A 60,948-nucleotide genomic window follows, 5' to 3' on the forward strand; every position below is an offset into this window, starting at 1 on the left:
AAGGGTCTAAATACACCACAAACAACATTTTCCAAAAGACCAAAATGCAAAAGGTATATTAAAACAAAACGCCTTTGACTAACAGATCGAACAACTAATGTTAATTAATAATAATATATCTATATAAAGAAACTAAAATCAACGATCCAATTCCGGCGTCACAACGTGACATTCCTGTAACAAGGGTCCTTTTCTTTTCAAAATACATCGCAACCACAACAATCGAGTTCAAATAAGGCATCAAAATACCAAGACCGTCTATAAAACCATATGTTACTGCCATAGCCTCTACGGAATGGACAAATGTACTTGATATGAAGGCTATGGCAGTAATCAGTCCATCAATTATAGTCGCTTTCCTAAAACCAATTTGGTTTGTGACAACGCTTGCAATTGGTTCACATATCAATGGCAAGCAAAAAATATCGATCCGATCCATGCAGTTGTACTACTCAATTCTTCAAAATAATACAAAAGAGTTAAATACAATACCCCATACGAAGAAGAGCAACCGTCAGTAATCACGTTGGTAATAAAAGCAGAAAATACAACCACCCAACCCGAACTGCCGTCCGGTGATTGGACCTTACCATGTCGCATTGAATTTGTTACCAGGCCCGGTTGATCGCTGCATTCTTCTGTCATTTCAAACCTATAAACAGAAAATCATAGGTTTATGAATGAAACATATTTCGGGTATGAAATGGATGTATTGGTTTATGTTGTCTTCTTTTCTTGTTATCTATACTTAGTACAATATATGCTTTCAAATTGCAGTTATGTTTAAGAGCGGGACCGGTGGCTAGCCACAACACTAGGTTCAATCCATCATTTTTCTTACAAGGTCCTGTACTCAGTCAGGAAAATTGCCATTGTTATTTTATAGTTCGTTTCTGTGTGTGTTTCATTTAAGTGTTTCTGTTGTGTTGTTGATTTATTACCCTAATATTTGTTGTGTTTCCCTCAGTTTTAGTTTGTAACCCAGTTATGTTTTTCTCTATAGATTTGTAAAATTTCGAACAGCAGGATACTACTGTTGCCTTAATTTACTTTCATTTGGACCGCTAAGTAAAATTACATAACTCCTTTCGTTACAACCTTCATCCGGTACTGCAGAAAGAGAGGGAATATTTCAATTAATTTTGAAATAATACGAATAAGTAAAATGATTTATATATAAGTTTTGTATGCTGTAGCAAAATGTCATCTTACTCAATCTGTGTAAATGATAAATAAAATTCTGTGTCGACAGTAACAAGCTCACAACAGGCACATACATTACATTATAAAGTGTCTATCGAGCTTTTGTTTTCAATTGCCATTTTGAAATAGAAGTAGGTTGACTTTGGTCTTCTTCCGACCAACAGTAAACCCCTTGCAAGAGTAGGGCGTTCTTTCTGCTGTGCGAAATGTGCAAGTTCGTAGACACGTCTGATCAGAATAGGGACGATAAATCCGATGCCTCATGGAGAAAGAATGCAAAGTTTTTTTCAAAATTTATACCCATTGCAAAACTTCTTTGAGAGGCTTGTTGCAAGTGAAGTTTCTGTTCCTATTCAGTATAACCTTGTTTTCGAGTTGCAGTCAAAAACTTTCATAACATTCACCCCGGGCGAACTCAAGTACCACCCTATTGTATTTATTGTAAATTTGTTATCGTCCTTAACATGCATGAAATATGAGTAGGGCGTCCGTTCTGCAGTGCGGGATGTACAAGTTCGCAGACACGTCTGATCAAAATGGGGACGATAAATCCGGTGTCTCATGGAGAAAGAGTGCAAGTTTTTTGGGAAAATTTATACCCCTTGCAAAACCTCTTCGAGAGGCCTGTTGCGACTGAAGTTTCTGTTCCTATTCAGTATAACCTTGTTTTCGAGTTGCAGTCCAAAATTCCCACAACATTCATCCCGGATGATTGCGAGGACCACCCTATTTTATTTATTGTAAATTTGTACTCGTCCTAAACATGCATCAATGTATTGTCAATGTGTGTTAAGCAACCAGTAATCAATCAATCGGACTTCAATATTTGTTGTTGTTATTTTTGTAAACATAGTGTTTCTGCAATTAAAGGACCCACTTGTGTTTTAATCAAATGAGACAACAGGAAACACTCATCTTAATTTTAATACATGCAATTATTTTAGTATTTCCGACTTATTTAATTTTGGCCTTATAGATGTGGTTAATGAAGACTATATAATAGTTTCTTGTGTCTTTGACCTTGAAAACCATTTATCTGAGATTTTATTATCTATTTTACAAGAGTAATAAGAGAAAAGGAAAAACCTCGTAGCTGAGTTCAAGAAAGTCAGAGAGGAGAAAGAAGAGAAGTTGGCTCACTATAAAAGCAGGAGGATAGCGTTACGAGGACGTATGTATACATGATTGAGGCAGATAGACATCGTAGAGGCTCAAAAACAGTTAATGGATAGACATTTTACAAGTCCCACTCATAATATTGCCTTGGTGGGTCTCCTCGTTTTTAAATTGTCATCTTTGGTCGGGATAAATTGACTTTTATGATGGTTTTGGAATTATTTATTTTAGTCTTTTCTCTGGTTTACAGTAATGGTATGCTTCATCAAAGGGGATAGAAGGTTAAGTAGATAGGTGACTTCTTCAGTCTGTCCAAAACAAATCTTTGGTTGAGGTGTTCTTGGCTTCAATTAAAGAGAATGATTTAATATTTGGTCTGCAGATTGATAGGGTTGAATTGTAAGGAACAAGCAATTCACCTTTTCAGAATCTAAAGGACTAGTAGAGGTAATCTCATTGTTCATACACCAAAATGGAAATAACGTTACGTCAATGGTTGAATTTCTATCGTTTATCACGTTTTAAACCAATCACAATGTTTTGGTGTATGCTTTTGGAAATATTACCAAGAATAACATTATGAAAAGTTAATTGTTACATCTGTCTTGTACCCAGTTTCTATTGCCAACAATAAGATATATAAGCGTTCATTGTGCAAGAATTTTTCTTCACAATTTTTTCTTGGCTTCTATTAAAGCGAGTGATTTTATATTTGGTCTTTTAAAATCAGTTATGCTCAGGTATACATGTTACCTAAATCAATTGGTTATATTAAAATGACATATTTGATTTTATTTATCTAAAAAAGAATAATTGTTGTTTTGTGTTTAGACGTGGATACTGATGTCTTGTATGAAGTGTTATATTTATCTAAAAATAATTTCCATTTTGTTTGTTGTTTTAAGGCGTGGGTAAGCAAACAACAATTAATAAATCGAACTTTTAGTTATATGAAAGTAAACATAGGATTTAAACAATTTGATGGGTATACACAATTTCTAAATTTGAAAAGGTTTGTGCGATTGACCAACAAATTATCAGACAAAAATGTTGAGAAGGTGTGTAAATAATGGCACAATGGTGTATAACACCCCTACTTTTGTTGTCGGAATCATCTGTAGCAATCCTACCCAAGTTTGAAATCGTAATTATTTCGTGTACCGACGCAAAATAGGGTTGCTATATAGGATTTGGTCAACAAAAATAGGGGTGTTATACACCATTGTGAAGATAAAATCAATTCAGATTTAAGACATAACAAGTTTTAAAAAAGTTTTAAGCGCAGAAATCGTAACCGTCTGACATTTTTCAAAAAAGAGAGTTAAGTACCGTGTGTTATATGAAGGTATATACGACAAAAATTCTAAGACAAGTGCCTGTGTTGTATTTGTGCTGTAATCCTGTCATGTTATGTTGTCTTTAATATTGTCATACAAATACGAGGTTTGGCGAGCCATACATCCAGGTCCAACTTACAATTTTTCCTTGAATGTTCTGTAACAAGTCAGGAAAATGGCAAATGTTATCTTATAGTTCGTTTCTGTGTATATTACATTCTCGTTTTTTTATTGCACTTCAGTGTTTCTGTTGTTATTTTTTTTTCTAGTTGATGTTTTCCCCTCGATTTTAGTTTGTTACCCGGATTTGTTTTCTCTCAATCGATTGGTGACTTTCGAAAAGCGGTAAACTACTTTTTCTTTTATTTAGAAATTCACACCATGATATTACTTATCGTCATAAATAATTCATTTGTTTCCCATGTGCTAGGCTTGGCGCATTGTGTAGACTTATTTCCTGATACTTGATAGTTTACAGGGCCACGATTTAATCATTCAATATCATTTGAAACGATTGAACTATAGTAAAAAAATTGTTTCTGTTGAGATTCAATTTATTCGCGTATCTTGGTGCTTTTGTTTTACTGGATTCATTTGTTTTTGTTCTCAAAATCTTTCTGTTCAATTTTCGTGAAACCCCACAACTAAGTTGTTGATGATTGGAAACAGGAGCTTAATATAAAAAAGAAGATGTGAAATGATTGTCAATGAGACAACCCATCACAAAAGACCAAAATTACACAGCAAATAACAATTATAGGTTATCGTATGGCCTTTAACCATGAGCAAAGCATAAACCGCCGCAAAATGACAATGTAAATCAATTAAAACAGGAAAACTAACGGCCTTATTTATTTTAAAAAATTCACGAAAAACAAATATGTAACACATAATAAACGACAACCACTGACTTACGGCTCCTGACTTGGGACAGGCACATACATACATAATGTGGCGAGGTTAACATGTTAGCGAGATTCCAACCCTCCTTTAAACCTGGGACAGTGATATAACAGTACAACATAAGAACAAACTATAAAAATTAGTTGAAAATGCTTAACCCATCAGATGAACAAAAATACAAGTGGAAGTGGCCGTGTACATCCCAACAACAAAACGACTCTGAACAGATCTAATAGTACTCGCAGTTAACTGACAGCTAGTTCAAAGCCACTTACAACTGATACAAAAATTATGCATCTAAGACTATAAAGAAGAATGTATTGGAAAAAATTAAGTCAATTTATCCAAAAAAATATCAAAATTATCGAAAAATAATTTTCAAATGCTATAAACCAGACTGTAATAGCACCGTGAAACTGAATGGATAAAAACTGAGAATCTTGATACATCTACCATTTTTTTTTTTACTGAATTTGCTTAATATTTGTGATATAATTGCAACATAATGTTTAAAACATTAAAAACATAAAAGTTCGATCCTGAATTTGCATAACTTTGTCATGAAATTGCAACATAATGTTTAAAAGATTAAAAATATAATTCATTAAATAACAAGTAGAAATATTAAATACACAATTTAAGCGCTCTCTCTGTCCTTATTATACATTAATACGGATTTGAGCATGAACATAAACTGCGGCTTGATGTATTTACATAGTACAATCGCATTATTTAATTATTTTGGCTCGACTGTTTCCGGTTTTCTGCAATCCTTTTGTTATGGTCTCTCGTGATTTTTTACTCATTTAAACTGATTGCATGCTTATTTTCCGTATTCCGTTTACATATTTTAATAATTTTGGCACGTTTTAGAGATGTCAGGAACACAATGATACCGGATATACAAATACAGAAGCCTGCGGAATAAAATGTCTTGTCATAGCTACCAGTCGTGTCGTATAACCACCCTAAAGAAAATAAATATGATATATAAATGTATATGTGCAAAACACAGCGTGACTTTAAAAAGGACTATTTAAGGAAAAACAGATCAACAAATTTACATTCAAATTATTAGTGAATGCACATGCGGTTATTACAAGTTTTAGAAACTTGTTATGGTTTGGCGTTAAGCAATCATCAATCAATCCATACATCAATCAATCAATCAATCAGTCAGTCAATCAATCAATCAATCAATTCATCCATCAATCAATCAAAACTCGTTATAAATCAGCATCATGTTTTATGGACATCGATTTACGTTGTTTTTGGTATTTGTATTAGTTGGAGAACTTAGATTGGAAAAAACGTTCAAATCGGTAATAAATAAACTCATCATAGATACCAGGACTAAATTTTATAAATACGCCAGACGCGCGTTTCGTCTACAAAAGACTCATCAGCGACGCTCGAATTTAAAAGAGTTATTGAAAGCCAAATAAAATATGAAGTTGAAGAGCATTGACATCCCAAATTCCTAAAATTGTTGCCAAATACAGCAATGAATAGTTGTGTGATTGTTTTAAAAATTGGGCCAGTGGGCAGTGGAGTGAGCTGTCATGAATTCAACAGGATAACAACAGAGTCAAAACAGTTAATTTTTGAATTATAATAAATAAGGAAGCTTCTGTAATATGGAACGGCTTGGACGAATGGCCTTAAATTTAGTTGTGTGATTTTCCTTCACAATGTTTTAATTTTATGTAAGCACCGTAAGACATAACTTTTTTTCAGTCATGTATGTTGTCAGCACTTAAAATCACAATCGAGCTAACTTGACATTTCTCTGTTGATTCGTCTAAAAATTAAACCCGATGGTAATTATGATAAGTGAAGTCCAAACTGTTTACCCTTTTGGTTCATACCAGTGCACCGATCGAATTCATTTATACGTATGTTGGTCAATAGTTCATATTTGATATCTTATCTTGTGTTTTATGAACTACTGTTTGTCTATAAATATGTATTCCGGCCATTTGACTTTGGTCTGGTCTTGTCTTTGACCTGTATCTTTTATTAATTGCCTGTTGTAATCTTCAACACCTTTCTCCATAGATACGGAACTGTACCGGAGAACATTGACAATTTTATTTTAGGTCTCCTGTTTTTTTCAAAATCCGTTAGTATTATGTTTTCTATTAATTTCAATGGCAATTATTTGCACTTTATTCTGTATTTTGTTAGCATAAATAGAAATAACTTATAATTTGTTTTTTACTATACATTCCAAGTTTACATTCGATATATTAATTATCAGTGACCGCTTTAAATTGATAGTAAGTAGCACATACAAGTTATTTTTAGAGTTTAGAATAAAAACTGTAAAATAAGCATAAATAAAGTTACTTTAAACATATTTTGTCCCTATTATTATATGAGCTAAGTTGTAGCTGAGTTGAGAAAAATATTGAAATAGTGTATTTCTTATATATGATACTTGGAGCCTTTTAACTATAAAAAGTACAAAAAATATAAATTAATGAAAAAAAATCCATGTTACACTAATCAGTAGTACAGGCCAAAGAAGAAAAAATCAACACTTTGCATGTGCAACTTTTGGTTCCATATATAGGAGAGAATTAATAAAAGTATCATGACGTCGCAAAAAGCTGAAAACTTCAAAATTTGAACAGAGTCTGGTTTTCTTATATCTGGTTGCTATGTACAAATCTGTAATATTTGCATTAAATATACCAAACTGATGCTTTAAAATTAATGTACACATGCCATACAATATTTTTCAGAATTGTTTTAGTCCATTCACTAACACATTTCTATGTGAAAACCTCACTATATTATATGTTTGTCCCTTTAAGCAAAACCTTGTATGCGATATATAAAAACTTCTCAGCTTTTATGAATCTGTACACAATACCGATTAAAATGATGTCTTACTTTAAGGATTGTGACCCCGAATGGTGAAACTACAGCTAATTTTATATGTTGCATAGTTGTGGTATTTTGGCCAGTGGCAAATAGTTTAACTGGCATATTCCAAACTTTTCCTGTATTCTATTGTCATCAGTTTATTTAAAAAGAAAAAACATAAAATTGGGTTTCTTTTGAATAAATAGAATAAAAACTGTAAAATAAGCATAAATAAAGTTACTTTAAACATATTTTGTCCCTATTATTATATGAGCTAAGTTGTAGCTGAGTTGAGAAAAATATTGAAATAGTGTATTTCTTATATATGATACTTGGAGCCTTTTAACTATAAAAAGTACAAAAAATATAAATTAATGAAAAAAAATCCATGTTACACTAATCAGTAGTACAGGCCAAAGAAGAAAAAATCAACACTTTGCATGTGCAACTTTTGGTTCCATATATAGGAGAGAATTAATAAAAGTATCATGACGTCGCAAAAAGCTGAAAACTTCAAAATTTGAACAGAGTCTGGTTTTCTTATATCTGGTTGCTATGTACAAATCTGTAATATTTGCATTAAATATACCAAACTGATGCTTTAAAATTAATGTACACATGCCATACAATATTTTTCAGAATTGTTTTAGTCCATTCACTAACACATTTCTATGTGAAAACCTCACTATATTATATGTTTGTCCCTTTAAGGGTGCAATCAACAGTTTTTTTCTATGACGTCATATTTTGAGGGACCATCTATAATTGACCCTTATTGGTGTTAATGTTAATGAAGATACTTGTATAAAACTAGATATCATTAGAATCAGAATTTTCTCTAGTTTAGAATGAAATAAAAATAAATTGTACTTTTAATAGTATCAAAAAGTTTTATCCAGAGAAAATGGGGAAAACATTGCCTAATCTATGCATAAAAAACCTGAAATCAGGCCATGTGCACACCCATGCAGACATGATACATGCACATTTTTCATATTCAAAACTGTATGAATTTCATAGGTTTTTACCTGGTCTTTCTAAAAATTTATGCTTCAGGCTACGTTCGCCTGCTCCGAAAAGAGCTACATTGGGTGCAAATAAGTTTTGCACTTTTCACTGCCAAAAAAACAGGATGTTTACAGTTTGTCTCCCCTTAAAACATGTGTATTTAATCTAATTTTTAAAAATTATTTTAATCATTCAACCTGTTTTAATTGAAGCTAATTAACTTATTTTTACAATCAAATATAAAAAACATGATACTTTTTTACCAATTATGTTGATAAAAAGGGACTTCCCTCCAAGTCTATTTTTAGTTGGGGAATAACCCCTAGTTTTTTATACGAAACTGTTTATAGCACCCTTAAGCAAAACCTTGTATGCGATATATAAAAACTTCTCAGCTTTTATGAATCTGTACACAATACCGATTAAAATGATGTCTTACTTTAAGGATTGTGACCCCGAATGGTGAAACTACAGCTAATTTTATATGTTGCATAGTTGTGGTATTTTGGCCAGTGGCAAATAGTTTAACTGGCATATTCCAAACTTTTCCTGTATTCTATTGTCATCAGTTTATTTAAAAAGAAAAAACATAAAATTGGGTTTCTTTTGAATAAATAGAATAAAAACTGTAAAATAAGCATAAATAAAGTTACTTTAAACATATTTTGTCCCTATTATTATATGAGCTAAGTTGTAGCTGAGTTGAGAAAAATATTGAAATAGTGTATTTCTTATATATGATACTTGGAGCCTTTTAACTATAAAAAGTACAAAAAATATAAATTAATGAAAAAAAATCCATGTTACACTAATCAGTAGTACAGGCCAAAGAAGAAAAAAACAACACTTTGCATGTGCAACTTTTGGTTCCATATATAGGAGAGAATTAATAAAAGTATCATGACGTCGCAAAAAGCTGAAAACTTCAAAATTTGAACAGAGTCTGGTTTTCTTATATCTGGTTGCTATGTACAAATCTGTAATATTTGCATTAAATATACCAAACTGATGCTTTAAAATTAATGTACACATGCCATACAATATTTTTCAGAATTGTTTTAGTCCATTCACTAACACATTTCTATGTGAAAACCTCACTATATTATATGTTTGTCCCTTTAAGGGTGCAATCAACAGTTTTTTTCTATGACGTCATATTTTGAGGGACCATCTATAATTGACCCTTATTGGTGTTAATGTTAATGAAGATACTTGTATAAAACTAGATATCATTAGAATCAGAATTTTCTCTAGTTTAGAATGAAATAAAAATAAATTGTACTTTTAATAGTATCAAAAAGTTTTATCCAGAGAAAATGGGGAAAACATTGCCTAATCTATGCATAAAAAACCTGAAATCAGGCCATGTGCACACCCATGCAGACATGATACATTCACATTTTTCATATTCAAAACTGTATGAATTTCATAGGTTTTTACCTGGTCTTTCTAAAAATTTATGCTTCAGGCTACGTTCGCCTGCTCCGAAAAGAGCTACATTGGGTGCAAATAAGTTTTGCACTTTTCACTGCCAAAAAAACAGGATGTTTACAGTTTGTCTCCCCTTAAAACATGTGTATTTAATCTAATTTTTAAAAATTATTTTAATCATTCAACCTGTTTTAATTGAAGCTAATTAACTTATTTTTACAATCAAATATAAAAAACATGATACTTTTTTACCAATTATGTTGATAAAAAGGGACTTCCCTCCAAGTCTATTTTTAGTTGGGGAATAACCCCTAGTTTTTTATACGAAACTGTTTATAGCACCCTTAAGCAAAACCTTGTATGCGATATATAAAAACTTCTCAGCTTTTATGAATCTGTACACAATACCGATTAAAATGATGTCTTACTTTAAGGATTGTGACCCCGAATGGTGAAACTACAGCTAATTTTATATGTTGCATAGTTGTGGTATTTTGGCCAGTGGCAAATAGTTTAACTGGCATATTCCAAACTTTTCCTGTATTCTATTGTCATCAGTTTATTTAAAAAGAAAAAACATAAAATTGGGTTTCTTTTGAATAAATAGAATAAAAACTGTAAAATAAGCATAAATAAAGTTACTTTAAACATATTTTGTCCCTATTATTATATGAGCTAAGTTGTAGCTGAGTTGAGAAAAATATTGAAATAGTGTATTTCTTATATATGATACTTGGAGCCTTTTAACTATAAAAAGTACAAAAAATATAAATTAATGAAAAAAAATCCATGTTACACTAATCAGTAGTACAGGCCAAAGAAGAAAAAATCAACACTTTGCATGTGCAACTTTTGGTTCCATATATAGGAGAGAATTAATAAAAGTATCATGACGTCGCAAAAAGCTGAAAACTTCAAAATTTGAACAGAGTCTGGTTTTCTTATATCTGGTTGCTATGTACAAATCTGTAATATTTGCATTAAATATACCAAACTGATGCTTTAAAATTAATGTACACATGCCATACAATATTTTTCAGAATTGTTTTAGTCCATTCACTAACACATTTCTATGTGAAAACCTCACTATATTATATGTTTGTCCCTTTAAGCAAAACCTTGTATGCGATATATAAAAACTTCTCAGCTTTTATGAATCTGTACACAATACCGATTAAAATGATGTCTTACTTTAAGGATTGTGACCCCGAATGGTGAAACTACAGCTAATTTTATATGTTGCATAGTTGTGGTATTTTGGCCAGTGGCAAATAGTTTAACTGGCATATTCCAAACTTTTCCTGTATTCTATTGTCATCAGTTTATTTAAAAAGAAAAAACATAAAATTGGGTTTCTTTTGAATAAATAGAATAAAAACTGTAAAATAAGCATAAATAAAGTTACTTTAAACATATTTTGTCCCTATTATTATATGAGCTAAGTTGTAGCTGAGTTGAGAAAAATATTGAAATAGTGTATTTCTTATATATGATACTTGGAGCCTTTTAACTATAAAAAGTACAAAAAATATAAATTAATGAAAAAAAATCCATGTTACACTAATCAGTAGTACAGGCCAAAGAAGAAAAAATCAACACTTTGCATGTGCAACTTTTGGTTCCATATATAGGAGAGAATTAATAAAAGTATCATGACGTCGCAAAAAGCTGAAAACTTCAAAATTTGAACAGAGTCTGGTTTTCTTATATCTGGTTGCTATGTACAAATCTGTAATATTTGCATTAAATATACCAAACTGATGCTTTAAAATTAATGTACACATGCCATACAATATTTTTCAGAATTGTTTTAGTCCATTCACTAACACATTTCTATGTGAAAACCTCACTATATTATATGTTTGTCCCTTTAAGGGTGCAATCAACAGTTTTTTTCTATGACGTCATATTTTGAGGGACCATCTATAATTGACCCTTATTGGTGTTAATGTTAATGAAGATACTTGTATAAAACTAGATATCATTAGAATCAGAATTTTCTCTAGTTTAGAATGAAATAAAAATAAATTGTACTTTTAATAGTATCAAAAAGTTTTATCCAGAGAAAATGGGGAAAACATTGCCTAATCTATGCATAAAAAACCTGAAATCAGGCCATGTGCACACCCATGCAGACATGATACATGCACATTTTTCATATTCAAAACTGTATGAATTTCATAGGTTTTTACCTGGTCTTTCTAAAAATTTATGCTTCAGGCTACGTTCGCCTGCTCCGAAAAGAGCTACATTGGGTGCAAATAAGTTTTGCACTTTTCACTGCCAAAAAAACAGGATGTTTACAGTTTGTCTCCCCTTAAAACATGTGTATTTAATCTAATTTTTAAAAATTATTTTAATCATTCAACCTGTTTTAATTGAAGCTAATTAACTTATTTTTACAATCAAATATAAAAAACATGATACTTTTTTACCAATTATGTTGATAAAAAGGGACTTCCCTCCAAGTCTATTTTTAGTTGGGGAATAACCCCTAGTTTTTTATACGAAACTGTTTATAGCACCCTTAAGCAAAACCTTGTATGCGATATATAAAAACTTCTCAGCTTTTATGAATCTGTACACAATACCGATTAAAATGATGTCTTACTTTAAGGATTGTGACCCCGAATGGTGAAACTACAGCTAATTTTATATGTTGCATAGTTGTGGTATTTTGGCCAGTGGCAAATAGTTTAACTGGCATATTCCAAACTTTTCCTGTATTCTATTGTCATCAGTTTATTTAAAAAGAAAAAACATAAAATTGGGTTTCTTTTGAATAAATAGAATAAAAACTGTAAAATAAGCATAAATAAAGTTACTTTAAACATATTTTGTCCCTATTATTATATGAGCTAAGTTGTAGCTGAGTTGAGAAAAATATTGAAATAGTGTATTTCTTATATATGATACTTGGAGCCTTTTAACTATAAAAAGTACAAAAAATATAAATTAATGAAAAAAAATCCATGTTACACTAATCAGTAGTACAGGCCAAAGAAGAAAAAATCAACACTTTGCATGTGCAACTTTTGGTTCCATATATAGGAGAGAATTAATAAAAGTATCATGACGTCGCAAAAAGCTGAAAACTTCAAAATTTGAACAGAGTCTGGTTTTCTTATATCTGGTTGCTATGTACAAATCTGTAATATTTGCATTAAATATACCAAACTGATGCTTTAAAATTAATGTACACATGCCATACAATATTTTTCAGAATTGTTTTAGTCCATTCACTAACACATTTCTATGTGAAAACCTCACTATATTATATGTTTGTCCCTTTAAGCAAAACCTTGTATGCGATATATAAAAACTTCTCAGCTTTTATGAATCTGTACACAATACCGATTAAAATGATGTCTTACTTTAAGGATTGTGACCCCGAATGGTGAAACTACAGCTAATTTTATATGTTGCATAGTTGTGGTATTTTGGCCAGTGGCAAATAGTTTAACTGGCATATTCCAAACTTTTCCTGTATTCTATTGTCATCAGTTTATTTAAAAAGAAAAAACATAAAATTGGGTTTCTTTTGAATAAATAGAATAAAAACTGTAAAATAAGCATAAATAAAGTTACTTTAAACATATTTTGTCCCTATTATTATATGAGCTAAGTTGTAGCTGAGTTGAGAAAAATATTGAAATAGTGTATTTCTTATATATGATACTTGGAGCCTTTTAACTATAAAAAGTACAAAAAATATAAATTAATGAAAAAAAATCCATGTTACACTAATCAGTAGTACAGGCCAAAGAAGAAAAAATCAACACTTTGCATGTGCAACTTTTGGTTCCATATATAGGAGAGAATTAATAAAAGTATCATGACGTCGCAAAAAGCTGAAAACTTCAAAATTTGAACAGAGTCTGGTTTTCTTATATCTGGTTGCTATGTACAAATCTGTAATATTTGCATTAAATATACCAAACTGATGCTTTAAAATTAATGTACACATGCCATACAATATTTTTCAGAATTGTTTTAGTCCATTCACTAACACATTTCTATGTGAAAACCTCACTATATTATATGTTTGTCCCTTTAAGGGTGCAATCAACAGTTTTTTTCTATGACGTCATATTTTGAGGGACCATCTATAATTGACCCTTATTGGTGTTAATGTTAATGAAGATACTTGTATAAAACTAGATATCATTAGAATCAGAATTTTCTCTAGTTTAGAATGAAATAAAAATAAATTGTACTTTTAATAGTATCAAAAAGTTTTATCCAGAGAAAATGGGGAAAACATTGCCTAATCTATGCATAAAAAACCTGAAATCAGGCCATGTGCACACCCATGCAGACATGATACATGCACATTTTTCATATTCAAAACTGTATGAATTTCATAGGTTTTTACCTGGTCTTTCTAAAAATTTATGCTTCAGGCTACGTTCGCCTGCTCCGAAAAGAGCTACATTGGGTGCAAATAAGTTTTGCACTTTTCACTGCCAAAAAAACAGGATGTTTACAGTTTGTCTCCCCTTAAAACATGTGTATTTAATCTAATTTTTAAAAATTATTTTAATCATTCAACCTGTTTTAATTGAAGCTAATTAACTTATTTTTACAATCAAATATAAAAAACATGATACTTTTTTACCAATTATGTTGATAAAAAGGGACTTCCCTCCAAGTCTATTTTTAGTTGGGGAATAACCCCTAGTTTTTTTATACGAAACTGTTTATAGCACCCTTAAGCAAAACCTTGTATGCGATATATAAAAACTTCTCAGCTTTTATGAATCTGTACACAATACCGATTAAAATGATGTCTTACTTTAAGGATTGTGACCCCGAATGGTGAAACTACAGCTAATTTTATATGTTGCATAGTTGTGGTATTTTGGCCAGTGGCAAATAGTTTAACTGGCATATTCCAAACTTTTCCTGTATTCTATTGTCATCAGTTTATTTAAAAAGAAAAAACATAAAATTGGGTTTCTTTTGAATAAATAGAATAAAAACTGTAAAATAAGCATAAATAAAGTTACTTTAAACATATTTTGTCCCTATTATTATATGAGCTAAGTTGTAGCTGAGTTGAGAAAAATATTGAAATAGTGTATTTCTTATATATGATACTTGGAGCCTTTTAACTATAAAAAGTACAAAAAATATAAATTAATGAAAAAAAATCCATGTTACACTAATCAGTAGTACAGGCCAAAGAAGAAAAAATCAACACTTTGCATGTGCAACTTTTGGTTCCATATATAGGAGAGAATTAATAAAAGTATCATGACGTCGCAAAAAGCTGAAAACTTCAAAATTTGAACAGAGTCTGGTTTTCTTATATCTGGTTGCTATGTACAAATCTGTAATATTTGCATTAAATATACCAAACTGATGCTTTAAAATTAATGTACACATGCCATACAATATTTTTCAGAATTGTTTTAGTCCATTCACTAACACATTTCTATGTGAAAACCTCACTATATTATATGTTTGTCCCTTTAAGCAAAACCTTGTATGCGATATATAAAAACTTCTCAGCTTTTATGAATCTGTACACAATACCGATTAAAATGATGTCTTACTTTAAGGATTGTGACCCCGAATGGTGAAACTACAGCTAATTTTATATGTTGCATAGTTGTGGTATTTTGGCCAGTGGCAAATAGTTTAACTGGCATATTCCAAACTTTTCCTGTATTCTATTGTCATCAGTTTATTTAAAAAGAAAAAACATAAAATTGGGTTTCTTTTGAATAAATAGAATAAAAACTGTAAAATAAGCATAAATAAAGTTACTTTAAACATATTTTGTCCCTATTATTATATGAGCTAAGTTGTAGCTGAGTTGAGAAAAATATTGAAATAGTGTATTTCTTATATATGATACTTGGAGCCTTTTAACTATAAAAAGTACAAAAAATATAAATTAATGAAAAAAAATCCATGTTACACTAATCAGTAGTACAGGCCAAAGAAGAAAAAATCAACACTTTGCATGTGCAACTTTTGGTTCCATATATAGGAGAGAATTAATAAAAGTATCATGACGTCGCAAAAAGCTGAAAACTTCAAAATTTGAACAGAGTCTGGTTTTCTTATATCTGGTTGCTATGTACAAATCTGTAATATTTGCATTAAATATACCAAACTGATGCTTTAAAATTAATGTACACATGCCATACAATATTTTTCAGAATTGTTTTAGTCCATTCACTAACACATTTCTATGTGAAAACCTCACTATATTATATGTTTGTCCCTTTAAGCAAAACCTTGTATGCGATATATAAAAACTTCTCAGCTTTTATGAATCTGTACACAATACCGATTAAAATGATGTCTTACTTTAAGGATTGTGACCCCGAATGGTGAAACTACAGCTAATTTTATATGTTGCATAGTTGTGGTATTTTGGCCAGTGGCAAATAGTTTAACTGGCATATTCCAAACTTTTCCTGTATTCTATTGTCATCAGTTTATTTAAAAAGAAAAAACATAAAATTGGGTTTCTTTTGAATAAATAGAATAAAAACTGTAAAATAAGCATAAATAAAGTTACTTTAAACATATTTTGTCCCTATTATTATATGAGCTAAGTTGTAGCTGAGTTGAGAAAAATATTGAAATAGTGTATTTCTTATATATGATACTTGGAGCCTTTTAACTATAAAAAGTACAAAAAATATAAATTAATGAAAAAAAATCCATGTTACACTAATCAGTAGTACAGGCCAAAGAAGAAAAAATCAACACTTTGCATGTGCAACTTTTGGTTCCATATATAGGAGAGAATTAATAAAAGTATCATGACGTCGCAAAAAGCTGAAAACTTCAAAATTTGAACAGAGTCTGGTTTTCTTATATCTGGTTGCTATGTACAAATCTGTAATATTTGCATTAAATATACCAAACTGATGCTTTAAAATTAATGTACACATGCCATACAATATTTTTCAGAATTGTTTTAGTCCATTCACTAACACATTTCTATGTGAAAACCTCACTATATTATATGTTTGTCCCTTTAAGCAAAACCTTGTATGCGATATATAAAAACTTCTCAGCTTTTATGAATCTGTACACAATACCGATTAAAATGATGTCTTACTTTAAGGATTGTGACCCCGAATGGTGAAACTACAGCTAATTTTATATGTTGCATAGTTGTGGTATTTTGGCCAGTGGCAAATAGTTTAACTGGCATATTCCAAACTTTTCCTGTATTCTATTGTCATCAGTTTATTTAAAAAGAAAAAACATAAAATTGGGTTTCTTTTGAATAAATAGAATAAAAACTGTAAAATAAGCATAAATAAAGTTACTTTAAACATATTTTGTCCCTATTATTATATGAGCTAAGTTGTAGCTGAGTTGAGAAAAATATTGAAATAGTGTATTTCTTATATATGATACTTGGAGCCTTTTAACTATAAAAAGTACAAAAAATATAAATTAATGAAAAAAAATCCATGTTACACTAATCAGTAGTACAGGCCAAAGAAGAAAAAATCAACACTTTGCATGTGCAACTTTTGGTTCCATATATAGGAGAGAATTAATAAAAGTATCATGACGTCGCAAAAAGCTGAAAACTTCAAAATTTGAACAGAGTCTGGTTTTCTTATATCTGGTTGCTATGTACAAATCTGTAATATTTGCATTAAATATACCAAACTGATGCTTTAAAATTAATGTACACATGCCATACAATATTTTTCAGAATTGTTTTAGTCCATTCACTAACACATTTCTATGTGAAAACCTCACTATATTATATGTTTGTCCCTTTAAGCAAAACCTTGTATGCGATATATAAAAACTTCTCAGCTTTTATGAATCTGTACACAATACCGATTAAAATGATGTCTTACTTTAAGGATTGTGACCCCGAATGGTGAAACTACAGCTAATTTTATATGTTGCATAGTTGTGGTATTTTGGCCAGTGGCAAATAGTTTAACTGGCATATTCCAAACTTTTCCTGTATTCTATTGTCATCAGTTTATTTAAAAAGAAAAAACATAAAATTGGGTTTCTTTTGAATAAATAGAATAAAAACTGTAAAATAAGCATAAATAAAGTTACTTTAAACATATTTTGTCCCTATTATTATATGAGCTAAGTTGTAGCTGAGTTGAGAAAAATATTGAAATAGTGTATTTCTTATATATGATACTTGGAGCCTTTTAACTATAAAAAGTACAAAAAATATAAATTAATGAAAAAAAATCCATGTTACACTAATCAGTAGTACAGGCCAAAGAAGAAAAAATCAACACTTTGCATGTGCAACTTTTGGTTCCATATATAGGAGAGAATTAATAAAAGTATCATGACGTCGCAAAAAGCTGAAAACTTCAAAATTTGAACAGAGTCTGGTTTTCTTATATCTGGTTGCTATGTACAAATCTGTAATATTTGCATTAAATATACCAAACTGATGCTTTAAAATTAATGTACACATGCCATACAATATTTTTCAGAATTGTTTTAGTCCATTCACTAACACATTTCTATGTGAAAACCTCACTATATTATATGTTTGTCCCTTTAAGCAAAACCTTGTATGCGATATATAAAAACTTCTCAGCTTTTATGAATCTGTACACAATACCGATTAAAATGATGTCTTACTTTAAGGATTGTGACCCCGAATGGTGAAACTACAGCTAATTTTATATGTTGCATAGTTGTGGTATTTTGGCCAGTGGCAAATAGTTTAACTGGCATATTCCAAACTTTTCCTGTATTCTATTGTCATCAGTTTATTTAAAAAGAAAAAACATAAAATTGGGTTTCTTTTGAATAAATAGAATAAAAACTGTAAAATAAGCATAAATAAAGTTACTTTAAACATATTTTGTCCCTATTATTATATGAGCTAAGTTGTAGCTGAGTTGAGAAAAATATTGAAATAGTGTATTTCTTATATATGATACTTGGAGCCTTTTAACTATAAAAAGTACAAAAAATATAAATTAATGAAAAAAAATCCATGTTACACTAATCAGTAGTACAGGCCAAAGAAGAAAAAATCAACACTTTGCATGTGCAACTTTTGGTTCCATATATAGGAGAGAATTAATAAAAGTATCATGACGTCGCAAAAAGCTGAAAACTTCAAAATTTGAACAGAGTCTGGTTTTCTTATATCTGGTTGCTATGTACAAATCTGTAATATTTGCATTAAATATACCAAACTGATGCTTTAAAATTAATGTACACATGCCATACAATATTTTTCAGAATTGTTTTAGTCCATTCACTAACACATTTCTATGTGAAAACCTCACTATATTATATGTTTGTCCCTTTAAGGGTGCAATCAACAGTTTTTTTCTATGACGTCATATTTTGAGGGACCATCTATAATTGACCCTTATTGGTGTTAATGTTAATGAAGATACTTGTATAAAACTAGATATCATTAGAATCAGAATTTTCTCTAGTTTAGAATGAAATAAAAATAAATTGTACTTTTAATAGTATCAAAAAGTTTTATCCAGAGAAAATGGGGAAAACATTGCCTAATCTATGCATAAAAAACCTGAAATCAGGCCATGTGCACACCCATGCAGACATGATACATGCACATTTTTCATATTCAAAACTGTATGAATTTCATAGGTTTTTACCTGGTCTTTCTAAAAATTTATGCTTCAGGCTACGTTCGCCTGCTCCGAAAAGAGCTACATTGGGTGCAAATAAGTTTTGCACTTTTCACTGCCAAAAAAACAGGATGTTTACAGTTTGTCTCCCCTTAAAACATGTGTATTTAATCTAATTTTTAAAAATTATTTTAATCATTCAACCTGTTTTAATTGAAGCTAATTAACTTATTTTTACAATCAAATATAAAAAACATGATACTTTTTTACCAATTATGTTGATAAAAAGGGACTTCCCTCCAAGTCTATTTTTAGTTGGGGAATAACCCCTAGTTTTTTATACGAAACTGTTTATAGCACCCAAAGAAAATTGTGTTAAAAAACTGTAATGAATTATTGGAAATTTTAGCAAAAACTTACGTTACAACACAAAAATATTTGAAGGGTCATTTCTTCGTCATTAAAGTTTTTAATGTAATATGTTGCTAGGGATGTATATGTAACCGAAAATTTGTAAAATCAGAGATTTTGTAAAATCCCTAGAATAATGAGTGATTTGTAATATCACTAACAGTTTCAGTGGTTTTGAGAAAGCCTAAAAAAATAATTGGGTGTTTATAAATAAGAGCAACAGTAGTATACCGCTGTTCAAAATTCATGAAACCAATAGAGAAAAAAAACAAATACGAGTTACAAACTAAAACTGAGAGAAACGCATAAAATTTAAGAGAACTACGACACCACATTAAAATGTAACACACACAGAAACGAACTATAATATAATATTGGCCATAAATAAAATCAAGGAAGATATTGTTAGGGAATATATAAACTTCCTGATTACAAATCTAGACAAGAAATTGGAAATGTGTTTTTTTTAATATAAATAGACAAGTTATTTTATATTAATAGTTGTTTAAAACTACATCTTGTGAAATTTATAATATTTTAGCCTGAATAAAAAACACAACAAAATATAAAGAACTTACACCATTTGTTGATGCAGTTCCATAAAAATTAATTAATCAAAATGACGGTTCAATATGATGACTACAAAACTAAAAAAAGCTCTAAAGTCACATGACTTAACAATTTAAATTAAAAGTGTATTGTCACATAAAAAATGTAAATGGTAATAATTACATTAGATGTATGTTTCATGATAATACTTTATTCTGATTGGCTAACTGCACATCAAGTGTTATTCATTAAGCAATTGCATCACTCAATAAAACTTTTCATTTATGATAACACGTGGTCCCACAATAAAGAGCACAGGTGAATTAAATAAACTAGTTATAAAATTCGTGTTTTCATGATTATAGCTAAAAAATGTAATTATAAGTATTGAATGCTTCTTTTTGTAACTTCATAGGGTTGTAAAAGCGTTGACTGTGCGCATATTTTAAGTATGAACCGCTTCCGCGCTACATACAAAATGTACTTCGGTCAACGATTTTACACCCCAATGAAGTTACAAAAAGAAGCATTCAATTCTTAAATAAAATATGTGCTGTCAAATCATAATTATGATAGATGATTTAATCGTTTGAAAAGAATGTAGTTATTTTAACTAGAGGCTCCAAAGAGCCTGTGTCGCTCACCTTGGTCTATGTGAATATTAAACAAAGGACGCATTTGAATTCATGACAAAATTGTGTTTTGGTGATGGTGATGTGTTTGTATATCTTACTTTACTGAACATTACTGCTGCTTACAATCATTCTATCTATATTGAACTTGGCCTAAGAGCTTCAGTGGAAAATGTTAGTTAAAATTTACAAATTCTATGAAAATTGTTAAAAATTGACTATAAAGGGCAATAACTCCTTATGGGGTCAATTGACCATTTAGGTCATGTTGACTTATTTTTAGGTGTTACTTTGCTGTACATTGTTTCCCTTTACAGTTTATCTATATCTATAATAATATTCAAGATAATAACAAATAACGGCAAAATTTCCTTAAAATGACTAATTCAGGGGCAGCAACCTAACAGCAGTTTGTCCAATCCATCTGAAAATTTCATGGCAAATAGATCTTGACCTGATCAACAATTTTACTCCCTGTTAGATTTGCTCTAAATGCTTTGGTTTTTGAGTTATAAGCAAAAAACTGCATTTTACCCCTATGTTCTATTTTTAGCCATGGCGGCCATCTTTGTTGGTTGGCCGGGTCACGCCACACAATTTTTAAACTACATACCCCAATGATGATTGCGGCCAAGTTTGTTTAAATTTGGCCTGGTAGTTTCAGAGGAGAAGATTTTTGTAAAAGATTACCAAGATTTACGAAAAATGGTTAAAAATTGACTATAAAGGACAATAACTCCTAAAGTGGTCAACTGACCATTTTGGTTATGTTGACTTATTTGTAGATTTTACTTTGCTGAACATTATTGCTGTTTACAGTTTATCTCTATCTATAATAATATTCAAGATAATAACAAAAAACAGCAAAATTTCCCTAAAATTACCAATTCAGGGGCAGCAACCCAACAACAGGTTGTCCGATTCATCTGAAAATTTCAGGGCAGTTAGATCTTGACCTGATGAACATTTTTACCCCACGTCAGATTTGCTCTAAATGCTTTGGTTTTTGAGTTATAAGCCAAAAACTGCATTTTACCCCTATGTTCTATTTTTAGCCGTGGCGGCCATCTTGGTTGGTTGGCGGGGTCACCGGACACAAATTTTAAACTAGATACCCCAATGATGATTGTGGCCAAGTTTGGATTAATTTGGCCCAGCAGTTTCAGAGGAGAAGATTTTTGTAAAAGTTAACGACGACGGACGCAGGACGACGGACGACGACGGACGCCGGACGCCAAGTGATGAGAAAAGCTCACTTGGCCCTTCGGGCCAGGTGAGCTAAAAATAACATTTAAAATCAATTAAAAAAAATTACTGAGCTATGACATGAGTATCGAACTATCCACCAACGTTTAAAAATAGGTATAAGCAAATCAAGTCAACAATGTTTGAAGATATTTAATATGCTTGAATGGCAGGGGCATTTTTTGGCATACTCATGTGCACCGATATGACTCAAATCCTCATATTTGATTATGAATTACTAAAAATATATGTTTAATCGGTTTAAAGTTTAAAATAAAACAATTTACAATGCATGCACCTGATAATATGTATCTGGGTTTCATTTCATCTAATTCACACCGAGATGACCTCCGAAGTCTACCGACAACAAAGAATCAGAAATAAAGAGATAACGGGTAAGTGCAATTGAACTGTTTTATTTCTGTTTGATTTCTCATTAAAGGATAAAGAAATTTATTTAATATCATTTTTACCTGAGTGTATAAGATGTATATTTTGTGGATCGAGTCCGTCAACCAAATGGGTTATTTAACCTTGTTCCACTTTCAATGGATTATTTCTGTCTTGTCATATGATGTCATGCTATGTAATTTTAGTGGTATATTTAACATTGCCATACAGCGTGAGATTTTGCTAACTTCGAACCAGGTTCAATCTATCATTTTGTCTTAAAATGTCTTGTTCCAGTCAGGAATATTGCAGTTGTAAGTTAATAGTTTGTTTCTTTGTATTTGGCATTGTCTTTTTCTTTTTATTGCAGTTCCGTGTTTCTGTTGCTTCGTTTTTCCCCTCTTCTAAAGGTTTTAGTTTGTAACCGGGATTTGTTTTTCTCTCAATCGATATATGACTTTTGAACAGCAGTATTCTACTGTTGCCTTTATTTGTCAAATTGACTATCCTTTCCTTATAATAACTGAACATGCTTAGTTTCTGATAGCTATCCGTGAGATTGCCAATTGGCGTACCTGTTAATTATCTGAATTACTATACTCATTGTTTCATTCTAAATATGAAGCCTAGTTTCGTACTATCATGCATATTGTTAAGTTGACCCTGCATGGTTACATGGATTGCATAGAATTTCCATTTACCATGTGTTTTGATTTAGGCTTGAACTTTTCTGTTGTTATCTAGAGTAAATAAGTAAACTGTCTGCAATACTGCGTTTGAGTGTTGGCCTGTCGAGAAATGTGTCTGGTAAAATGCTGATGTGACTGGAAGTGTTGATAACTGTCAGTAACAGAATAATGAGCAGTTTAGTATTATTGATAATCATTTGTACTGTAGTCCTGTCATGTAAAGAGGTCATTTTAGTGTTATATTTAAAATTGACATAAATGTGCGAGGTTTAGCTAGCCATAAAACCAGGTTCAACCCACCATTTTTACATAGAATGTCCTGTGACAAGTTAAGAAAAAGGCAGTTGTTATCTTATATGGTTTCTGTGTATGTTACATTGTCGTTTGGATTTTTGTGCACTTCAGTGTTTCTGTTGATTAGTTGTTTTCTTCTTATAGTTGATGATGTGTTTCCCTCGGTTTTAGTTTGTAATCCCAGATTTTTTCTCTTTCAGTCGATTTATGACTTTCGAACAGAATAATACTACAGTTGCCTTAAGTTAGACCTTCACACATAATACACTACCACGCTATACCTTATCGTCACAAATAATTCATTTGTCATCCCATGTGCTAGGCTTGACGCATGATGTTTCCTGGTATTTAATACTTTACATGGCCATGATTTAATCATTCAATATCATTTTAAACGATAGAACGATAGTGAATCAATTTATGCGTGAATATTGATGCATCTATTTCACTGTATACTTGATTTTTTTTGGTTATAAAAATCATTCTGTACAATTTTCGTGAAAATCCATGAACGGAAACTGGAACTGTAGAATGTATTGGAAAAAGATTAGTCAATTAGTCAGAAAAATATAAAAAAAATATAGAAAAATCATTTTCAATTTTAGCTCTTGATCTAGATCTTGATCCTTAAAAGCTACAAATAAACTCATCATAGATACCATAATTGAAATTTTATATTTACGCCAGGACGCTCGTGTCGTCTACATCAGACTCATTAGTGGCGCTCGAATAAAACAATTTTAAAAAGACCAAATAAAGTACATGTGACAGTAAAACACCGCGAAACGTAATAGATTAAGACTGAGAATCATGAAACATCTAATAAAAATAGAATTTTACTGAATTTGCATAACATTTGTCATATAATTGCAACATAATGTTTGAAACATTAAAAACATAGATATTCCGGAATTTGCATAACTTTTGTCATATAATTGCAACATAATGTTTAAACGATTCAAAACAATATTCAAAGGCCTGACTTTTTATCTGATCTGTTTAACAAGAAAATTTGTAAGAAAATAGGGTCGGGGGACGAAATAAAATTCAAAATAAAAGTGCAAAATTGATCCAGTCGATACTAAAAATAGAAAAAAAAAAACATTTATAAGTGACATTTTCTGTTTTTTTTTTTAATAGAATTGATCAAAATTCATGCAAGAACAAAGAAACGAGAACAGACCAGTACGAACAAGAACACTATTTTTTTTATTCTGTATTTTCTCTATTACAGATCAATGGCACCAGGCAAATATATCAAACTGCTGAATATACGGCTATACTTATAGGATAAGATACATTTAATTTCCAATAGAGGACCCATTGTAGGCATAAGCAGTACATTGATTTCCACACAATTGCATGTTTATACCTGTCACCAAGTCAAGAAACTCAGTGTATGAAGAGACATATATACATTCCGATGAAATCCCGCTTCTGATCCTTAGTTCTACAAATTAATTGTCGGACGGAGAAAAAATTACAAAAATAAACGATGTTTGAAACGCATTTTGGAAAGGAACATGACGTTTTCAATGCAATACATGGATGACAAGATTACTTGAGGCTAAACTGATTTTGTAGAAAGACAGACTGATTTGATGTACGCTCTCGTGTAACAAGTATGAAAAACTTGCCACCAGTTAAAAAAAAATTGTTAAAGAAAATATATCGTCTATGCCTAGAAATGAAAATTGCTGTTTCGTTGACTTCCCTTGGTAAAAGATTAATACTACTGATGACGAAAGTGACTGAAAACGAGTATCGTAAACAACAAATTTTTTTCTGAGAATTTCGTAACAGTCGGCGGGGGGAATAAAAATAAAGTAAGAAGCACTCCATTATAAAATCGGGAAAGGTTAAGTCGGCGGATCTCGTTAAACAGATAACAAAAAAGTCTAGCCTAATATTAATAAATAAATTTATAAAAAATAGAAATACTGAAGACACTATCAACTCTCTCTCTCTCTCTGTTCTCCTTATAAATTAAGAAGAATTTGAACTTAAAATTATGTTGCAGCTTTATTAGCATATATAGTACTATCAAATTGCTTAACTATTTCGGCTAGGTTGTTTTTCCGTTTTTTCCAATTCGTTTGGGTCTTGTCTTTCAATTTTTTTTTTTACTAATTTCATGCTTGTTTTTCGTGCATATTTTAATCATTTTGGCGTGGTTCTTTCTTCTGTTTTATGAAAGATGTAAGCAACACAATAATACCGGAAATACCGATACAGCTGCCTGCGGAATAAAATGTCTTGTCATAGCTACCAGACGTGTCGTATAACCATCCTAAAATAAATAAATATATAATTATTACTCTAGTAAAAGGTACTCTGCTCTCATATTTGATTTATAAGCATGACTGTAAAACGTTTGTCCAAATTAAAAAAAAGGTCTATAATAAAGTATAATAAATTGCCAGGGCATGGGCACGATAATATATAACTTTGTTTTATGTCTATTTTATGAAACCATCTAATTAAAAATCGATTTGCCCTCCGAATACCTCCGATAATCCTATAAACGATATGAACAAAAACTATAGGTCTAAATAGAAAGTGGCCTGGTGTAATTGGATTTTTCAAAGTCTGTTTAATTTCATATAATAGATTAAAAATATATGTATATAATGTTGCGAGAAGAATATGTTATCATGTAAAAAAAGTAAAGTACTTGGAATTGATATTGATTACCAACTAAAATGTGATGTACATATAAGTAACTTGTGTAGAAAGGCATCACAACAGCTGAATGTTCTCAGGAGAATTAGATAATTTGTAAACAGATTAAATAAACTTACAATTTTTCATACTTTTATTTTTAGTAATTTTAATTTTTGCCCTTTGGCTTGGCATTGTTGTACAGAGAAAAATTCTAAAAAACTTGAAAAAAATACTAGAGAGTGCACTAAGATTTGTATATGACGACTACTTATCCTCTGAAAATGCAAAGGTTCCAACCCTACAAGTAAGACGCATCAGGACAAAGGCACTTAAGACTTATAAAATTTCAAGTAATTTGGCTCCTTTATGTTTACAAACTTTACAAGATAATAAACACAATAAATATTCTTTAAGATACAGTTAAATTTTGGAAATACCACAAGTAAGAACTACCTCATATGGTAAAAAATAATTTAGTTTTGCTGCTGCTACTTTATGGAATAGCTTACCAGACCATTTCAGGACTGTTAACAGCTTCTCACATTCTAAAAGTCTTGTTTAGTCCTGGAGTGGAACAGAATGGTTTTCTCTGTCTGTAGATAATTTGTTTTACAATATTTATGCTTTTTATTCTGCATCACCAGCTTGCATTGCAATTGAAATTTTGTTTTTACAGTTTAAAATTGGAAAGATTTGTGGAATTTTTACTTTATAATTTTTAAACTGCAATTTTTTAAAAATTAGATACATATTTATGCTATTGCTTAGAGTTAATTTTTGGTGCTGCTTTTTATTATTAATTTTGCATGCTGCATGTCTTGTTTTATTTGTTATTGTATATGTGTTTTATTCGGTTAAAAGCTCATTAGAGCTTATGGTTGTACTGGTTGTCCAATATGCCGAATCCAAATAGAGTTTTACTTAAAATTGAGAATGGAAATGGGGAATGTGTCAAAGAGAAAACAACCCGACCAAAGAAAAAAACAACAACAGAAGGTCACCAACAGGTCTTCAATGTTGCGAGAAATTCCCGCACCCGGAGTTGTCCTTCAGCTGGCCCCTAAACAAATATATACTAGTTCAGTGATAATGAACGCCATTCTAATTTCCAAATTGTACACAAGAAACCAAAAATTAAAATAATACAAGACTAACAAAGGCCAGAGGCTCCCGACTTGGGACAGGCGTAAAAATGCATATGTCAATCTTCGTTTTTACCTGTATAAGACAGATTTTTTGGTGGATTGAATCAGTAAAACAAACTATTTACCTTTGTTTCACTTTCAATGTTGACAACTTAACACACACAATACGTGTGTTATCCATCTCTAGCTAAGGGTTAAATTAAACTACGCTTGCGTAAAATTTTGTAAATACTTACCCGCTACTGGTGGCCCGACTAAATTAGACACTCCCTGAAGAAACATTACAACTCCATAGGCATCAGTTAATTTATCAATTCCCAAGATGTCTACAATTATCACGGAAGTGAGTGCCTCGGCGGAAGCAGACAAGAGTCCAAAAAGTCCGGCAAGTATTGTGCAAGGAAGAAACGTTGTAAATATTGGAACTATAGTTAAAACTATACCTGTCAATAACAAACTTCCACTATATAAATATCGTCGATTTATTTGCTTTCTATCACCAAGGAAACCATAAAGCAGATTTCCCAAAGTGTGCGAGATTCCGATTACGGCAACCATATACGAAGCCCTCTTTTCTGTAATGCCAAAATTCTTAGCCCTGTCTACGGTGAATACGTAAGGCACGTCATACCAAAAATACAGAATAATGCTGGAGAATGTAAACATGACAAATCTAGCATTTTTAAAAATAGAAATGTCAATTAGGGGTTTGTTCGTTCGTTTGCATTGAGGTTTTGTAGTTTCGTGGATATCATGGCAGCTAACAGCTGCCCTGACTATAGACGGAGAAGTGGCAACAGACGCCCCTAACACTGAATTTGACTCCAAAACGAGACTAGGATTTGAGTTATAAATGTCTTGTGATTTAAGAAATTTTGTCACTACAAAACCATCGTCAATTGGAAGTAATTCATGATCATGATCCGCTTGATCTTCTTCAATAAATGCTTTATCATCACATTCTGAATCTTGAACTTCAGTATATTCCTGAGCACCTTCAAGAGGTTTAAAGACAGCACCACAGACTACAATGTTTAAAGAAATAGCACCAATAATCAAGACAGCACCACGCCAACTATATGACATAATTAGATATTCATATAAAGGAGCAAAAATTAACGTTCCAATACCGGCGCCACATTCTGAAATTCCTGTAGCAAGGGTCCTTTTCTTTTCAAAATACATCGCAACCACAACAATTGAGTTCAAATAAGGCATAGAAATACCAAGACCGGCTATACAACCATATGTCACCGCCATAGCACCTACGGAATGGACAAAGGCACTTGATATGAAGCCCATTGCAGTAATCAGTCCACCAATTATAGTCGCTTTTCTAAAACCGAGTCGGTTTGTAACGACACTTGCGATTGGCCCACAAAGCAAAGGAACAGCACAAAATACGGATCCGATCCATGCAGTTGTACTCCTTGATTCTTGAAAATAGTCCAAAAGAAAAACATACAATACTCCAAACGAATAAGAACATCCGTCAGTTATTACGTTGATCATAAATGCAGAAAACACAATCACCCAATCCCATCCGCCGTCCGGAGGTTTGACCTTACCATGTCGTATTGATTTAGTCACCGATTCCGTATCATCGCTGCATTCTTCTCCCATTTAAAATCTAAATATAAACAGAAAAATATAAGTTAAAAATTTAAATATATCTTGAGTATGAAATCGTTGTCCGTGGATTAATGATTTTTTATCAATTTGTTTGGTTAAATTCCGTTAAACTAATCATCGAATCGAAGGTATGTATTTAATTTCACGGGGGACAAAAAGTATAGTAAACATTCGGTTTACGTCACCAAGTTCATATGTTACAGCAGAAAAAAGTCAGAATACTTCCATCGATTTTGAAACAACATGAATAAAGTAGATTTATTTATTATATACAAGATTGGTAACTCGTTTAGCAAGATGTATCTTGTCTCATTGTGTGTATTGTGTGTATATTATAACCTGTATTTCGAGCATTTGTCATTAAGAATAACTTGGTAATAAAAAAAATGATAACCTAGTTATTCTGGCGACCGGCAGTAAAACCCGAGCATGCTAAAGAAGGGCATCCGTTTGACCGCTGTGCTGGATGTATAAGTACGCAGCCACTTCCATTAAGATTTGGGACGGTAAAAGATGTATTTTGATGAAATAAAAAAATAATCTAAAATTGATATTCTAAGTAAAAAAAGCATAACTATTGAAGGAACAAAATGAGCTTAAACATATATATATTTTTTTTAAATATGAAACTCCTTTCTAAGAAATATTTTTTATGATTATTTTTTGAATGTCGGGTAAAGTTTGTTTCGGTATTATTTTGGTCTCAAAAGAAAAACAATCTAGCATCTGCTTATATGTTGGTAATGACCTTATTATGAACCATTGATGTGTTCTACGAAAAAGGTAATATAGGGTGAAACAGTGTTGTTTTTTATAAAAATTTTTCTCTACAATCCTAAAGGACGCCCTTAAATCTGATGACTCTTCAGGCTCTCTGCACGATACGAATCATATCAACAACTTGTAAGGATTCCGTAGTTGTATTTTCTTACCAATTAATTTCTTACCAACGCAAAATACATCAAACCTGATTTTACAATGGAAGTCCATATTTATCCGACCTTCAGTCCTGACCCCATATTGATGTACAGTTAATTTTTTATGAACATTCACAAATATTTGCCACTGGACTCAAAGCAATCATTGATCAGTGAAAGGTAAACATAGAGTTTCGGCAACCTACGGAAAATGCACATATTATACTAGATTTCTAAATACTAGTATAAAAAAAACTTTGGAATTGAACAACAATTAAGAAGATATGTAAATAAGGTTACATGTTTTTATAAAACTTTTTTTATAAATTAAATAATATTGTTTTTAAAGTACGGGGGATAAATGCGACTGGTAAACGTAAAAGACCATTAAGACACAGTTTGAATATCTGACAAATGTGAAACAAGAACTATCTTCAAAAAAGATATCCGACTTCTTTAAATTTGAGTATATTTTTAAAACTATCAGAAGCGCAATGTCTTAATGATGCAGGACCTCTTAAATAAAATCTCCATCTGAATGTAACTGCAAGAAATTCTTTACTAAGTCTGATTATATTAAGGCAATAATATATAAGATATATATTGGTAGTTTAAGTAGTATCTTTCTGTTTACATTCACCAAAACCCCGCGGAAATCTCACATGCGTATGTGCGTTCTAAAAGTCATGTACGTTCGTACAACAAAGTTAACATTAAAAATTATGTAATTGTCCCGAATAAACAGCTGTCATGGATGCAAAGAGCTATTGGAGAAACAATTATTTTAATAAAAATATAAATCTTTGTAAGATCTAGTTCAAATATTTATAGTTTTTCACTAGCTTTCCATCACGATATAATTTTCGAGACGTTTTTTTTTTTAAATACAACCAAATCACCAACCATGACAGCATTTTGTCCAATCACAGAAAGGATTTTCGAGCATGCGTATTCTGTTGCCATGGTTAAGCGTCCTTAAGTTCAAAGTGCACAAACCGAAACTATACCGACTACGTCGGAAAAAGCAATCGCGTAAAAATGGTCGATACATTCATTAGCAGATCCAAGAGTTGGGGGCGGGGGTTGGAACCCCCTTTTTGTGACCGATCAATGCATTTGAATGGGGATATATAGTTGGAACCCCCTTTGTCCTGGGTTGGGACCTCTTTTAAAATGGCTGGATCAGCCCATGACAAATATGGTTACTTTCTTTCAATTTGCCCAAGAGGATATTTTAAAAACGTTCGAAGACCACAGTAAAAATTACTAAAATGAAAATGGTCAACAACAAATGATGAACAGCAATCCTATACCAGGATATTAAGAGCTTTATGTTAAACGATTTTATGAGAAATAGCAGTCGGACGGACGATTAAAGACTAATAATGGTGCCAGGTGAATAAAAGGGGGGAGTATGATCTATGTTGTTATTAAAATGTCTTGTACTTAAAATTTGAACAAATTGCTGGCAAAATTCTTTCTTGATTTTCACAAGAGGTAAATAATTAATGTCTTTTCCATATTCATTTTATTGATGTTACCCCAAAGCTATGTTGTTTAATTCACATTTGGCAAGACATCTGGAAAAAACCATCGCCGTCTTAAACTTGAATTGAGGCGAGAGGTTTTGCTTCGTCATTAAGGCTTATAATTGGGACTTTGAGATACAAAACAGCAATGACATCGCTATTTCTTAACTTCTTTTTTGTCTGTATTACAGCAGATTTTAGCGAGTATGAAGCTATAGGTAATATTTTTGATTAGCTTGCTTGTTAGCAGAACCGTGAAGTCATTGTTAGGTTAGGTAAACTACCCTCCTTTAATAGTAGACTAGCCCTACAGATAACCAATCTATCTCTCTGTAGGGCTAAGCTACTTTAAAAGGAGGGTAGTATACCTTACCTGACAATGACTTCACGGTTCAGCTAACAAGCAAGCTAACCAAAGATATTACCATTAGCTACATACTGACTGAAATCTGCTGTTATTTTATACTATTTTGTGTCATTGATGAATACCCTATATCTTTCTCTCTTTCTCTTTTTTTTATTAAGCTCACATGACTTATCAATATTAATGAAACATTTAGAATTTACACAAGAGTTTACAATAAACGTTGGTTCAATAAAAGCTGTCAGAACATATACTTTGAATATTTAATCTTTATAAATTAAATAAGAGCTACATTTTTTGTAGATCTCACGGTGTTATCAAATTCATATCATACTTCAACATCGTTTTAAGATGAAAACATGTTTTATATTCTTGAATGGTTAAACTTTTACTATAAACCGCGTAAAAAGACGTTCTATCAAACGAAAATCGTTTATTTAATCCAAACTTCAGAAATTTACTCCTATCAAATGATTTTCTTCTCGTAATCTAATACGCCGACAGCTTTTTCGTATACAATGATCTAAACAATCACAAAAAAAGATAAATGGTCCAGATACATCCAATTATATTGGCGAAAAAAGGAAAATAATTTAGAAATAAAAGTTGTTATAAACATTTATTTTCTAAAAGCTCTTACATAACCGGAATTTCTTTAAGGGCACTCTTGATTCACAATATTTGAACGGCGGTTAACATAACCCAGGCTTAACCGCCGAGTCTTACGTCAAATATACTAAAACGTTTCTCATAAATAACAAAAATAAAAATACTCTTTTTAAAGAGATTTCATCTTAAAAAAACAACACTTTGTTTAAATTCTACATGTTTGTCATGTGTTATCAATATCAAGTTTCCTATATTTACAGGGTCACTTGGCTCTCTTGGGCGTATCCGGCTATATTCGTAAGGTTCCAACCCAGCATAAAAAGAAGGGTCCAACCACATGAACCTCATTTACAAGTAGTTCTCGTAAAATTAAATAGTGGGTTTCAACCCCGGAAGACCCACCTCTAGATCTGCAACTGGCTCTCTCTCTATGTATACATCAGTGATCGCTGTGGAATGTATCCTACTTAGTATGCTTGGAATTAATAGTAAATAGCAAATAAAATAATTTTTAGTATATGTATGTTCATATAAAACAAAATAAACGCAAACATATTTGAAACCAATAGAAAAGACCCCCAAAACCTGGATTTTGAAAGAAAAAAAGGGGGGCTAAAATATTGTCCTGACAACCAAGTACATTTGCTCGCTGCATAGTGATTAAAGATCATTAAATACACCCACAAGTGATTAAATACATCCACAAGTGATTAAATACATCCACAAGCACACTGTAAATGTAAAGTGCAATAAAAAATGATTTGATTTGATCTGATTTATATGAAAGTTTGAACAATAGACGCAAGAAAATCTGATAGCGTTTGTTTTTTAATCCTTTTAACACCAATATAAATATGCGTCTTTCAAATCTCTTTATTTTCCATTGATAATGTATAACATGAGGATTTAATATTAATTAAAGTTCCTATTCATCCTGAAGGATTTGTTACGGACGGACAAACGGACGTACAGGTAAATCGATATATACATGGCATATAAATAGTAATGTGGAGCTCTCTCGCTATTCTAAAAAAAAAGGGGGCACGTGTTCACGGTGCAGGTGAAACGGTACACAACAAAAAAGTGATGACGTTGCTTACGATAGTTTTATTTAACTAATAGAGACTACTATACTGGTTACATAATTTTTACCCAGCTCATTAAACATGCCATGCATGCAAGAAAGTACAATAAATACAATAAAAATTAGAATATTTACCTGATCATCCGACTACAATTTCCACATGGTTGCTTTTTACGGTTTACAGATTTATAACACAACTACACGATGTGTACTAACATCGCTTGAAAACCGTTTGAAGAATGTGTATATATTTATATCACTGTAAGTTGTGTGTTATCGATTCAAAGCTCGAGAAAGCAAAACATTAGGTGTTATACATGTTATATGGACTAAACTTTAAAATAAAGCAAATTCGAAAGCAAACATTACAATTTATTGTTGAGGGTCGACATGGAAAAATTTATAAATTATCCTTACATTTTATTCTTTTTATTTAATTGATTCTGTATCAAATTTATCACAAACTATAACTTGATGTGTGAAATAAGATTTTGTCATTGTAGCTTTTGATGTTGCATATAGATTCAGGCTCCAGCCATTTTGAAAAGGGGGGGGGGGGGTGTCCCAACACAGGATAAAAAAGTGGGTCCACCTTTAAGTAACACTTCAAATGCATTGATCAACCCTAAAAAAGAAGGTGTTTCAACCCCTGGACCTCCCCCTTCTCGACCCGAAATTGCTAGCTGCCTCAAGTATAAATTTAACATTAGAAGTGCAGACATACAGGTTTGCCTTTAATGATTTCAAATAATATACTTTATTTTTATGTAATTGTGATCTGTTACGTTCAATATTATCTTTGTTATTCAAAATGAAACCCTACATGTCATACAGTGGCAATTAGGGAGCTACCATTTGATTTTCTGGTGTCAAAAAGGAAAGGGGGTGGGGAGCTAATGATGAATAAATTTGTACCTCATATTTTTTTGGTTGCAATCTCTGTCCTGCCTTTTTATTTTTTCACTCTATTTGGTCATGCCATTTTCAAATTTCATCCTAGCCCTCCCCCTTAACCAAATGGTAGATCCCTTACAATAAACATGTACGGTATTCAATTACTGTTATAAAAAGGGCGAGCTTCTATTCTGTAGTGATGACTAAACGTTTGAAAAGGGGGCGAGCTTCGCTTCTGTAGTAATGTCCAGACGCAGGACTAAAAAATGAGGCAACATTCATCTAGGTAGTGATGACCAGACGCATAACTTAAAAAGGGGCGAGCTTCGCCTTGGAAGTAATGCCCAGGCGCTGGACTGAAAAAAAGGGGCGACCTTCACCTCAGTAGTATTCCTAAGACGCTGAACTTAAAAAGGGGTCGACCTTCACCTCAGTAGTATTCTCAAGACGCTGAACTGAAAAAAGGGAGCGACCTTAACCTCAGCAGTGATGACCAGACGCTTGACTGAAAGGAGGACGAACTTCTCTTTCTCTAGTTTTCTCCTCGATAGAAAAAAAATCTAGTTCCACCCTTCATATATATATATATATACATGCCATCATTCTTTTAATTTTACATACATCTTACATTTCTTTTATAAACAAAACACCTTGTACAACTGAATCTATATACATGTGTACATGCAATGAAACAAACAATGTATGTTGACTTATTTATCTATCTTTTATTCAGACTTCAAATTGTTTAATAAATTTTACCCTTGTCCACTATTTTTATATTTAAGAACCTCTCTTTTCTTTAATTTCAAAGTCTATTTTTTTCTATTTTTTTTAATCTCCATTCTGAAAACCCTATCGAGACCCTCAGATAGTGCATTGTCATTATTTTGTTTGCTTCTGATAGCCTTTACATCATATGTCATATGCTGATAAAATAAGAAATAAAAACTTTTAAAATCCTTATGTTAAAGTCGCCCACTATGATTCCTCTCAGTGAAAATTAGTTCTTGCATGTATAGAGATATATAATCAGTATTGGAATCTTTCGGTAAATGCATGACATGGCTTATCGAAATCAGGTGAAATCGAGATCGGGAGTCGGTTTCGCAAAAAAACTTAGCCTGGAACCTGTATCTGGGTTTCCCATTTAAGGTTGAACATGCTCTTAAGATAATAAGACGATGTATTAAATATTTCCATTTTGCATGTGTTGTAGAAGTGTAGAGCGTTGCAAAATCATAGGTTTTGATATTCGTTTTGCTCATTGTTGAATGTCGTGTATATATATATATATATATATAAGAAGATGTGGTATAATTGTCAATAAGACAACTCTCAAAAAGGGACTAAATGACACAGAAGTTAACAACTATAGGTAACCGTACGGCCTTTAACAATGAGCAGAGAAGTGTGTGTTTTTGTCGTTGTCCTTTCAAATCGGACTTTGGTAATAAGTATTCTCAGGGTGGGAATCATACCATGTTTTCTTTTTTAAGAGTGTGATAATGACATCAAAATAAGTTACCGCCTATTCGGTATGGGATTTTCTCATTGTTGAAGGCCGTATGCTTACCTATATAATTGTTTACATCCACTTCATTTGAATTTCGATGAAAAGTTGACTCATTGGCAATCATACCACAGCTAAAGATACCAAAGGGAGTTCAAACTCACAAGTCAAAACTAAACTGACAACCCCATGGCAAAAAAAACAAGAAAAAAACAAACAAACAAACAAACAAACAAACAACTGTTACAGTACACAAAACACAAAGTAGAAATCTAAAGACTGAGCAACACGAACCCCACCAAAAACTAGGGGGTATCAATGCTGATTTCAAGATTCCTTTTTACTACATTCAAGTAAGCAAAATTGGATATAAGATGTCTGTAAATATATGCAGACATGCGGGTATAATTTGTTCATGGAATAGAATTATATTTAAATTTGACCGTCTATATACATAATAAGATCGATTTAAAAACATCGAGAATGCATTTACATACTATGTTTGATCAGTTTAGATAATATACTGTTCCTAGTTTTAATGCCATACTTTATACATGTAATGTATTAGACATAAGTATTGCGTAGATTTGGCATTATGTTTATCCTGTTATCGATTACAAAATTTAGTTCTTGAATAGTGTTTTTGGTGCGTATTTCCCTATGCTGACATTTGATTTTGATGATTGTCGGTATATATATATACTAGTATATATCACGCAAATCGACTTCAATAAAAAAGCTCATAAAGTTTTAAAAAAAAATGTAACGATTTACAATGAATTCAGTTCTACATCTTTCTGTTCGAGAACAAAATCAAAGAAAGAAATTAAACATCTAGCATCCGGTCTGGCTTCTGGATCATTATGCCAGCATCTTATCATCACGCTCTTCATGTCGTCTGGTGGTGGACAGTAAATTATTAATGGCGGACGAAGTCCTTCCATCCGCGACAGAGAGTTTTACTGAAGAATGCAATAAAGTTTTCATATAATCGGACGCTTCGTAACATAACATGTGATGATTTAAAAAAAAAATGTTACGATTTACAATGAATTCAGTTCTTCATCTTTCTGTTCAAGAACAGATTCAAAGAAAGAAACCAAACTTCTAGCATCGGGTCTGACATCCGGGTCATTATGCCAACATTTTATCATCACGCTCTTCATATCGTCTGGTGGTGGACAATGAATTGTTAATGGCGGACGAAGTCCTTCCTCCGCGACAGAAAATTCTACTGAAGAACGTAATAACGTTTTCATATAATCAGACGCTTCGTAACCATACCAAATTTCCCACAATAAGATTCCAAAACTGTATATGTCTGCTTTTCGGTCATAGCATACATCCTGTTTCAGGACTTCCGGTGCCATATAAATTGGAGAACCAACAGCAGATGCAGTAATGTCTATTTCCGCTTTTGTCAGACCAACGTCCGACAATTTCACTATATTTTCTTTAGTTACCTGCAACAGATAGCATTTTAGCTCAAGTTAGATATTGAAAGCATTTGGTTCGAAATTATTTCAATTACTAAAATAAATTTAAAGCACATCTTTAACATATCATTATCAATGGTATATTTCAACACCTTACTATACAAGACAACCCGGAGAGACTTGAAAACTTCCTTAAATTGGTTAAATCTTATTTTGGCTTGTTTTTCTCTTTCCAGTTTTTGTATTTTTACTTTCTTTGTTGAATGCTTGATTTGTTATGTATTTGCCATGCCTCACTATATAAATGTAAGATGTGAATTAAGGTTTATTGGATGCAACCGAATATAACTGAAGACTGTGGATTGAACTTATAAATTGATGCAATTGTTGTTTCAATCTTCGTTTAGTTTGTCGTTTTGAGTTTTAGTTAAAAACTTTCAAAAGGACAAATGGGTCAGACGCAAGTTTGACAGTTTAGTAACATCTTCTCCAAGACGTGTCATTTACCCATGAAATGTAATTCTAGAAATATAATTTAAATTCTAAGCTTCCTTGCGCTTTGTCTAATCAGAAACCTCCATAACAATGACGACCCCATAATAAACCACCATTTATTAAGTTACCAATAAAGTCAGTGACGGATCTAGAAATATTCCCCTCCCCCTCCCCTAAATTCACATCTTTAAGTATACATACCAAAATGTTGGCAAGTTTTAGATCCCGATGCACAAGACTTTTCAAATGAAGGTAACTCAGACCTTCGCATATCTGTGTAGCATATCTTAACGATATGTCCATGGACGTGTGGTACTCTGGATCATTTGAATGACATTTTCCCGCGTTTTTAAAGTCAGTATTTATCACTTTGTCTAACAATGTACCAGAGCAATATTCCATAATAAGTGCCAACACTATAACAGTCTTATCACTTCGCTTGTGGTGCTGTATAGTAGAACCGTGGTATTGCACAATATTAACATGCGAAAGATCTCTGAAATAGAATAAGCAGTACAGAAGGATTATCAACGGATAGTTACTAAATTGGAGGTAACAACATAGAAAAAAAAGAAAATGATAAAATAATATCCTAACAAATAAAGGCATCAGTAGTATACCGCTGTTCAAAACTCATAAATCCATGGACAAAAAACAAAATCGGGGTATCAAACTAAAACCGAGGGAAACGCATTAAATATAAGAGGAGAACAACGACATAACACCGAAACGTAACACACACAGAAACGGACCAAGCATCAGACAAAACACCACGAGAATAACAAATATAACATGAAAACCAAATACATGAATTTGGGATAGACAAGTACCGTGCCACGTCTTATCTCAATATCACAAAACCAACATCAGCAAAAAGCATTAGAAAACAAGAATGTTTCCCAAGTACACGGGTGCACCCATCCGTACCATCAGGTTCTATGTTCAATGGACCGTGAAAATAATGTAAAATCTCTATTTTGGAATTAAAATTAGAAAGATTATATCTTAAGGATAATGTGTACTAAGTTTCAAGTTGATTGGACTTCAACTTCAACAAATACTATACCTCGACCAAAAACTTTAACCTGAGGCGGGACAGACGGACGAACGAACGGAACGACGCACAGACCAGAAAACGCAATTTCCATATATGGGGCCTAAACTGATAATGCAATAACCTCAAAAACCAACACCCGCCAAAATAATTTAGAAAAAATAAGTTTCAATGATCTTCAATGGTGATTGCTGTTTGATAATTCATATAAAGAGTTTATTTCTTTTCGTTAACTCTGCCTTAAATTAAGAGTACACTTAGTTGGGTAATTGTATTACTAACAGCTTCAGATATTGTCAAATAAAAAACCTTTTACTGCCGAAGACTTTTACACAGCTCTATCATTATATTTACTCCTAGAAACGCTTAACCTGAATAATCCAGTCGTTATATTTCACTCACTTCGATCGCTGCATTGATATTACTGTAAGGGGGCGCTAAGGGAGTCAAGTAACGCTATCAATTTATCTACATACAACTGATGCCCGAAGTACATACTCACAAAATAATGCACCTACTTTCGGTACGCCTACATACCTTAGCGTTCTTTCTTCCAATAGTATATCAGATACGTTATTAGCCTTAAGAGGCGTCCTATACATTTTTACTGCAACTTCCTGGAAATTATCTTCATCATCTTTTAAACGGGACATATATACATCGGCAAAACTTCCACAGCCAATCAGATCGTTCCCATTCCATGTAATATCTTGAAATCGGGAATTTTCTTTCCGTAGATTTTGAACGTAAAACATGTCAAGTTCGCCTTGCAATCTCAGACATTCGACAATTATTTGTGGATACAATTCCTCTAGATTTTTCTTTGATCGAGACAGATCGGTATTCAAATTGTCAAATAATTGTCTATCTGACTGTAATATGTGTGGTATCTTTCCTTCCAGTACCGTTATACTAGAATCGAATCTTTGTAAATATAAGTTCACATTTTGTTCTAATTTCCCATTTTCCCGCAGCGATTCAACAAACAGTTTAGATGCCTCTTTCATTTTGTGTTGACAATTGTCCTTTTTATAAGATTTGAATAAATTTTTCACCGATTTAGAGCTAATATCTAGTGTTTGATCAAGACAAACGATAGTCCCAAGACTTTTTCTATTCATAACTTTATTTCTAGAAGCGCTGGAGAATAACTGTTGAATCGATTTCGTAGGTGCCTTTACTGAGGTATGAAAGTTATTCACAGCTTTCATATCTCCTCCCAGCATTACCCCTGAAACGAAAAAGGAACTTTTAAATACTTATATATTTTTCTTGTCAGAGATCCAACTATAATTATAACTAGAACCATTCATTTGAATTAATAATAATAATAAAATTAGATGTGTCAGAACGTCTTAAAAAGTTGAAAATTCTACATACCGGTCTGTATAACTGTGATTTTCAACAATTTATCAAAATCCAAAGACCGTAATCATTCGTTAAAAGTTAGCGGAGCAAAACTAAACTTACTCCTGATTTGTAACTCATCACGGTTAACTCACATACCAAAAATCAGCCCAATATCTGAAGGCGTTTAGAAAAAAATTTGGTAAAACTGCGATTTTCATCAATTTATTAAAAAGCAAAGCCCGTAATTTCGGCAAAAATTAGCAAAGCGGAACGAAACGCAAATTTGATCTGTAACTCATCATGGTTAATTCACACATAAAAAATCAGCCAAATATATCAGATATTATTATTATTACAAGGCATTTTTATAGCGCATTATATAAATAAACAGCTGCGCCATGAGCGCATGATACGCCCGACGTCTTGTGTGGCAGTTTTTCATAAATAGTTTCTTAAAGTTTTAAGCAATAACCATTTATTGTTTTTGAGACACGGCGGGACATGTGACCCCCCCCCCCCTGTTTTTTTTATTTACAAATATCACTTAAATATAATTTTGAATCAAACCAAAAAGTATATAGATCTTTGGATTAATATAACAAATAAGTGTGTACAGTTTCAAGCAAAAATCATAAATTGTTTTTGAGATACAGCGCAACATTTATAAAAACCCTCCCCTTGAAAAATACTCAATAACTCAAAAATAAAATTTTGAGTCATCACCAAAAAGTATACAGATCTTTAGATTAATATAACAAAGAAGTGTGTAAAGTTTTATGCAATAATCATAAACTATTTTTGAGATACGGCACGACATGTAAAAAACCCCTTCCCCTTTTTTTACAAAATACTCAATAACTCAAAAATGTAATTTTGAATCATCACCAAAAAGTATACAGATCTTAAGATTAATATAACAAAGAAGTGTGTAAAGTTTTAAGCAATAATCAAGAATCGTTTTTGAGATACAGTGCGACATGTGAAAAAAACACACCCCTGTTTTAGTTACAAAGTGTCGTAACTCAAAAAGTTTAAATTTTATTTTCACCAAAAAGTATACAGATGATTTGACCATCATAAAAAACAACTATATTAAGTTTCATGAAATTTAGATAAGTCGTTCTCAAGTTACGGTGCGACATGTTTACGCCGGACAGACAGACGGACAGACGGACGGACACCGGACATTTGTATACCATAATAATTTTTGACGGGGGTATAAAAATACAATTACTCTAAGCGCTTTACATGTACACACACGAAATTACAAAATTAAAAATATACCGAAATATGTATAAAGCATAAATCAAATCAACTATAAAAAGTTAAGACTCCAGCAACTTAAAATGACTTAAAAGAATTATTAATGAATAAGTAAAAAATTGAAAATTCGTTATCTTAATTAAATATTTCTAAAATTTGCTGAATTTTGTATTTAAAAATAAGTTACTAAAATATTCCAGCTTGTAAAGAAATTAAAAAATAAAAATACAAATACAAACGTTATATCAAAATATACAGAAACACATAAAATCAGAATGAAATGTACAAAATATTAAAAATCAACATCAGTCAAATACAACCAATCACAGTTCCAGTTCTATGAGCGATCCACGAATGCAACTTTGAATAGATGCGTCTTTAGTCCTTTCTTAAATAGTTCTAGCGATTGTTCATTTCGAAGATTTGTTGGAAGGCTATTCCAGAGTCCCGGCCGCCACATCGAACCTCCGTTCACCATACATTTTGGTCCGTGCATTTTTGATATCTCAATCAAATAAGCATTTTCAGATCGCAACGATCGTACTGGTTTGTAAAAATGTATTAGTTCACTAAGATACGAAGGTGCAAGTCCATGCAAGGCTTTGAATGCATAAAGCAACAGTTTGTACTGGCATCGGAATTTGAGTGGTAGCCAATGAAGAGTCATAAGTGTTGGAGTTATATGTTCAAACTTCTTTTTGCGGGTCACTAGTCTGGCAGCTGTGTTCTGAACACGTTGAAGTTTGGATAGACTCGAGGCATTCACACCATACATCAAAGAATTACCGTAATCAAGTCGCGACGTAACAAGAGAGCATACAAGAGTTTTGCAAGCATCTTCCGTTATATATGATCGAATCCGTCCTATGTTACGATTCTGATGGAAACAGGATTTGTTATTGCATTTGTCTGTTTCGGCATGCTGAGGGTTTGATCGAGAAAAACTCCCAAGATTTCGAACACATGTAGATTCACTTAATTAGTATAGTTCCGTCAAAATTCAGTTGTAACTTACTAAGACTTTTGACTTTGTGTTTTGGAGCAAAAACAATCAATTCGGTCTTGTCCTGATTTAACTTCAACATATTTGTACACATCCAAGTTTTAATATCTTCCAAACAAGCTTCTAGGCGCTCGGTAATGTCATCCCAGTTATCTAATGGCTCGATGACTTGGTAAATTTGCGTATCATCCGCATAACAGTGGTATGCCATACCATGTTTCTGACATATTTCACTAACTGGGTACGAAAACATGGAGTAAAGTCTCGGTCCAAGCACGGAACCCTCTGGGACGCCATATTTATGAACCATATTGTCGGAGTGAACAGATCCAATGGAGACATTGCGACCTATTAGTCAAGTATGAACGAAGCCACGAAAAGGCTGATCCAGATATACCAAAAGTATATTGTAGACGATCGAATAGAATGTCGTGATCGATCACGTCGAACGCTGCTGAGAGATCCAACATCAGCAATATTACACAAGAGTTGTTGTCGAGTGCGTATGTAATGTCATGATGAACACGGATCAGTGCTGTTTCAGTTGAATGTCCGGTGCGATATGCTGACTGCATATCGTCGTGTAAAGAGTTCAACATGATATGAGATATCTGAAGGCGTTTAGAAAAAAGTCTTTATAATGGTTCAGAATGACACAATCTAATTAAAATTAAATTCTTTAATTGCTCCTGTTCTGATTTGTCGCGCATCATGTCAGAACAGGAGCAATTAAAGGATTTCATTTTAATTAGATTGAGAATGACGGAATGAGGGAATGACGGACAAGAGTAAAATATATGGCCCCGACAACGTTGTTGCGGGCCCATAAAAAGAGAGAAAAGCCATTATTCCCTTTAAAAGGGCGAAACAACGTTTTAATTGCGTATTTATTATCGATCGGTTGATTGTTAGATTGTGTCCTGCTAAACATCAAGTGACAAATAGTTCATGCTTACTCAAGAAGATGCTGTTTTAGCGCAAGTTTGATAGTCTAAGAGCTGAGGTTAAATACCACTGATTTGGCTGTTCCATCTATTTGTATAAATTCTTTAATTGCTCCTGTTCTGATATGTCGCGCATCATGTCAGAACAGGAGCAATTAAAGGATTTCATTTTAATTAGATTGAGAATGACGGAATGAGGGAATGACGGACAAGAGTAAAACTATATGGCCCCGACAACGTTGTTGCGGGCCCATAAAAAGAGAGAAAAGCCATTATTCCCTTTAAAAGGGCGAAACAACGTTTTAATTGCGTATTTATTATCGATCGGTTGATTGTTAGATTGTGTCCTGCTAAACATCAAGTGACAAATAGTTCATGCTTACTCAAGAAGATGCTGTTTTAGCGCAAGTTTGATAGTCTAAGAGCTGAGGTTAAATACCACTGATTTGGCTGTTCCATCTATTTGTATATTAATTCAATCTAATTAAAATATTGATCTCTGATTACGTTATACTACATATGTAGTATAACGTAATCAGAGATCAATATTTTAATTAGATTGATATTAATTTTATCTACACGTGATATCAAAAGTTTGAATAGTTATAGAGAACGCCAATTTAACTTCTTAAAGGGGGGGGGGTATAGCTCCCCCTGTTTTTGATTAAATAAATGGTTACTCCCTTAGATTTCCTAACATTTCTTATTAAAATAAAAATAAGGAGACTCAGATATTGTATGACTACCAATGAGACAACATTAACAAGATAACAGGTACTAGATAAAATCACCATATGGTCTTCAAAATTAAGAAAAATCCATAACGTATAGTTAGCATTACAAACCCATACCGTATATTAAGCACTACAAATCTATACCGTATAGTTAGCATTACAAACCCATACCGTATATTAAGCACTACAAATCTATTACCGTATTGTAAGCATTAAAAATCCATGGCATGCTTATTCGCTGAAGATTATTTCAGAAACATTTTGAGAGCATAAGTACTCACCCATATCAACATACCCTTCCCCCCTTTTTTCACCTACCTTCCAGTTCTTTAATTCTGTCTTCCATTAACTCAAAATCCTGTCGAAGTTGTTCACTTATCTTTTCCTTAACACTTTTAACAATGCCTTCTGATCGTTCCCAAAAATCGATCTGTGATTTGAATTTCTGTATGATCTGTTCTGATGCCTCTTCGGCGACCTTTCGCCAATTACCGAGAACATCCGGGCATTCATCTTTGTTCCATTCGTCAATTCCACCATCTACCCAGGAAGATCTTAAAAACCCTTGGACTCTAATATTTAAAAGTTTTGCCTCGTTTTTTAGCTGTAGACGTAGATTTGTAATTGCTTTGTGTGTGTTAGTCTCTAGAAGCTGAATACCATTTTTCAAACTTTCTTGCATTTTCCGTTTTTCATCCAGACCTTTTGAATCCATATGTCTAGCAAGTTTTAATGAGTAAAGAACTCTTTTGATCACTTGTGATAAAAAACTGAAAGATATAATGATACATGTATTAATTAGTAATAATTAATGGAATGCAATTGTCCATTGCAAATGTATTGTTTTTGATTGACACTGAGCAAGATTTTCTCTCTCTCAAAGAACCTCAATGTTGGAGGACAAAGTTCAAAATCAACCATTAAATTCAACCTCTAATACTGACCGCTAAACTTTTAGAAAAGTTGTTATCTGAACACAGTAAGATTGTTTAAGCTCTATCAATCTGCTAAAATTCACAAAATCTTAACTAGCGTGCTCATATGAGGATACAATCAGAGATCTTTATTTTAATTAGATTGGAGCTTTATAGTAGGGTGCCCAATCAACAAATATTATCGATTTGCCTTAACGGAATAACATACGGCTATATTTTATATCATTGGAAAGAGGAGAACAATCCTCATCGAAATAGCGTTGTCGTCGCTGTCTACCGTGGTCACAATTTTTTTAAATCAGGGTCAAAGGTCAGAGCAAAAATTCAAGGAAAATGCACAGTCACATTTAGATAGCTTGATTCTCCTAGATCTATGCGTTTGGAGCAAAATAAAAACAATTAATTTATAGAAAAATATCTTTTGTGTCTACATTTAGAACTTATTTTATATTTTTATCCCCAAAAATGACTTTAGATTGACTTTTTTGCATGTAGGGTGCAAATTTGAAATTTTCAAACAGCTGTTAAATAACAGTGACCTTGACCTATTTCAATTTCTAAATTTATTATTTTTGTATTCAATTCGTTACAAGTAATATCTAAAGACGTTTTTTAGATCTTAACTTTAATCTTTTGTTGAAAACAAGATGTGTTTTTCACGTCTTTTGATAGTAAGGTGTTCGTCAATTTCAAGGTAAATATCAAGTTTCTGTTATTGGGTGCGAAATAGTATATATAAATGATTTGTTCTGAAATTAACGTCGAACTTGATTGAATTTAAAGCTATGTGTATAACTTTGCTTTAAAGAAGTAAAATTCACTGCAAACAGAGAAAAGGATGGGGGGGAACAGTTATGAAAACAAAACGTCTATTAGAACAGGTAAAACACCCCTTCTTACTAAATGATCAACAATTGGCTATAATGTTTATAAGTATTCCAAAAATGTAATAAGGGAGAGGGTTATGTACAGCACCGATGTTTTTACAAACAAATGCAAACAAAAAAGGCGTAAGAAACCAAAGGAACATTAAAAACTTATAAAATGAAAACAAGCAGACAACAGTATTGCTAAAACACACACACACAAAAGATCAAATGCAAATAGAAAATTATGATCGAGGCTAGTATTACCTACTACGTTCTATTGTCTCCTGTAGTTTTAGCCCATCAACCACGCCAAGGTCAGAGAACATATGGCAGGGTTTTTTTTTAATTTTTTTTTAATTTACATATCTTTCGGAATCCCCATTAGAAAGATTATTACTATATTTCCAACGATATCAAAATTGATTATATGTTTTATTTATTGTTTAGAAAATATTATGGACTTCTAAATTTTCATTCGATAACTAACAATGATTTATAAGGTACATACAGAAAAATGATATCTTTTGCATCGTCATCTTCGTCGTCATCAATGTTTTTACTGCAACCAGATGAGTATTTACATTTTGGCATATGTCATTTGCCTGACATGGGCATACATCTGTACAGGATAGATTTTGTCGAAGCAAATGCAACCCTTTGAAAACACAGATTCCCCCTCACAAGTACAAACTTATCTTGCAGAAATTCGGATGACATCTGACCTTCGAGATAGACAAGTCATTTTTCTTTTCCCATTCGAACTGAAGAGGAGAATGCTAGGTTAGTTGTGCTATTTTGGAAGATATCTTTACGTCTGGAGTGAAGCGCTTATTTCATATTGTTTAAAAGTAGATTCACAAGTAGGAAATTTGACAAGGGAGAAATTTTAAATTGTAGCCAATTTTACGCTCAATTTGTTTAAGCACAATGATCTATTTTTAGTTTTGACTTGAGATCATCCAACCTAACAACAAGATCTCGAGCTGCATTAATCGATTCATCGATGTCACAATAAGAAAGGTTTGACAAATCGGTGAAATCATCTGGGTTGTCCTTTAAGACTTATAAACAGTTCGCCTACCGATCCTAAACAGGACCGATTACATTGATTGTATCGCATCATGTAACATAATGTGCGGCTGGTACCTTGTTACAAGTGGCAAACCCGATACTTTTACATGTGTCATGGACAGGTAAATAGCGGAGCAAATCTTGTGTGCAAGCTATATTGCCAGTTTGAAACCATACCTCATGCAAATCACAAAATACGAATGGACAACAACTGTCATATTCCTGACATGGTACAGACATTTTCAAATGTAGAAAATGGTGGATTGAACGTGGTTTCATAGCGCTAAACCTCTCACTTGTACTTATGAACCCATAAGATAAGAACATCTGTATCTTGTGACTTTTTTACTAATAGCCTACTCTTGATTCCTTTCACACCGAACTCTTTGTCTACATGTATAGCATGTACAATCATGCGAGTATCTACTTCATCGGGCGTACAAAATAATTCTTCAAACCTGAATACTCCGTCTGAGCTGATTTAGGGTCCTTGGAAGTGTTAAATAGAATATGACTTCTTCATGTATAGTAACTGTTGATATACCATGATGCCGAACAATCAATTCACCAAGAAATCTGATTAAGGCCTGCTGGTTCTCACTGACCCAAAGAAATTTTATACAGTCAGGAATTTGACGACCTTCTATAAATGCCCTGAAACACTTTACAGACGAACAAGAACTTGATTAAGCTTTAAAATAACTGCAGTTGTGTCTGCTAGTGTAAGATTTATAGCAAGAATGATGGTACAACATTTTGTAATCATCAGTACGAAGATAGTCTAGGTCTGAAGCATCGTGCAATATACTAAAATATACATGATCTTTCCGTCCTCCAATAGCCTCGATAAAGCTTTAGTGTTAATTCCTCGCATATTAATAGGCAATTCAGTAGAAGAACCATGACATATAAGTTATAACACACTTATCCCTTTGTATTTCAGTCCTACTTTGCTTAGGGTTTGATTAGCATAGTTTAACAGGACTGTGAATGTGTGCCATATACCGGGTCTGAAACGTGACCGAAGGATTTGTTTTGTATATTACAATTATAACAAAACTATCAATTAAAAGAAAACAATTAAAGTTACAAAAACCAACAAAATGATATTTCAAGTTACAAAACAACGATCTTCAAACAAACTGGACTATCAAAAACAAACAAATTGGCCATACATCAAGCAAAAAAAAGAAATGAAGTTACAATCGTAACTACTCGGCCATTCTCGCTACGCAGTACAATAGCCTCGTATGCACTACGGAGAAATTCTTCTTGAATTGTTGGCCGGAATTGTAGTGATCCGCGACACAAAGAAGTTCTATCCTCCAGGTGGCGCTATAATTTGGTTACATATCACAGTAATCAAGAACTTTAACTCTGCCAAATATTTTGGCGCGAAAGAAGGAGCAAAGTAAATAAGTAATCGTAAAAAAATTGTACCATTCCAGTCGAAAAAATATAAAATTCAATCGGATCGGAAAATTTTCCGGACAGGAGCAAGTTAAATCAGTAGTGGTAAAAAAAATGTACCAGTCCAGTCGAAAAAATATAATTTTGAATCGAATCGGAAAATTTTCAGGACAATGATTCCTCCGCCTAATGCATACGAGGTTATTTCTTCGTGCAACCAGAAAGGCCGAGTTGTTCCGATTGATGAAGTTAGTGACAATTGTCCTAGTTAATGACCTAATAGTGTAAGCTACAAAACGATTAACGACACGAGAAAAGACGTGTTTGAATCAAGACAAAATTATCACTAAATTTGTGTTTTTAATTGCTATTTTCTTTTCACCGATTAACATTACACGAAATATATTTGGCACACATATGAACCATGTCTTATTGATGTAATCAGAGTAAAAATCCCGTGAAAGTAACACGTAATAAAATTGCTTTCGTTGAAAATGTTGTTAATTTCAGCTATAAAAATAGACCTACTAAAATCATGAAATACTTATACTTAAATTATATAAATATTTTTTAGCTTTCTTTATATGAATAATTTGATATTTAAGCTAAATGATAAGTACAATTTGAACAAATAAAACAAAGAGGAATAATTTTATTTTTGTGTTGAATATGACCTGTACTGTACAGTATCTTTGGGTACCATAAGAAACAACGAAATTTTGAAAAACGTGACCACGGCAGCATACGACGACATTCATGATTGGAAAATATAATGATTTTTCAACAGTTTGCATCTAAATTTAGCCGTATGTTCTCCGTTAACTTAAACTCGTTAACTAGGCGTCTTTTTCGATACTGGGCACCCTACTATTAATTATATCATGCATCACAACGATTTAAAAAGAATCTAAAATATACTTGTTTGTACTGCATATTTTAATTTGGTTAGTTAAATAAGATCTAGAAAATCGATCACTCAGCTATCCCTCTAAAATGCCGGCCGAGGAAAGCGAAAGCAAATTTACAGATCTAAATTGTTGGGTTGATGTTTAGACGAGTTGTATATACATAATGTACACAGCCATGTATCACCATCATTACTGGTGATCCGATGGATAAATCTGTTGTAGAGTTGTCACTGACACAGACGTACTTATAAATATAATTATTTTCTGTGACTGTATCTTGCATTAATTTGTAGGATCCTTTACTATAGATAATTGAGCTTATATATAACAATAACATCTGCATGCCTTATATATCATGTACTAGTACTGTAGTACGCCGCCAGATTAAAACTGACGATGAAAGGTAACACACGGTCACCGGAAGCTTTATTTTTGTGAAGCCCAGGTGGTCGTGTGGTCTAGCGGGACGGCTACAGTGCAGGCGATTTGGGGTCACGATATCTGAGTAGCATGGGTTGGAATCCCGACGAGGGAAGAACAAAGAATTTGCGAAAGCAAATTTACAGATCCAACATTGTTGGGTTGATGTTTAGACGAGTTTAGACGAGTTGTATATACATAATGTACACAGCCATGTATCCCCATAATTGCTGGTGATCCGATGGATAAATCTAATGTAGAGTTGTCACTTAATCAGACGTACTTATAAATTTAATTATTTTCTGTGACTGTATCTTGCAGGATCCTTTACATTAGATAATTGAGCTGATCTATAATAATAACATCTCTATGCCTTATATATCATGTACTATAGTACTGCGCTTGATTAAAACTGACGTGGAAAGGTAACACACGGCCATCGAAGTAGCATGGGTTCGAATCCCAGCGAGGGAAGAACAAAAAATTTGCGATAGCAAATTTACAGAATGATTTAACATTGTTGGGACGAGTTATATATAAAACTTTCAGCAATATTTTTCAAACCAGATTTGATTTTTTTTCATATTTCCCCAGCTATTTCAAAAGCCTACTGGATCTTTTTAACACAGCTTCATTAGTATACTTTAAATTTGTGCCTATTTTACAAAAGCATGCTGATATATAATTTTGTTTTTGAAATCGGATTGTATGTGAGGCAAAGATATGTGTATGCAATTGGAAGTGATAAGCTTTTCTTTTAAAGTATAAAGTTAACTATTGCAGTACGTAATTCTTACCAATAATGTATGTTAAAGCCATTTTTCAAACACGATGGAATTACTTTTACAAGTCCATTGTTGATAGCTGTGAAGTCTTCTGGTTCGTCTCCATGTCTTGATACCTTTAACGACTAGATTTGAAAAAAAGAAAAAAAGTAGATTTATTCATTTTTATTAATTTTTTTTTATCAAATTTCAACCTACATTGTGTATTATGAATATGGGTTTCACTTCTTCTCTTACGGTTGACTATATCCATAATACACGTAAAAAATGATTATCATGTCATTATATATAAGAACTATCACTCGGGTTATTTCATAATGGAAATTATTTAGGAAAACTACCTTTAATAGGCTGCTTATTAAAAATATATTTCGTCTGTATTATACAGGAGGGGCCTCAGTGGCCGAGTGGTCTAAGTAGTTACTACTGTAGTCACTAGCCAGTCAATACTGAGGTTGTGAGTTTGAACCCCGCTTGTGCGGCTGCACTCGACTCAAACCTTGAGTAACCAGGATTGCAAGTGTTCCTATCGAAGGTCGGTGGTTTTCTCTGGGAACTGCGGCTTCTTCCACCAATAAGAACTAGCCGCCACGAAATAACCCAAACGCGGTGCTTTTAAAAAAGTGGCTTTTAAACACAGATTATCAAATCAATTATACAGGACCCATAAAAAATAGATGAGGGTCTGGTTAGGGGTCCCTCATTTCTTTACTTTTTAAGTCTCTTATTCTCTATTCTTACCATTTTTGTCCCTTTTCTCTATAATTTAGCACCAAATTATTCACAATTCTCTTTTTATTGCCATTTATTAGGCACTTTTTATGCATCCAAACCTCATAGATAACCGAATTCATAATTATGGTGTAGCGGATCATTACATTTTTTTTTAATCTTTAAAAAAGGCAAATTTGACTGCCAAAATATACCTCTGTTGCTGAAATGTAAAATAACTGGTCCTTCTGTATTCCCGGAAACAACTTCTTCAGTTGTGACAAAGTTGTCTTAGTAAGATCAGATTTGTCAATTTCCGGTACAGTGTCCCATTTGTTGAAGACAAACATAGCAGCATCTGTTGAAAATTCTTGATCACAAATAGATGATGTCGAGCGTAAAAACTGGCGAACCTGTAAATTTAAAAAATGGTCAAATATTTGTTTCAATATTGCGTTAACCATGCATCTCTGATTAATCATACCCTTAAACTATTGCAAGCAATTAAAAGACTATTTGCAAGTGAGAAGTTGAGTTATTACGCGCGACACTTTGGGTGGCCTTACATGTAATTCAATAGAGTCGATATCAAAACATAGGTACACAAAATACAACTATGTATCTTTTGTAGTTTGACTTTCTGTAGCATCCATGACACCTAAAAATGTAAGTTATATACAATCAGCATGCATAATCATCTTATTATGAACAAGAGCATCCCAATCTATCTATACACGGCTAAACCACTAAAAACATCAATTTATATGCCATTAACGTCTGGTTATCCCACTAAATACACTTAGCATATGAGAGAATCCCTACCCCTTTTTGCCCAGCTGGTGTCGTGTTTCAAGTCTACGTACCCTTTTCTGTAAGCCTCCGGCTGATGAACTATTGATGATATAGATAAATCCAGAAACTTTAGATGCATACTTTTCGATCAATGGTACAACATTTCTATTTTCACCTACGCCAGGTGTGTCAATAAGTATTACACCGGCCTGCAAATATACGTCATGAATTAAGAAAGCAATTATTATTTTTCTAATCGTGGAGGAATCATAAAATCACACACGTCAAAATAACCTTTGATGGTATTTTCAGACGCGGCGTATATTTAGAATTTGATTATTTGGTCGGATTATTTCATAGTTAGGTTGAGATTATCCATGATCTATCATACACTATTCGTATGGTTTTGGTTGTTGTCCAATATTTGAAGACTGGCCATGCACATGCACGCGGCACTCAAAATAAAGTTTTGTTAGTATGTCAATTAATTGTTCTAATTGCTTTCTCTTGGCCGTATGCCTTTACTAGTAGAAAGCAGCGAATACAAAACGTGTTCACGATATTATTTAAAATTTACTTTTATCGTTATTAATTGTTTTATTATATCCATTTTTTTCTCCTGTCTAAGCATACATTTACCTTGATAAGTGTGACTTGGATGGAGAGTTATCTCATTGGCACTCATACCACATCTTCCTATCATCTATATTTATTACATTCGGTTTGCTTATTTTTCTTTCTTCATGTATTTAAAATCAAAATAAGGAGATGCTTTGTTTGTTTCTTTAAATTTAACTTATTAATAAATAAAAAAAGTTGGTTATAATATATACGTGTACCTTTTGAAGTTGGCTTGGCCAAAATATTTCAATTTTGTCATAAACAGATTCCCCAGTCGTTGTATCAAATTCTGTTACAAGATTTTGAAACTTTATAAGATTAACCGGTTCTGAGAGATCAATTATTTCTGGTGCGTGTCGTCGTTCATCTTTGACAATTTTGCGATGAATTATTGCAATTCGTTCATTTGCCCTGGATCCCTTTATTTCACAAACAGTTCTTGTGGTAGGAAGACAACCAACTGGTAACAGATCATGGCCAAGAATGAGGTTAATGAAACTACTTTTGCCCGAATTTGTTTCTCCTTGAAAATAAAAAAAATAAAATATAATGATAATGATTTATTCAAATGAATCAACCAAAAACCACGAGTTGTCTCTTGTATACATATATATTATGTTTTTAAGATGATATCTAAAACAAAGTGAAATTAATCCATGTAACGTATATACATGTATCAAATCATACAATATTGTATTTCCTATATATAGAAAGTTTTAAGTTACATAACGTTTATACATGTATCAGATCACACAGGAAGAAATTGTACTGTAAATGGTCATGATCAGACACATGTGAGGAAAATCATAAAATGTAATATGATATTGTCACTTTCCGATTTTATAGATGTCTCATTCTTCTTTTATTTTCTTCCTATGAGCTTTCTCTAATAGGAGCACCCCACTTTTGAGGGCAAGACCAATAAAATTAAACAAACTGTCATACCGATAGAATTTCAACCAATTCTGTATAAAATTATCAACTTGTCAACACTCCAACAAAATTTCATACTTTTGAACTAGATGATCTATCGTCAAGTTTATTTTTTTAAGTGAATTGTGTAATAAATGATTATGTAATATTGAAATATAAGATTTATTCATTACAGGATCTGAAAACAGAATATTTTTTTGTGTAACTATATACACTATTTTTTATTATATTTTCATAAAAATTCCTGAAAGAGGAGCTATGGGAGAAAATAAACGATTTCTTTGAAATAATAGCGAATACAAAAAGTTAATATATCGATGCTTTTTGAGGCTCTTCATGGGTGCACGTGTTTCCAAGTGTCACATAATAACAAATGTTTTGTCAATGTAATAACATAATTTTTTTTTTTTTTTAAACAGGACAATCAAATAATCAAAGATACAGACTTAGATTATCGGATAATCAATTCATCATGAAATATATGCATGGTCTGGTAATAACATAATCACTATAAAAACGGACAAGTAATCACTTTATAAAAAAAACTTGAGGAAGCTCTTCCTTGTTGAGCGTCCAGTAGCAAGTATTACGAGCATTTTTAGGACGAGAATAAAGCAGATAACAATACAATGTTGACAATACCTGTAACAAGTATTGGACATTCAGTTGACCTCAATTTGCTTTTCATTGTTTTCAGTCTGTGGTAAATTCCAGGAATGAAATTTTCTAAATCAGCTTCATGATTCTTCGGTAATTTCAGTAGAAAATTGTCAACGTCTTCGCATTTTTCTGTTAAAACTTGTCGATTTTCTTCGTCAGCTTGCAAAATATCAGTTAAATCATACTGAATCTATGTTTGTAAAAAAAAGCATATATTTTGTATATATTTTAAATTGATTACTCATTTGATTGATTGATTGATTGATTGATTTATTAATTAATGTTTGCTTGAGGTCCATTGGCAAATATTCATGCACGTTTAGGACGAGATTACTCATTTGATTAAATAACAAGTATGTATTAAGTTGATAGATACATATATGTATATTTATAATGTTTTGTTCTTTTGTTGTTGTTTTTTATGATGTATTGTAAAATTATTATGTTAATTTATGTATACCTTCAACCCCATTTGGGTAAAAATGTGCATTTATTTAATAAACATTAAGTTCTTCTGTTAAAGATACAGCTAATGAAAGACTTACATATTCAAGGTGTGTGTGAACAGAATAGGATTTTGTTTGAAGCATGTGGGGCAGGATCAGCTTACACTTCTGGAACACATGAGATAACCCTCATTTTTTAATGGGGTTCGTGTTGCTTAGTATTTGGTTTTCTATGTTGTGTCTTGTGTGCCATTGATTGTCTGATTGTCTTTTCTTTTTTTTTGCCATGGCATTGTTCAGGTTATTTTTCGATCTATGAGTTTGAATGTCTCGGCCTTTGGTATCGTTAGCCCCCTTTTATATTATGTATACAAGCGGAGTACGAAAAGATGCGTCTGAAAATATGTACACTGTAATCGAGAATTAGAAGAAACCATAAAGATCTGGTATTTATTATTTTTAAAACAAAGAATTGAAATTTCCAAATAATAATGCAAAGCCATGTGCCTAATTCAAGAATGAAATAAACCATATAATTTAACCATGATTATAGTATGCATCCTGAATCTGATGTTCAATAGTTGTCGTTTATTGATGTGATCCACGAGTGTTTCTTGTTTCTCGTTTTATATAAAGAATGCAAACGTTGATTTTACCGTTCGAATGGTTTTACACTTGTCATTTTTGGGACCCTTTATAGCTTGTTGTTCAGTATGAGACAAGGCTCCGTGCTGAAACCCGTACTTTGACATATAATGGATTACCTTTTACAAATTGTGACTTGGATGGAGAATTTTCTCATTGGCATTCATGCCAGACATCCTTATATCTATGATCTCTACTAACCTTATTATTGTCTTCCGTTTCGTTTTGTAATCTCCAGTATTCCACAACACGGTTCATAGCGTCGTTTTTATTTTTTATTCCTTTTCGATCTATACCAAAGTCCTTCATAACCTGAAAAACTGTACTCATGTCGGGTATTTTAAAAATGTCCTCCACACTCGAAAGACGCCTGCTGTAACGGTCCTTTAATGGATCTTCCATATCGACCATATCTGTTTTATTTTGTAAAACTATAACCTGATTCACGTTTTTCTCTCAATTCCAATGTTAACACACAATCGAACAGTGTGCATGTGAACAGTGTGTTTTCGATAAGTTCACGTATTTGTAGTGATGGCAGCTTTTGTACAACTTAAAACTTCTTGAAAGAATATAAAATTTGTAATATAATTGCAAGTTCTATTACTACATGTAACTTCCAATACAATGTTCACCGATAAAGTAATCTGATATATTCTGAATACATTTAAATCTGTTCACATTACGTTTAAAATTTCACTATTATTACAGAAATCCGATATCACATCGTATTATGATATTACGTGCAGTTATGTAATATCCGTTACTGCCTTCATGCACTGCTTTATGTCCCAACTGTAAATCCAAATTATTAAAATACCGGCAATGCAATTACAGGAACGTTTCCACGAAAAAGCAATAAAATTTCAATAACAAACCTCCAATTGGGCTTCCCAGTCTATTCATCCCATTCAAAACATTAACACACCTTTCAAGCCATATCAAGTTAAAAAACAGATTTGAATCTAAGATGAACTTCTTTTGTTTAAAAATATGTCCTCTTTAAAGTTGTCAATTGTGTAATCGTCGTTAACCGTTAAGTACACCTCACATACGATTTAAATTGTTATACTTCCGTATTTGAATAAAAGATATATATGCATTATTATTTATTTAATTATAGTGGGTGACTTCAATGTATAGATCTCAGCGGTATTTCTTTTGTGTAATAACACTGCACAACATATAACGTTTATAAATAGGTTGTGTCAGCTTATGAATTCGATTAACATAGAACTTTTAATGTATACAGAACCCTAGGTTTTCTTAATAAATTCGCACCAGTCACATTGCAAATAAAATACTCGACAAACAAAACCTTTATTGACGTTATATATATGCTATTGACAAAGTTATTTGTCTGACATTTTTGTTTTGCTTATTTTATTTTTAAACCAGCTCGTTTGGTTTCCTGGACGTTCTTTCATTTTACACTTTGTTGAAGGCCATACGGCAACATATACTGTATATTCGTTTTTCATGTTTTTAATTATGGTATACCATTATTCTTGGAATTCTCGGGTCTAGGTAAATCACGAGTGTTTAATATTAATGTTCAAACTAAATTTTCTATAGGCCAAATGCACTACGAAAATACATTTTTCTTTAGGCTTAGTGTACCCGGACTTTCGCAAAACCACCTTTTCAAAATCACAACGAATTTTAAGTACTTTTTTCTTAAATACACGAAAACTGTTTCCCTCGCAATACATGTTATGAATCAACAGCTACAATAGTTATCCAAATCAACGTCCTTTTAAACCCTTTTGGCTACTCATAGTTGTCTCACTTGTGGCGAAAAACTTAAGGTTAAACCACGTCTCTTTATTATTTTATATTTTAAAAGTTATTATTTATCGCGCACATGTTATTTTTTCACATACAAAATCGTAAGTATGACACACAGAAGAACACAAGTCTGCAATACATTCAGTAGTTCTCGTTTGTTGGTGTGGTTCATAAGTGCTTGTCGTTTCTCGTTTTTATACGCCCGTCAAAATTTTGACGGGACGTATTATGGTATACAAATGGTGTCCGTCCGTCTGTCCGTCCGTCTGTCCGTCCGTCTGTCCGTCCGTCTGTCCGGCGTAAACATGTCGCACCGTAACTTGAGATTTCATGAAACTTAACATAGTTGTTTCTTATGATGGTCAAATGATCTGTATACTTTTTGGTGAAAATAAGATTAAAACTTTTTGAGTTACAGCCCTTTGTAACTAAAACAGGGGTGTGTTTTTTTCACATGTCGCACCGTATCTCAAAAACGATTCTTGATTATGACTTAAAACTTTAAACACTTCTTAGTTATATTAATCTTAATATCTGTATACTTTTTGGTGATGATTCAAAATTTTATTTTTGAGTTATTGAGTATTTTGTAAAAAAAGGGGAGGGTTTTTTTACATGTCGCACCATATCTCAAAAACGATTTCTGATTATTGCTTTAAACTTTACACATGTCTTTGTTATATTAATCTAAAGATCTGTATACTTTTTGGTGATGATTCAAAATTTCATTTTTGAGATATTGTGTATTTTGTAAAAAAGGGGGAGGTTTTTTGTACATGTTGTGCCGTATCTCAAAAACAATTTATGATTATTGCTTAAAACTTTACACACTTCTTTGTTATATTAATCTAAAGATCTGTATACTTTTTGGTGATGATTTAAAACTTTATTTTTGAGTTATTGAGTATTTTGTTAAACAGGGGAGGTTTATTTTACATGTCGCTCCGTATCTCAAAAATAATTTATGATTATTGCTTAAAACTTTACACGCTTCTTTCTTATATTAATCTAAAGATCTGTATACTTTTTGGTTTTGATTCAAAATTTTATTTTAGTGATATTTAGTTTTTTTTGTAAAAAATAAACAGGGTTGGGGGTTTCACATGTCCCGCCGTATTTCAAAAACAATATATGGTTATTGCTTAAAACTTTCTCAGAAACTATTTATGATTATTGCATAAAACTTCCACACAAGACGTTGGGCGTATCATGCGCTCATGGCGCAGCTGTTTATTATATAGATTAGACCGTGTGATTTCCCGTTTGAATGGTTTCACAAATGTCTTTTTGTGACCCTTTATAGCTTACTGTTTGGTGTGAGCTGGGGCTCTGTGTTGAAGACCTATAACGGTTCCCTTTACACATGTTGACTTGGATGTAGAGTTGCCACTCATACTACATCTTCTAATATCTATCAATATTCTAATAATTGAACAACAGTATGTCGGACTATGATAACCGGCATCTTATGTCTAGTTTACTAAAATACAATTCCAAGCAACAACGTTGAGAATGGGAATGTATTGAAGAGACAACAACCCGAACAAAATGTAGCAGACAGCAGAAAGCTACCAATAGATCTTCAGCGCAACGAGACAATCCCGAAACGGGAGGCGTGCTCCAGCTGTCCCCTAAAAAAAGTGTACTAGTTCAGTGATAATAGACGTCATACGTCATACTATAAACACCGAACTATATAATAAATGAACTAAAATAATTAAATTAAAAACAAGGCCATCGGCTCTTGACTTGAGACAGGCGCAAAAATGCGGCGGGGTTGAACATTTATGAGATCTCAACCCTCCCCTATATCTCTAGACAATGTAAAAAAAATCAACACACAGCAATACACAACGTAAAACTGAGTTTAAAAGAATTCTGAGTCCGATGACAGAATAGGTAACAAAAGAAACTAAACAAAATAACAATGATACATAAGTTAAAAAAGGACTTCTAGCAGTGAGTGGCATGCCAGATCCATAACTCAATTAAAGTGATTGACAGATAATTCCTTCATTATAATTATATGACCGGACAATTGCAATGAAATAGTTTTTAAAAAACATTTTAGTTATTCAATTGTTTTAATGTATATTTAGGTTTTGCATTTATTTTATTATTCTAGACTTTGTCGTAAATTTAGGCATAAGTGTTTTACACGGATTATGTGTCATAATCTTGGACAAAGATCTAAATGCATTTACTCTATTTATTTCATTATTTATTCTCTGTGACAGTTTGGACTACAATTTACAAATACGTGTCGGACACTAATTACTCTTTTAATCTATTGTTATTTCTAATTTGTCATCTGTTATCTTCTTAATCCTTTAATTGCTTGTGCTTATATATATTGTTATTGTGTGTATGTTACTTAACATTTAGTTTGGAGTTTGTTGTTCGGTCTTGCCGGACTGCTAAAATAAAAGTTTTAGGAGCGAAATCGTCCTTCTTGATTTACATTTAGTCGAATAGCCATTTTACCCGGCTATAATTATATGAATGTCAAGCACACAATATACCAAAATACCAAATATAATTTTTGGGATATAGATCAACATTCGTATTGAAAATAATCTCGAATTCGTATTGGAAATCCAATCTTGCATTCATATTGGCAATTAAATGTAACTTAGTATTGCCAATTCAATTTTGCCATCGTATTTTACTATAAATTTGCAATTTAACCATCATTTATGATAGACATATACATATTACAAATCCAGTTATCTCCCGTTCATTAGATAATAATACACTATTTTTTGACTACCTGTCCGTGAGTAAAAATCATGTATTTTCACTTCTACGGACGTATATTATGCACAAAATAAAATCATATATTAAGTACTGCTGCAGTGGATGTTTTCTTCTAGAATTGATATATTGAATGGTAAAAAATGTAAGATATGGACAGTCAACATTATTAATGTTTTAGAACCGACAAAGAAGCAGCAATTATTTGGCATACTATTTTACATAACAAAATCTTATTTGCTTTTTATAATTAGATACGATGCATGTTGTCTGCTTTCTTTTTACGTATTTTAAACCCACTCGCTATATTCTGTTTTAATTTGTTTAATTAAAGAAGGACCAAGTCTTATATATGACTTTGCGGTATCAGGGCGGATAACGCCATTTAAAGTAAAAGGGAGCTTCTAACCCAGGATAATAAGGGGGGGGGGGTTCAACCACATGTCCCAATCCCAATTCAAATGCATTGATCGTCCAAAAAAGGGGGGTTCCAACATCTGGACCCCCCTCCCTGAATCCGCCACTGAGTAGTTTTATAAGCGGATAGAGTAGTTTTAAAAGCGGATACAACTCGAAAGCCAGTTTTTTGTAATTTCTTTAAATGAACATAAATTAGGTTGTTGGTTTTCCTGTTTGAATTGTTTTACATTTGTCATTTAGAGGTCTTTTATAGATGACTATGTGGTATAGCATATTGTTGCAGGACGTACTGTAACCTTTAATTACTAATTTATGTGTCTCTTGTGGAGAGTTGTCTCATTGGCATTCAGACCGCTTCAGGTATGAAAAACACAGTTGAATGTACTTTATAAAATGATATTCGATCATTTCATATTGCTTTAATTTTGTCTTTTATTTAGATAAATAATTGTAGGAAATGAAATGTTAAAAAAAGGTTAAACTTTACTAC

At 32.3% G+C, this 60,948-nt stretch overlaps 2 protein-coding genes across 2 annotated transcripts; both read right to left on the minus strand.

The window, feature by feature from the left end:
• Positions 1 to 25,665: 25,665 nt before the first annotated feature.
• LOC134725209 (monocarboxylate transporter 12-like) lies at positions 25,666 to 34,092 on the minus strand. The gene is made up of 3 exons (XM_063588851.1): positions 33,743 to 34,092; positions 27,709 to 29,102; positions 25,666 to 25,953 (listed from the first exon to the last, which is right to left on the minus strand). Exons 2-3 carry the CDS (start codon positions 29,093 to 29,095, stop codon positions 25,820 to 25,822), a joined length of 1,521 nt encoding a protein of 506 aa, XP_063444921.1. The 5' UTR covers positions 29,096 to 29,102; positions 33,743 to 34,092; the 3' UTR covers positions 25,666 to 25,819.
• A 2,349-nt stretch (positions 34,093 to 36,441) lies between these two features.
• Positions 36,442 to 56,558, minus strand: LOC134725208 (uncharacterized). Its single transcript, XM_063588850.1, has 10 exons — positions 55,698 to 56,558; positions 54,388 to 54,595; positions 53,031 to 53,335; positions 52,263 to 52,400; positions 51,615 to 51,812; positions 50,701 to 50,813; positions 44,609 to 45,060; positions 39,534 to 40,227; positions 38,144 to 38,438; positions 36,442 to 37,474 (listed from the first exon to the last, which is right to left on the minus strand). Exons 1-10 carry the CDS (start codon positions 55,905 to 55,907, stop codon positions 37,055 to 37,057), a joined length of 3,033 nt encoding a protein of 1,010 aa, XP_063444920.1. The 5' UTR covers positions 55,908 to 56,558; the 3' UTR covers positions 36,442 to 37,054.
• Positions 56,559 to 60,948: the final 4,390 nt, after the last annotated feature.

Source organism: Mytilus trossulus, chromosome 7 (assembly GCF_036588685.1).
Source record: "Mytilus trossulus isolate FHL-02 chromosome 7, PNRI_Mtr1.1.1.hap1, whole genome shotgun sequence".
NCBI lineage: Eukaryota > Metazoa > Mollusca > Bivalvia > Mytilida > Mytilidae > Mytilus > Mytilus trossulus.

Excerpts from the sequence above, each read along its gene's own strand:
- LOC134725209 (XM_063588851.1), bottom strand. The coding sequence starts at position 29,095 with ATGGGAGAAGAATGCAGCGATGATACGGAATCGGTGACTAAATCAATA. Across the intron at positions 25,954-27,708 it reads AGTCGGGCCACCAGTAGCGG|GATGGTTATACGACACGTCT; the intron begins GTAAGTATTTAC and ends TATTTATTTTAG.
- LOC134725208 (XM_063588850.1), bottom strand. The coding sequence starts at position 55,907 with ATGGTCGATATGGAAGATCCATTAAAGGACCGTTACAGCAGGCGTCTT. Across the intron at positions 50,814-51,614 it reads TTTACATTTCAGCAACAGAG|TCGTTAAAGGTATCAAGACA; the intron begins GTATATTTTGGC and ends TTTCAAATCTAG. Across the intron at positions 38,439-39,533 it reads TTGGAAGAAAGAACGCTAAG|AGATCTTTCGCATGTTAATA; the intron begins GTATGTAGGCGT and ends ATTCTATTTCAG.